The following is a 70,849-nucleotide window of genomic DNA, read 5'->3' on the forward strand; positions in this document are numbered from 1 at the left end:
GCGGCGCAGTGCGCCGGGCTTAGCCGCCGCCGGGCCGCCGGGCCGCCAACTGCCGCCAACTGCCGCCAACTGCCGCCGGCCCCGCCCCGCCGCGCCGCTCCGCGCGCGCCCGCGGCGGCCGTTGGGCTCGGCGGGGGGGCGCCCAGGCGGCTGCGCCGGGCACGCGCGCGTGGGCGGCGGGGGCGCGGCTCCGCCCCTCGCCTCGGGGAGGAAGCGCGCGGCGCTGCCCCCACCATCATGGCGGCCAGCGCAGGAAGGGGCGGGGCTGCGGCCCGGGGGCGGGGCTGCGGGGGGCACGGCCGGGAAGCGCGCAGCGGCGCGGCGCCGGGTGGCGGCGGCGGCGGGCGGTCGGTCGCGTCGTCGGTCGCGCTCCGCGGGCGCTCCCACGCTGTCCGCAGCGCCCAGCTGTGGCCGGGCAGCGCGGGGAGCCGCCGGCGAGGCAGGCGGGGGCCGCGGGCCGCCTCGGTCCCCTTCCCCCTCCCCCCCCCCAGCCGCCACAGGCGGATCTGGGGCGCCGCCGGAGCGGGCCGAGAGCGGCTCCGCCCCCCCCGTCCCCTTAAAGGGCCCGCAGCACCGCCTCCTGCGGCTCGCCAGTGCTCGCCTCGCGCCGATGGCGCCGCTCTCGGCTGCGTCCCTGCTTCCCCTCTCGTTGTCTCTCGCTTCCTCCCTCCGTTCCCTTTCGCTTCCGGGGTCAGAGCTGCCGCGGCCGCTGCTCGGTAACAAGCCCCCGCCCGGGGTCGGGCCGGGAGAGGCGGCAGCCGCGCTCGCCGCAGCCCGCGCCGCCCCGCTCCCGCCATGGCCAGCAACTCCCAGCCGCAGCCCCCGCCGCCGCCGCCCCCGCCGCCGCCCCCACAGCAGCAGCCGCCGCTGCCGGGGGCCGGGGCCGCCGGAGGGGGCGGCACGGCGGAGCCCGAGCTGGTCTCCATGATCGTCAACCACCTCAAGAGCCAGGGGCTCTTCGACCAGTTCCGCCGCGACTGCCTGGCCGACGTGGACACCAAGGTGGGGGCTCGGCCCGGGCCGGGCCGGGGGGCGGCGGGGGCTCGGCCCGTGCGGGAGGGCTCGGCCGCGGCCGGGCGGGGAGGGAGGACACGGGCAGCGGCACGGCCCCGCCGGGGACTCCGGCGCGCCCCTCCGCCCCCCTGGAGTTAAAGCCTCTTCCCGGGAGCAAAGGTGGAGTCCGTGTTTCCAGAGGGGAGTGCGGGCAGGTCGGCGATACGAACGCGACTGTTCTTGTTGAGTGTTTTTAGTAACAGGAGCATCTTTGGCACGTTTTATTCACCGGAAGAAAGAGGGAGCAGCTAGTGTGTTCAGTAGGTCAAGTCCAGAAAGGATCCTAGCTCTTCCAGGGCAGTCTCTCAGAAGATAACTGTTTATCAAAGCTCTTGTCCAACTTCTCTATTTCTTCTAGCCTGCGTATCAGAATTTGAGACAACGTGTCGACAACTTTGTTTCTAATCATTTGGCAACTCATACCTGGAGTCCTCATCTGAACAAGAACCAGCTGAGAAATAACATTAGGCAGCAGGTTCTCAAGTAAGTGATGCATTTGGAGTTTCTCTCTTTGAACTTGCTCATGTACGGTGATAGATGGCTGAGGCTCTAGGTCAGTTGTAAACAGTTTGCTTTCTTTAAACACAATTCTAAAGAAACATTTCTTTTTTAGTGTTTAAAAGGTGTTATTATTTCAGGTTGCGGCTCACCACCAGCATTAGTCAAAGTTAGACCGCAAATATTATTTCATCTTTCCAAGTTGTTCCACAGATGCAAACCTTATTTCTGATGTGGGATGCAACATCCTAGCAAGAAAATTTGGCTTTACTGTTTCTTCTAAGTGAGAAATTAATACAGTTGCTATTACCATCTAAATTTGGGTTAAGTAAAATTAATAGCGTTTGACAAACTAAGATCTGTAGAGTACAAACTTAAGTTCCCAGGACAAGAAACTGGACATAAATCTGTCCAGCCAGAGAAGAGGTTTTGCAGAACTGCTCTTTAGTTATGTCAAAATGACATCAAGCACTTATCTACTGTTACATTACTTCATGAGTGTTCCTCATGAACTTTTGTTCTCAGTACACAAAGTCATAAGAAATAATAGGAAGTTTCTTCAGAATAACAAATGTTTGGTCACTGAAGTGGATCAAAAAAGGGATTTGGGAACAATTTTTTTTCAGTGATGCTAAGTGATGCCATTGATAATTGGTAAAGAGGATTTGGGGCTTTCTTTTAATAAGCAGTGGGGACGAGAGATAATGTAATTTTTTCTGGAATGTACAGGGGGACTGGAGATGAACCACAGATAGAAAAGTCTCTATTACGATTTTCTTGATTTTACTGGAGGATTGAGGGTTTGTATGGAACAGCTGACCTCTGAATTGTCAGGCGGTATTGGGAAAAGGTAACTTACGGTCGTGGTGACTGGTCTAGTATGCATCTGTCCCTTGTGCCTTCTAAAACTAATTCCCATGGAATAAAACAAATTGATAAGATCGGGTTTCTTCTTGAGTTTTTCCACAAATGTCACTTTTACAGTTAGTTAACTTTTCTAGGCATAGCTAGTAATGACATAACAACAGGCTGTTTGTTGTTTTAATTCCATGCGACTCGATCACTTTGTTTCTTTACCATAAGTTTTTTGAGGGGAAAGAAATATTTTCCTGTTATGTTGGTAAGACATTAGAAGAGCTATTGAAATAGAGGTAGTTAGCTAAATACACACTTGAAGTGATACTCAGAAAACGTTAATGCTTCAGTGGAAGTTCTCAAGAGTTTACGTCGCACCTAAATGAGCATATTTTATTAAGATGCTCTTGAAAAGACATTTCCTTATTAAGTATTAATGTAACTTTGTTCCAGGTCTGGAATGTTGGAATCTGGAATTGACAGAATTATTTCTCAGGTTGTGGACCCAAAGATCAACCACACATTCAGACCTCAGGTGGAAAAAGCTGTCCATGAATTTTTAGCCACATTGAATCACAAAGAGGAGGCAGGCCCCAGTACAGCTCCAAGTGAGGAGAAAACAGATGCTTCTATTACAGTACAAGGTATTCTAACCATTACTCTAAGCAGTCTATTACCAGAATTTTGTTTTATGCAAGAGAGGAAGCATTGACTAGATTTGCTGCTATCGCAAAATGGTTAGCATCAGTATTAGCAAGCTAAACTCCAGGCAGCGTACCATAATATTTCTCTCTTGCTGTATGTGTAAATGTAGAAGGCACTAGAGATGTCACCGTGTTCCAAACTTTCTCCCTTCTACCTGAGGTTATAAGGAATCATTTTACTGTAGAGAAGTTGACCTCGAGATTTGGCCCTGTAAGTGTTACAGAGTCATATAAGACATAGCTGTAAGAAAAGAATGATTTCACTTTTTTTTCCTGGATGGGTAGATCCAAAGAGATTATCTACAAGATATTAACTGTTCTAATGCAGTTACTGTGCGCAGTAAAATTTGAATGGCTAAGTTTCTCTCTGGAGCTTAAGTCCTCCTCTAAATCAGCCAGTCTCTAGCTTATTTATGAACACAGCGCTTGCTTTTTGGTTTTCGTTTATGTTGCCTGGTATATGCTTCTAAACACTCCTGCAGGTAGTTATCTGCTCTTTCCTTCCTAAGAGACTCCAGAGCAGTCTATCTAGTTGTAACCAGACCCTTTAGTTAAATCCTAGCCCTTTTCCTGTGAGGCCCACTTCCTTTAAAGTAAGTGGGTTAACAAGCCAGCTGCAATTCTGAGTGCTAGTCCAGTTAACTCTTTCTCATCCATCTTCAGAGTCCCTTCTAAGGGAGTGGGAAAATGTTACAGGTTTTTTGATAGTTCCATTGTCTTCATGAATTTTGAAAATATGATATGCTGAGTCTACTTTCCAGATCATTTATAAAGATATTGGAGTAATGAAACCTAGATTTTATTGTTGTTGTTGTTTTTACTGCAGTATTCTATTTTGTTCTTCTCTGAAGTCATCCTCCTGCTTGGGATGATGGTGAAGTTGAGCAAGGGTTGTGTTCAGAACTTCCTTCATGGACAACCCCTGCTTTCTTTAGCTGATCTCAGGAACAGCCATTTGATACAAATAAAATGAATCTCAGTTAACCAGAGCCTAATCACTTCAGAAGTGCAACTTCTTGTTTTTTTAATCCAAAATCTCTGCGTGTTTAGACTCAAAATAAGTCAAACTTTTTGGTTAAATTTGTTTATTTTAAATAGAGTAAGCAATCTTTTCCATTTCACTGGATGCATATTCTATCTGAAAGGTCACTTCCTTTCAAATATAAGCCCTATGGAAATAAATATTTCCTTCCTGGAAAGTCACAGAAACTTAGATGAACTAAAACCATTTTTTTTTCTTATCCTTCAAGGTGTCTCTACTACTGCTCCTAGTGGCAATGTAGCTAGTGATGCAATGTCCATTTTGGAAACAATAACATCTCTTAACCAAGAAGCAAGTGCTGCCAGGGCTTCAACAGAGAACTCAAATTCCAAGAACAATGACAAAGTTGCAAAAAGACTCTTATCTCAGCAGAGTGTTGATGGTAGCACTGAGAGAGAGCGAAGTGCAGAGGACTTGTCAGACAGAGAGAAAGCAATTTGTGATCTTTCTGGAGAAGGAGCTGAAACATTTGAAAAGTGTGAAGATTTAAATGAGCTTCCCTGTCAAAGTGAAGAAATAAAAAATTCAGCAAAGGATAGTAATAGTTTAACTTCTACAAGTAAGGAAATTCATCAAGAAAGCGAAGACCAAAAGAGTAAATTAGTAGATAAATGTGACAAGAAACCAGACAGCATTGAGAAAGGGGAAAGAAGAAAAGAAAAGAAAGAAAAACTTGAGAAGAAGTCTGACCATTCAAAGAAAACGGATGATACTACAAAGCCAAAAGAAGAAAAGCAAGTGAGAGAGTCAGAACCACTGAAACAGTTGGTTGCAGAAAAAACCAGCAATAAGCATAAAACAACTGAAAGCACAAAAGAAGGTATGGTGTGGGGGAATCTTTTCCTTGTAATATGGCTGGTTTTTCAAAAGTGTATTGAGGAGGTGAATCGGAAGTATATTTGGAATACAGGTGCTGACCTTGCCGAATTTCTCTAGCTGGCTACAAAACGCATTGCAGTTCGTCACACTTAACTGAGGAACTTGTATGAGGGGTCTGATCATTCTTGATTCCTCAAGTGTATGTTGATTGAGAGAGCTCACCAGAATGAGGCAGATGACCAAGGATTCTGGTTTGTGTATAAAGGTTCTAATTGTACCTCAATGGGATTTTTGTTTTGAGTAGACTTGAGTCAATCTAGCAATATTTCTTTTCAATGTTATAAATCTACTTTTCTCTGCTTCTTCTCCTTAAGGCAACACTATCTTTTCAGTGGCAAAATAACTGTTTTGGTAAGAAAAGTTTCTCAAATACATTGTACTGCATTACAACTTCTTTCTACTTTTTCCTTTGCAAGAACATGCTTTGATAGATTCAGATATGGATGTACTCAGTGACATCACTGTCAGCTCTGTCCATACCAGTGACCTTTCCTCTTTTGAAGAGGAGAGCGAAGAGGAAGCTGTAATTTCTGACAGTACCGAAGAGGGGGAGATCACATCAGACGGTAAATAATCAAATTGTTAAATCTGATGATAAGATGAGAAGAAAGAATGTAACACTTTTGCCATTCAAGTAAATCATATTGCAAGTTTCACATTTTGCAGTATTGTGCTTATTTATGCAAACAAATTTGTTTGTGGAATTGATAGGGCTTTTGCAATTAGCAAAGCTGACTAATGGTACGTATTTTGAATCTTTTTTTAGTAACATGATATATTCTAAAATTGCAAATCTTACTTGTACTGCAGTATCTCTTAGACAACAGGAACGCTTAATGATGATGGGTTTTGGCTTTGTTTGGGAGTTTTTACCTTCCCCTCCTCCATGAATTTGGCTTAACACTGGACTGCTTTGTCCGTGGCCTTACAGTAGTGTGTGTAGCTCACTCTGCAGATCAGGCCGTTATTAGAGCTTTAGGATTGCAGAGATTTCCAAATTGTACCTGACCACAGCGGAAGGAACATGAGTGGATCCGTTTGCTGGACGGATTGCCTCCTTGTGTTCTCTTTGTCCAGAGTGGACCTGGGACTCCATAGCTTCTGGAAATATTTTGCTTTTGGACTTAGGAAGAGCTTCCACTTCATAAGATAATGCTTTAGAGCCTGTATGGGTTGTCTCTAGTATGCTGTGAGCTTATGTTTTCTGCTCTAAGAATATTATTTAGAAGCACTGAATTACTTGCGTATTGTCTGACTTTGATGTTACCTGTTAACGTGGCAGCTTGCATTCAGTTTTGACTATTTGTGAAGTGCAAATAAGCCTTAAGTGTGTTTCAGGGATGCAAATTGATTGTACAGTACGCAAGTATTTTTGATGTCAAAAATTTTTTCTATAATATTTGTATAAAAAAATTTATTTGTGCACAGAGCACAAGTATTTTTGCTCTATTTATAATAATCCTGATAAAACTGAAATAATTTCTTTAGTTTACTTGAATAGTAGTTATGAGTTTAAAAAAATGCTTTGTTTATATCTTTCAGTAAACCTATTTAATTTTTAAGTTCTCAAATACTGATCTTTCGGTGTGGGAATGAAACATAATTTAATGCACAGCAGAAATTATATTCTGACTTCTTACACAGTGTGAACTTAACAAGTGGCTAAAGACCTGTAAATCATGTTGCCCTTATATATATAAGAGACTAAGCACCTTTGTTTTATTCTAGTTTATTCTGCTTTTTGTAACTTGCAACTGTTTAACTGAATAATATGCACAAAGGGATGAATATCCCTTTCAGGCTTTCATAATCTGGTGATATTTTGATGTACATTGATGTATATTTTGTACATTTTGATGTATATTGTTTGTATTTTTAAAGGAAATATTTCTATCATTAAATTATAGAACAGCTTACCTCACCATAAGTTAGCATTTGGCATAAAATTATATGTTGAAAATTCTGCCCTAACTTACCAATATATCTATCCTTTACTAACTATTTTTCAGATGAAGAGGAGAAAAACAGTCATAGTAAGACAAAGTCTCAGACTAATGAGCTAAGTGATGGGAAAGCCAAGCCTGTTCGTCATGCTTATGTTCGCAAGCCTTTTTTGTACTCCAAGTACTTCAGTGATTCTGATGATGAACGAACTGTAGAGCAACGCCGTCAGTCCATTGTAAGTCTCGGTATTGTTACTGTTCAAATTCTAACATCTTAAATTTTTGAGTACAGAAATTCCATTTCTCATTTGGTGGTTGTTTAAGAGGGAATATTTGCTGTTTCTTTGGGGGTTTTCTTGTTGTATTCCCCGTGTTGCAGCTGCCCTTTCTTCCAACTTTGACCAGTATTGTGTGATCTGGAGCGCTGCACTCCAAATAAGTGTTCTGCTGGGTGCAGTTTGAAGGCTTCTAGCTCTCAAAGCCGAGATGCACTTTTTTTTAAATAATCTTTTTCTCATCTTTAAAATGAACGCTCCTTTGGTGTTCACAGAGAATTTGCTAAGCGCGTGAGATGCCTTTGCAGAATCACAGCAAATAGATGAATTCTTTCTCAATTGTGTCATTTGGTGTGGAGAGTGAGAATTACTGTGCATATGAAAAATCTGCTCTTCAGTAGATTTAATACATATAGTGACAATTTTGGGTGGAAAAGTTAGCCCTTATCTACCTACCTGCCTGGTTTTTGTGTGGCTTTTGTAGAGCAGGCTTGGATTGACTGCAGGCTACTTCCTTACACCATTGCTTTGCAAATGCAGTTGTTGCTGTCCGTGAACCTGGCAATTTGTATCATATCTGCTGGCTGTGAGAACGGGTAGAGGGATTTAAGTATGCTCACTCTGCTGCATGGAAGGACCAGCACACAGAGGAGGGACCAGGGAACTCTTTTCGGATATCTTTCCGCTGTGGATAAATACATGGTATTAGAATAGCATACTTTTGCCCCCATTTGTTCACCACAATAACAATACAACAGAGTCTGTATTTTGCTTACACAATTTAGTATTATATAATTCAAAGAGGAAAGAAAGCAATTGTAAAAATAATTGGAAAGGTAGATATGTCTAGATGAAAAACGTTGTGAGCAAATGAGTCCTGTAAACAACTGTGCAGTCTGATTACGGGCACCTTATCTTGGATATATACTTTGAGAAAGTCTCATTGCTTCCATTTCTCTGCAGTGTCAAGCAGCAATGAAACTTCATGGGGCTTAGCATAATTTCACCTCACAGAAATGTTAGAGAATTCAATCAACTTTCGTACAGCGCTTTCTAAGGACTATTTATTTTTTCCTACTCTTTGCCTCAAGATGAAACATTCTGATTTCTGCAGGATTTAAAAGTGTATTTGTGTAGTCAAAGAATGCTCCTTGTTTGGCCTAACAGTAAAAATAAATTATTTTCCTTGTTCTTACATCTTCAGGCCAAAGAAAAAGAAGAGAGACTCCTAAGACGACAAATAAACAGGGAGAGGCTTGAAGAAAAACGTAAACAGAAAGCTGCAGAAAAAACAAAATCCCTGAAAACTGGAAATCAAAATGCTAAAGGTATAGGAGGTATAGTATTTTAGCTTTTGGGGTTTTGTGGATTTTTGTTTTTTTTTTAAGAGAGAAAAATAACATTCAGGGTAAAATATTGGTAGCCTAAGGTTTCCCTGGGGAAGTAACAGAAAAAAGGATTAAGCAAATTGTTTATTTTCTGAAAACATCTTCACTCTTTCATATATCCCATGATTATATTGCTGAAATACAACAACCACCTCTGCCAATTAGTACTCTGCACTGCTTGCAATCACATTTAGACCTGAAACAGTAATATAAAGACATGCTTCTGTGGTTCACCATTTGTGTATTATATGTTATTTCAGGAAAAAGTGGCTTGAACTTGGAAGAACATTCAGCAAGAAGTCTCGAGTCGAAAGTTACTGGTACCAGCATCAAGGATGTGCTTAAAGAACAGAAATTTTTAGAAAAAAAAGTTGCCCTGAGCAGAAAAAGAAAAAGAGATTCAAGGTGATTCCTATGTTTGATCGTAAGACGTAAAATTTTTGCATGTTCTTTTTTTCAGTTTGAAAAGGTTCTGCTCAACTTTGTAAGTAGCCTTATTTGTTTAACAATTTCCTCTTAAAATAGTCAAGCAATTTTGCTGCTAATAAGCATGAGGTCAAGACTTAAATAGTGGCTGCCTGATGTGCTGCAGCTCAGCCAGGCTGCAGTAGCAGCCTTTGTGTGGCTTTTCACACTGTGTGGTGATAAAGGCAGGAGAATAGACAGCTGTTAGATGTTTGTGCATCTAGTATGAATAACTACTGTGATGTACTTCCATTAACTATTATTTTACTGATCTGGCTGAGTTTCTAGTAGATGTCTAAGAGGTTGTATCTTGAATCCTTTCTATTTTTATTTGTATTTCCTTTTGTGACGGCATGCTTTTTGCAAACTTTTGCAAAGGTAATGCTGGATTTTTGTTCTCCATCTTATCAAATTGATACTATTCAAACTAATTCACTGCTCAGATATATATTAATGTATTACACAGCAGCACAAGCTAGAATCTACTGTGCGATCTTTTTTTTTTAATAAGGAGCTTTAATTCATTCAGTCTTCAAGTTGGCATGGTCTTTAAATTGATGTTTTATATACATATATATGTATACGTGTATGTTCACACATACACACAAATGCCAATGGCTATAAAATGAGCCAAGTTTCTGAAAGATGAAAAGAGTATTTTCAGAGTTCTGTACAAGAAGGGTAGAAGGGAGAGTATACTTCTCTGTAGCAAGGAGGACTCTTATCTCTTTTACAGTAACACTTGTAGTGCTAATATTGTCATACTAATAATCTGTCCTTTAAAGCACTGATATTCAGAGCATATCAGTTTAGGCTTTCTTCCTCTTTTTCCCAAGAGAAAAAGAAGCTTGGAAAAAGTGAATAGTTTAGAGTTGTGTGATCATGCTTCTTCTATATCTTAGAGCGTACTTCTCTCTCTTTTTTTCTGTTTCTCTTTGTCTCTCCCTCTCTCTGAGTTTAAAAGCTGAAAGTTTACAAGGTTTCTAATTTTTTTGTTTGTTTTTCAATTGCTTACCCTGACCGTCTGTTTCAGGCGTGTTGAAGATAGTTGGAAAAAGAAATATGAGCCATCTGAAGATGACTCTAAAGAAATGCAAAAGACAAATGAGGTATGTATCTCTTAAGTCTTTTGAAATTAATTTCAAAAGACTTGTTAAAGCAAATGGACTTTATGGTCTATTTCTTTTTAATTGTAAATATACTTGTTCATATGCACACACCAAATTGCATGATACTGCATTCGTTTTTATGAATTTTTTTTTTCTGCTAGTTCTTTCATTTGGGTTAGTAAATCTTTTCTGAATTCTTGGAAGTGCTAGTGTAGGTTTACATAACCTATCATATTGTCTGTGTATTTGGTGCTGATACATATATGATACTTAATTTAAAGCCCTGTTTTCCCAAGCCTATTGGGTCCAAAAAAGAGCAAAGCATATGAGGAGTTTGATCTATTTAGCATCACAGATAAGTTTAAAGTGAAAATTGAATGTAGCCTGAAAGTACAGGAAGGAGAATTTTTAGATTGAGACTTTTTACCAACAATGTTATTGCCAAAAAGCAGTGATAGTTGGAAAATCAATTAGAACTCAAGAATTATCTTTTGGAAGTCCAGTTTTGTTCTTTTTTTGTTGTTTTTCTGTCCATTTAAAAATCCATTTAAATCATTTTAAAAAGAATTAAAAATCACTGTAAAGGAAGTTATATTCTAGTTCAGAGTGCTTGAGGTTGATTTCTGTTTTTACAGATTTGTGATTTTCCCACAATGGCAGATGTTTGAAATAAAAATCCCAAATTTCATTTTCTTACCAGGCATATTATATAGTTAGCTTCTATTGCAAGTAGATTCCCTGGTATACTCTGCTTACGGAGAACAGTTGTGTTCAGTTGCAGAGTGAAGGAACTATGTAACATTTGTTTATGTGCGTGATTTTCTTTTGTAGACTTGTGAAAAAAATTCGTTAAAAGAACTGAAGCATAATCATGGGAAAAGTGAGATATCTAAACCTCTTAGAAGGCTTTCGGAATCAGTGCATTCAACTGACGAAAACAAAAGTGATTCTAAAGTGGAGAAAGAACATAAAAGAAAGATGTCCACCACTCTTCAGGCTGAAGGAAGCCAGCAGGACAGTGAAATAAAGGATTCAAAAAAACAACTGGATAGAGCAGAAGTTAATACTGAAGAACTACAGAAGCAGAAATCTCTCTTTAAAAATGAAAAACATCCCAAAAAAGATAGTGATACAGAAATTCAACATATCAGAAATACTACCAAAAAAGAGGCCAAGTCTTACAGAGATAAAAATGAAAAGGAGAGAACTGCTTTGGAAGATAAACCTTCTTTAAAGCACAAATATAAAGGAGACAGCATTCATAAAACAAGTGAGGATATTGAACTCCATTCTTTTGAGAGAGGCTTGAAAGGAGAGGATGGTGCTCAGAAACATAATCAGCAAATAAAAGTTTCCTCAGATGACAAATCTGAAAGAAAAAATAAACACAGAAGTGAACGGAAATTATCAGTAACTGGAAAAGATGGAAAAAATATTTCTGAATGTAGTTTAAAAGCTGAAGAGTTACTACGTAAAGATACTAAAAAAGACAGACATCTTTCAACAGAAAAATCAAGAGCAGAATACAAATCTAAAAGGTCCCTGAGTGATTCTAGGCCACAAAAGGATTCCATAAGTGCCTCAAAGCAACCTGCTTCTGCATTGCACAAAAGGAGCGAAAGTTACTCAGAAGATAAACATGAAATAGATTCACCTAACTCTGATTGCAACTTGAAACAAGAAGATAACGTTCACAAAGATAGACGACGATCTAAGAGCGTTGTAGAAGACAAGTTTTTGTTAAAGTCTAAGTCAAAGTCTCATAATAAACAATCCAAAGCAACTGAAACAGAATTACAGGAAAGCTTAGCAAAGCAAGAGGCTGGTCAGAAACTGGATAAAGATAAAAGCATGGAAGAGAATGACTCAGAAAAGCAACACAAATCCAAGAACGAAGATAAAATTTGTGAGGAAAGTGGTGTTGTGTTTGAGTTTGAAAGTGGTGTACAGTCAACTCAGGGATCGCAAAAAGACTTTAGTCACAGAGTTAAGTTACATTCAGGAGAAAGAGGATCTGTAAAAGAAAAATACAGGAGTGATAAAGATGCAGGCAACTCCAGACTAGAAAGAAAGTTCTCTGAAGGTCACAAAAGCAGAAGCTTAAAGCATAGTAACAAGGAAATGAAGAAGAAGGAAGAGAACAGTAAATTAGAGGATAAAGACGTTAAAGAAACAGATAGCAGTCATGAAAAAGTTTTGGGCATCATAGTGGCAATAGATAAGAAATCAAGTAAGAAGATATTGTGTGAAAATAGAAAAGGCAATACATCAAACCAAGATATGCAAGCAGGAGAAGAAAAGCAATCAGCAACTATAACCAGTCATACTCCAGCCCCCCAAAAGTCGAGTACGAATAGTGATGACCTGTATTCTGCCCATGAGAGAGAGCTGATGGAACTTGATTTAGAAGAAGCAAAAGTACAGGCAGTATCTAAAATCGAAGGAAAAAGTGTTCATAATTCATTCCCAGCCATAGACGCCAAAAATGCAACAAAAGAAAAAATATCTCTCCCAGTTTCAAATATGGAATTAAAATGCAGCTTGGCAGATCTTGAGGCTTGTGAATCTCAGTTTCTGGATGCAATTGAAAAAACTGTTAAACAAGAAAACATCCCTGATAAAGACACTGGTGCCTTAGATACTTTGTCCAGACAAACTTCCATGGATCAAGGACCCAATAAACAAGGGGCTTATCAAATGAGCATTGTATATGAAACAACTGGTAGAATCTTGCTGAATGCTCCCAGTAAGGATCAAGCTTCAGAAGACAGCAAAAAACCAAAGAATTTTAAAACTGTGATAAATCCTAGTGTAGATAATGATCCTTTGGCAATTAATTGTTCCAGACAAGATGCTGCTGGTGTGAAGTCCATGGATATGGATACCTCAGATTTTACAGATTCCTTGAGTAGTGTGTCTAAAGAAGAATGCCCAAATTCAGATGAGACTTCTTTGTTTAAAGATGCTTTCATTTTGAAGAACAATGCAGCACAGGCTGTGTACATGGAACAAGGTGGTGCTGCACTAAGTTCTTTTGTGAAAGATGATGGCAATTATGCCCTGATGGACAGCACAGAAAAAGATGGTGAAGTGCCCCTACCTGATGAACAGGCAATGGAAGGCAGTAGAGCTGATTTACGTAGTCAAGAAGATTATGACAAAGCAACTAAGTTAGAGAGCCCTCAAAGAAGTGAGTTTAAAATGAAAAATGAAAGCTTGATAAATGACGTAACTGAAGGTTGTGGAGATGCAACAGCAAAAGAATTTGTCCTAACAAACCTAAAAAGAAAGGAAAGAGAATGCTTGAATACAGACCCTTCTTCAAAGGGAGAAAGAAGCATGATGATGGATATCATGAAAAACAATGCGGTGCATGATGCTGGTGGTATGATTCAATCTTCCTCTGTGTTAGCGCCCATAAGAGTTCCAGAAGAAACAGTCAAAGAGTCTGTTATAGCTAGTAGAGAAGAAGGGACTGGCATGACTGGCATGGAAGATAAAAATGAAAGCAATGCAGTAGGTACCAGTGCAGGAAGTAATAAACTTAGTTTGTTGCACAGCAGCCTTCAAACAACTACGGCCACTGTAATAGGAACTAGCGCAGAAACAATGGAAAGCACTGTAACAGCCTCTAGTACAGGAGAAGGAAGAGCTGAGGGAGCATCACATTCTGAAAAGGAAAGTGATGCTACAACCACTTGCTCAGAAGAAGAAAGTGAGGTGACATTAATTTGCACAAGCATAGAAGCTGATGAAGGCTTCACAACAGGCATCTGGGTAAAAAGTAGTGAGGGAGGCAGTTTCATCACAGGAACAGATGTTGGTGAGTGTACTGTCACAGCAGCTGAAGAAGGCGGTAGTGGTGTTGTCACTGAAGGGTTAGCAGAAAGTGAAAGTTTCCTAACTAGTACAAAAGAAGAAAATGAAGAGTGCAGTATGGTTGATGCAGAAGAAAGTGGTAAAGGTTCAGTCAATGCAAGTGGAGTAGAAATTGAAGACAGTGTGAATAGTGCTGGAGTGGAAGAGAAGGATGATGCTGTAACTAGTGCAGGCTCTGAAGAAAAGCGGAAAACTTCAGCTTGTGGAGATGCTGGCAAATTTGAAAGTTCCGTATCCTGTTTAGGTGAAGTAGAGAGCGATGGTGCTGTAACCAGTGCAGGGACAGAAACAGGTGAAGGATCCACAAGTGATGACAATTCAGGTGAATTTAGTAGTGGCATGACAAGAGCTGGCCAAGTGAAAGAACATGAAGGTACTGTGACTTGCACAGGTGCAGAAGAAAGAAGTCGTAACTTTATAATCTGCTCAGTGACTGGTACAGATGCCCAAGGAGAAAGCGCTGTAACGGGTGCATGTACTGAAATAGACACAAACAACAGTGCTACAAGTGGAACTAGTAGTGACAAATGTGAGGATACTATAAATGGTGAAAGTGCAGTGACCAGCACAGGCATAACTCCAGAAGATGATGCTGAAATTTCAGCAGTCTGCACAGGGCTAGAAGACAGCAATGAAGGGTTTGCAGTTTGTTTGGATGCTGAAAAATGTGAAAGTCTAATGGACAGTACAAGAGCAAAGGAAGAAGCCAACGTCACTATGATCAGTGCAGGCCCTTGTGATGATGAGGGTTTTGTGACTAGTACAGGCTCAAAAGAGGAGGATGAAGAAGATGAGGGTATTGTGACCAGTACTGGAAGAGGAAATGAAGAAATTGAGCATGCTTCTACTTGTACAGGAATGGAAAGTGAGAACGCACTAATTTGCATAGGTGCAGAAGAAGGCGAAAGTTCCATTATCTGCATAGTCGCTGAACAAATGGAAGCAGAGTCAGGAGTGGCTGGCACGAATATTAATAAGCTCACTGTTGACAGCATGACAAGTGTGGAGAAAGAAGGTAGTCATGGCACAGCCGGCAAAAATACTAAAGGGATTGTTGAAAGCAGCGTAACCAGTGCAAGTACTGCAGAGGACGGTGCCCTGACAGCACATACGGGAGAACAGGAACATGCCCTGACTCCATTAGATGCTGAGGAATGTGAGGGTCCTATGACTAGTGCTATGACAGTGCAAGATAAGAGTCAATCTGGCACAGTAGAAGAGCATGAGAATGCCATGATGTCCTTTGGCAGCAGAGGACTTGATGGCTCTATAAGTAGTGCAGTTCCAGAGGAAGATGAGAATTCTCTTATTCCTGCTGACAAAGAAGAAAAAATTAAAGGTGATGTTATCTCTACTAGTACAGTGGAAGAAAGTGATGCTCCTTTACATTCAGCCATGGATGCTGAGGAAGGTCCACTCGCTGTTGTAAGAGCAAATGAAAGTGGGGAAAGCTCTATGGTCTTAATAGATGCTGAAGAGACAGAGGTGCCCATGCCCAGTACAGCTACAGAATTTAAAGAGAGTGTACATGCTTTTAGCAGTAAGCAAGAAAAAGATGAGTGTACTATGATATCCACAAGTATTGTGGAGGAATTTGAGACTCCGATGTCGAGCGCTGCTGTTGAATATGATGGCCAGCTCCCCTCTGTGAGAACAGAAGAAATGAATGAGAATACTGTGGTTTCTATAGATATGGAAATATATGAGGTTCCTATGCCCAGTGCATCCAGTGCAGGAGATGATGACGAAAGTCACCCAACTGCTAGTGGTAAAGAAGAAAAAGATGAGTGTGCTATGATTTCCACAAGCGTTGTGGAAGAACAAGTAATTCTCATGTCTGATGAAGTCACGGAAGAGGCAGTTCAACATATCTCACACACAGAGTCAAAAAATGAAACTGTAATGATCTCTACAAGTACAGCAGAATGTTTTGAAGCCCCAATGTCTAGTGTAGGTGTGCAAGATGAAAACAAACTCACTGCCTCAGAAACAGAAGGACGATATGAAGCTGCTATGATCACTACAAGTGTGACAGAAGAATGTGAGATAGTCCTGATTAGTGCAGCACCACAAGCTGAAGGTCAGCTCATTGTAGCAGAAGGAGATGAAGACGCCATTATCTCTCCGAATGCATCAGAGGATTGTAAGATTGTGGAGACCAGTGCAACTGTAGAGGAACAGTTTGAACTAGCGGCTTTCAATGCAGATGCAAAAAGCAAGGGTTCTGTGATTTTTGTGGGAGACTGTGGAACTCCTGTGCTTAGAGTTGCCACCAACAGTGAAGATCAACACACTGCTTCGAGTATAGGAGATAAAGAAGAAGGGGCAGTGATCACTCTGAGCACGATGGAAGAATGCGATAGTCTCTTCACCTTTGCAGTCATAGAAGAAAGTCAGCTTGCTGCTGAGAGTACAGAAGTAAAAGATAAAAGTGAGCAAATTTTTAATACTGCTAACCAGATTGAATGCATCCTATCAACTACAAGCCCAGAAAAAAGTAATAATTCTTTGCTTGTCATTGGTAGAGAGAATGAGACCTCTGATAACATTGTGAAGGGAGAATCCTTAGCATCTCAAACCACAGCAGAGAATGAAATCACAGAAACAGATGAAAATTCAGTGAACCTTCTTAGTGTAGCTGAAGCCCTTTGTGTGGAGATTAGTACGGAGACTGCTGTGAGTGCAAGCCCTTCCACAGAGGCAAATGAAGATGATGAGGAAGCTGAAGATGATGTTTCACATGAGGATGTTGCATCAGGACTCTCTTGTGTGATTTCAGAAGCAGCAATGGAGAATGAAACCCTGAGGAATATAAACTATAAATTTAATTCAAACTTGCTATTGGAAAGTGATTTTTCTGAAATAAGGACTCCACTGCCTAGGGCACAGGCTCTTTCCTTAGTTTCTCCAAATGCAGTGACTGTAAATACCAACCATGGTGAAGTGACTATAGAAGCAGAATTAGGGGGAAAAAGTGACTTCTCTGTGTTGCACGTGGAAGAGCTATATGAAAGTGATGACAAGACGAACTTGGTCAAAATAGATGATATTGGAATTGAAGTTACTTTCCAAAAAAATAGCACAACCTTTAATTCAGGTGAGGTTTTCTTTTTTCTCTTCAACTTTATAAGCTGCTACGAATAAATACATTTTACCATGAGTAGAATTGGAAGTAACTGTAGACTGTTTAAATATATTTATTTCTGTGTAGGTTGCCAAGTAAGTGTTAGTGCTTTAAACATTTATCATCAATTTTTAAGTAATTAAGCATGTGATTCTTTAAGTGTAGGAGTGATTATGGATGCATTTCACTTGGACATCTCTTCAGCATTTTAAAATGGTAACTTCTAAGTGGTTTTGAAAGTTGATTGGCCACCCTTAATCATAACTACAGATTTTCTCCTAATAGTTATTTAATGGTCTTACTCATTCTTTTAGGTTGAATTTTATCTTGTGGATACACTTGAAATAGAGTCTTGCTTCATGTTACTAAAAGAATCTTGCTTCATGTTACTAAAAGAATCTTGCTTCATGTTACTAAAAGAATCAGGTAGTGATACTAAGTAAATGAATGCTTGGAGTGAGCAGTGATTTAGGTGCCTGTTTTAAACCTAAAACTGAAGTTATAATAGTATGCAACATTAAGATTGTCACATTTTATTTCCGTATCAATATTTCTAGAAGCTAATGTGAAATGAACTTCCACGGTTGCTAAAATACTGTGTAATGAGCGTCCTACTATTTTCAGCCTTTCTCCATTTTGATCCTTCAGAGTAATTAAAGCCCCAAGTTTATGAAATAATATGTTCTGTAGATGCCATAATGAATTCAAAATTAAAACTTCATTATAAAATTTGGAGAAAATAAACTGTAAAGGAGGTAATAGAGAAATCCATTTATCTTCGTTTAAACGAAAGGAAATTGAATTATGTTGGTCAAGTACTGCTGTTTTTAAAACTTTTTGTTCCTCTCATGTCTTTGTCACTGCCATTATTTCAAAAAAAAAAAAAAAAACCACTAAAATATTGTAATGTGAGTTTAGGTCCAGATTTACAAAGGTATCTAGTTGCTTTTGTTGATACCTGTGATGAGAAAGCTCACTGCAGGTTTTGGGATTTTAGAAATCGGTCAGGAAAAGATGCTGAACTAGCAAATTTGAAAAACGTTATTCAGTATTTATACAACGCAGGCAAGCATGAGCAATGAAAATGTAAACTGCCGCATTTAGATATTTCTGCCTTGGTGCTTTGCTCAATCCGTGTTGTCTTTTGATGCAGCTTCTGTGACCGCCAATGGTAATAGTAGATTAGGTAATTTTAGATTAGGTAATTTTGTCGACTGTAACCACAGCTTAATCATTTCAGCTTCTGAAATAGGTGCCTAAAAAGGCTGTGGAAGTTACATGAGGATGCCATTTGCTTTTCAGTCATTATAAGCATACTGCTGTTCCCTTATGAGATGAAATGGGTGAGGTTCAAGATTTTATAAAACTGCTATCTTTGGCAGTAACAGGAGCTATTGAGCTCTCAGGCTTTATGGAAATCAGGTAATTTGAGTGGTAATGCCTTGTAGATAAGGCTTTACATGTAACTGTCACTTAAAAATATTATTCTTTGTATTAACTTTTAACTATGCATTTATTTATATAAGACAGAATTTCAAACAGTAAGTTACGTCAGGAAACCTGTTGGTATTCTTAAAGAAAAACAAGCAAAAATACATTCAATTTATTATAGTCAAAGTTAGACACAAATAAGCTGTGGTAAATTCTGATAGCCCGTATTTTCCAATGCTTTTATACTCAAGGAAAACACAGATTTGCTTGTGCTCCTGCGGAAGCCAAGTTATTTTTTGAACTGGTATATTCAGAGTTATGCTCTTGTATCTGTTGCTCACAAGAAGGGATTAATTTAATGTATCATGGATGGAATAGCATCCTACAGCAGCATGAGATAAATATAATGTGACATAATAATCTTAACATATTTTTATTTAATTAGGCAATAACGCAGCTTTACCAAACTTGGCGGAAGAACTAGAATTTGAAACTAACTTGAGAACTGAAGAGGTATTTATGTTATTTTATAAGTTTTGACTATACTCTTTCTTATATAATTATACATCTTTTTAGGGTGTCTTACTGTACCTTTTGATTTGTGTGAAACAAGAACGTCATTTGAACTTGGAAACGTTCAAAGGATCGTTTTTCAGAATACTTAGCTGTGTTTTTTTTCTAAGCAGCTGGTGTTTGAGTGGACTGTCCATGTTATTCAGTGGTAGAACCAGTCACCTCTTTTAGCCATGTCTCTTCAATGGCCATAATATCCAAGTGTGTGTTTTGTTTTTTGGGTGTTTTTTTTTTTCCAGAATTACTCATACTGTGAATATGCTGCTTGTGATAGCACTTGTAAAACAGTCATACATTCTTAACACGGTTGACGGTCATGAGTTCGATGTCTTGAAATAATGAACATGCACTGCTGTTCATTCGATTGTATCACTTTTATGCTAGCCTTTAGATTCGACCATTCTGTGTGCATTTGAAGAAGGCTTGCTGCAGTTTTGCATTCCAATAACTGCAATTCGTTATCTGTAGTTGCCGAAGACTAGGGCATCCTGGATGATACAGGGCACTGGAGGCCAATACCAAGCTGAAGTTGAGACTGTCCATTTGTGCCTGTGCTGTGATCCATAACGGCTAGGAGTCCACAAGGGTTAATTCATTCAGATGCAGGAGGGGGTCCACGCGTGCTTATCATGCCAAACCCACATAATAATCGCTTGGAGGGGGAATATGGTTCAAAGACTCTCAAATACCTTTGAAGGTGTCACCTTTGGATCCGGACAGGGTTATCGGCCAGACCAGGGCAGACCAGTTGAGTATTTCTGAGCCGTGGTTTTGGTGTTTGGGATCGTGCTTCAGGAAAATCTAAGTCAGCTTCAGTCTAGTGGGTTTTATTAATCTGAGTTCAGTTGCTCGTGCAAATGGCTGTGGTGTTCGCCAGCTTAAGTTGGTCCTGAAGTCAGTATGGCCAAGTTCACCTGGTATTGCAAGAGTTTGCAAAGTCCGGATCTGACTTCGTGCTACATGAAGCTGAGCATGCTATCCATGAATCTGTACTATCTGCAACCTGAATTTAAAAAAAAAAGCCACTAAGAGTTGACTATACTTTGTTATGCATTGTATATATGTATTTTTCTATATGTGTGAACACTTCTAAAATAATTCTCATAATCGTAACTTCTCTTAGAGTGGGAATAGCTCCTTGTAGTCCTGAGTTTCTCTTCAGATCTCCTTGTTAAACTAATCCATTGTTACTGCATCAGTTTTAACTCTGAGGTCAAGCTTAGGGCAGTGCATTATTTGTCAGTAATGCGACTAAGCTCTGCTGGAGTCCTTCATTAATATTTGTACTGCTGTCTCATTAGAAGACTTTGAAGGCTTTTACTGTAAAAATCTTGTGATAACGTTTTCCTTTACAATGAGGGAGGGGAGTGAAACGTACTTCCATTTTGGATATCTGCAATATTTTTGTCTCCTTTCACTTTTGTTTAGCCACAACAGCATGAAAGCCCGAGAAGTGAAGGTGTATATGTGGAACTTCGTACTAAAGAGTTTCCAAAAGGTAGATTTTTATACTGATAGCAGTTTACATTTTCATTCTGCTTTGACTGTCACTCATGAGTTTCTTTGTAGATTAAACATATGCAGTGTCTAGAGGGAGTGATGCAAAGCCAGCAGAAACCTTCTTGAAACCTTTTTATTGGGCTTATGTGGATTTGGATGGGAGGGAGGTCCTCCTCTTCTTCCAATATGATATATTCAAAGAGGGGTCAAAAGTGTATAGTATTTAAAAAAAAAAAAAAAAAAAGACTGTTAACGTTCTACCTAAAATCAATAAATAAAAAGAAATAAGTTTTGTGTTCAGACAAGATACAGAAGCTTCCGCAGAGAATGGCTTTTTTTTTTTTTCTAAACTTAGAACATCCTTGTTTCTGGTGTTGTGACAGGCCCTTTGAGGATGTGACAACAGTAAGTACTGTATGACTAAGAGTCTTCAGAGAGAGATTTTGCAGGGGGGAGTCTTGCTCTCTGGAAGATGAAAGTATTTCCGGCCATCCACTGAGATTTGAAGAGCGCTTATAAATAGGTAATCACCTAACCAGGAATCTAAATTAGTCAAATTGGCTCTGTGCTGAATAATTCCTTTGAGAGGCACTAGATTAGTCTTAAATGGGGGAAAAAACAATCCTTGTCTCCCCCAAAATGCGTTAATTTAAAATGTGTTGCAATTGTTTGGCTTCCTGTTAAAGCAGGAACAAACCCCTACTTTGTTCCCATCTTAATGGATTTTGTGCTCCAGATGCTTTACAAGTATGTCTATAGCAGTAGCAGATGAGAGTTAATCTTCAGTTAACAGAATAACAAGCAAAACTGAAGTGAATTCCATGAGGTACCAGCAGTACTGCTGTATATAGAGTCCAAAGAGGTTAAAGATGCATTTCCTCCTATGGAAAGTTGCAGCTGAACTCCTGAATGCTAGAAAGGGACACACTGAGATATAAAGCTTACTTTTAAATCCTGGAGACAAGTATACTGAAATAAGCATTCACCAAACAAAAGACAGGACTTGGCAGTAAGGTGAGTTGCGAGCCCTGGTATAATTTTAGAATATTTTTATTCTTGAGATAGATCAAATTCACATACCTGGTTTAAAGTTGTAATGTTCTCGTGTAAGTGGTGAAAGACATGCTTTGCTCACAAAAAAGAAAATGTAAACCCTTGAGAATGGGAATATGATCTTCAGGACAGCGAATCCCAGACTGTAACAAGTTTCTCTTTACTGTGAGGTTTCTTGGAGGTGCCTGGAAAACTGTGCCACTTCAGATCATTCAGTCACCCAGACAGACAATAATTAACTTTTAAAATGTCCGGATTGAATTAACTGTGATAATCTTGTTTTGTGTAAAGTGTTTAACAGAAATTAATTTGTTGTGTAAATAATGTTGGAGGTGACAAACGTTGAAGAACGACACTTTGTTACTCTTGGTAGAGTGTTTTTCTCCACCACCACACAGTAATCTCACTTTTTTAAAATATATATGTGTATTTATGTATATGTGTATATATAAATATATTATATATAGCTCAACGTACGTAAAAGGAAGTTGTTTAAAAGACAAATGTGTGTCCTGTCATGAGTATGAACAGCAGACACAGTAGTTGAGTAGTCCAAGATTCCTTGGAATGTAAACATCTCATTGCTGTTTGAGTGGGTAGGATCTAGCTCTTCATTTGACACCACTTTAAAAATTGAATGTTGAATTGAATGACCTACAAATTATGTAAAATATATAGATTGTTTTACTGGATCATAGGCTTATGTTCTCACTGCATGCCTGGAATGTTTTAGTACTCTAGTGTTTTAGTAATTTTTTTTTTTTTTAAATGAAAATACTAATTCAGTACCTTTACGGAGCAAACTTGGAACAGCTTTCTAAAGGATTCTCGCTCTCACTCATGTGCTCTTTTGCTCACGCGCACGCTCTCTTTCTCGCTCTTTTGTGCACTTTCGCTCCTGCCCTCTCTCGTTCTTTCGCGCGTGCTCTCGCTCTCTTTTGCTCTCATATGTAAATATACAAAAATAACATTCTAAGATGCACAATTTCCGAAAAGCAGAGAGAACCCATCAGCTCCTATTACTTATAAAGAACTATTTTCTTTGTTTTTGTGACAGGGAAGGCTAAAACTATGCTTTCTCAGAGTTAAGCTTTCGATGCAGAGTTAAGCTTTCGATTTGCCAGCAATCAGACAACTTCTGTATGTGCATTGTATCAGTTGCAGGTCTTGTTATCAGAATTATGCAAGTTTTCAATTCTCTGCCAAACCTTGTGGTACAGCATCGTTTTCAGTGTACTTTATTTCATCCCGTGATCTACCATCTCACTTGGTGACATCAAATATGTGGATAGAATTGTGACCTGTTCAAATGCTAGAGCTATCCTGTATTTGAAATTCCAAAATCAGCAGATATTTCAAAGATTGTAACACCATGGTTGCCTATATTTTAGCCATTAAGTGATTGCCAGCTGTCCTACGCTTTGGAAATCCATATTCTTTATTTTAGTTTGTTCGATTAAATATCGTTATGGAAAAGATAAAGTGCTTAGCTGCTTTTAATTTACAACATTGAAGGTAAGTTGCATAGTTTCAGAGAGATGACATAGATGATACTTTACTCTTGCTGAGCTTTTTTTTTTTTTTTTTTAGTAGACTTGCAGCAGAGGAATATTGATGTGGAAGAAGAAACTATTCGCGTAAGCTCTTGTTTTTAAAATTACTTTCTAAGCTGTGCTGCTTTTCTTGTACTTGCATTTTTATTTACATTAAATATTCTCTAAAGGAAAATGTTTCTTATATATGCAGAGCCTATGCGTGTTGAGATTGTACAGCTGTGTTGGTTGATGTCTAATTATTCTTTTGAATTTTCCAGTAAATACATCTTATATCATTGTGTAATACGACTATTTCAAAAATTGTTGGATTATCCTCTTCAAGAATAGAGGACAAAAAGGAGTGTATTCGAGGCTTTGATCAGGACTAGAAAGCTGTTTTTTTTTTTTTAATGCAATCCGCTATCTTTTCATAAGAACGTGGAGAAAGAATAGAAGTGTGTGGGTTTGGGGTTTTGTTTTAAGACAAATTACTTTTCTCTGTGTTATGTGATAATGTTTGTTGGTCACGTTTCTGGTTCTAGTAAGATACTGATTTTCTTTCTGCCTGTAGGAAAGTGTTGTTCTTTTAAATCTAAAACTAATTTAAATAAATTACCATGCTCTGCTACTTTTAAAACATGTAGTAGGGTGCCTAATTAAAACTGAGCACTTCTTTTTTTCATTAAAAGTAGCAGTTAGAAATTCTGAATGTACTAAAAGTCTGAAGTTCTTCCATGACACTGTCCTGTAGTAGGAACAAATTCTTTTTTGTGTTAACTACTAACTTTCATTTTAATGCATCTTGTATTTGAAAGTAGCAAGTAGGAAAAACTTTTTCCATTCTGTTTCTGTAACCTTTATGGGAAAAAAGAAGGTAGGGAGTTATTGTTCTTTGTATTTTATGCCTAGGTGGAAAACATGGATCACCAGATAACTGAAGAACATGGAAGGAGAGGAATGAAATCTAACATAGCGGATATAGAAAAATGTAAGTGGTACATATTTACATAAATCTATTTAAAGCTTTTCTGCTGGAAAACAAAGTTTTACTGAAATCAGTCCATTTAGCCAAAAAATACTCTTTGGAGGAAAGGCTGGAGGGAGAAATTCCATACTCTAAAAAATTGTTCTTTCCAAAATAATCTTTAATATTTCACTTCATATATTTGATGAAAATATATAACAAATTTAATTACTGCCTGGAAGAGAATTCTATAGTTGCCGATTGTGAGCATAAATGAACAAACTTTCCGTTTTATCTTTAAAATAATTAGTAATGTTGTCCTTCTATGTATATAATTATATGAAATATAAAATTTAAATTATTAAATAATTATATAATACATAAACTTAAGTGTATTCAACTAAATATATTCATATATCTAAATATTTTTATATTATGTACATATAAAAACACTAAGAAGGACTACAAAGCTGAGGAAAACTGAGCATCAGGGAAGACTCTAGCCCTTCATTACACTTTGAGGCTAGATATTTCCTAATGTTAGACTGCAAAGACTTAAGTTTTACTGCAACGTTTTATCTGTCTGGAAGCAAGAGGTGAGAAAGAAGCCAATCTGTTGAATGTCATGATTATTTCTAAAACAATATACTCATTTAATTATTCTGTTGACATAATCATTATGAGATTGACTATATAATATCTATGCAAGCCCTGCCCTCAATTGCAGCTAAAACTTTTAGTAAAAGTTTTTGCTTTGTTCTCCAGAACAAATAAAGATGAAGTTTACATTAGACTAACTGATAATGTCATTTCTTTGATTCTTTTGCTTCTAAGAATGTTGATTGGTTGAAGTGATTTAGTAAGTCATGCAGTGTTCATTATAGTGTTGTACACAGCATTAACTGTTTTTGTGGTTGAGTTGCGGCTATGATTGATGTTTGATTTCTCTGTGTGGTATCTCTCAAATTTCAATTTTAAGGTCACGTTTCTGATTTAAAAAAGAAAAGCACTGCACGTGACAAACAAGAATCATAGAAGTCTTTTTATAACTATTGTGTTTCTTTTTGAAAAGAGTTTGACATAACTTTCTGTTAATATAAATGTTGCCATTTTGTAAATAAGGTGCTACTTTAAAAAATCTTTTGGGTCGTGCTAGTGAGGCACTGATATAAAAGCAGGATCAAGTTGCAAGAAATGCAGAAGGCACTCCTTAAAATTCAAACTGTTATTTTTTTCAGGCAACCAGCTGGTTGCTCGGGATGTGAGAAAAGATGATGAACAAAGTCAGTGTTCCAAGACAAAACCTAATAGCATCAAGGTATTTTGATTTTTTTTTTTCCTAATGCTGTATAATTGTAATGTAGATAATACTCAAGTCTCAAGGTTTTTATTTCTATAGCCATTTATTTTGGGAGGCATTTTCATTATTAACTGTAAATTACTTTTGTGTTGTTTTGAACATAAAACAGCTATGACTAGAGAATGATGTTTACTTTGATGTTTACTTTTTCAAGGGGGAGTCAGTTAACAAAATAGGCCTCTGTGGTATGCACAACCTCTGTACAGTACCCACATCCCTATGAGATACATAAGGCAAATTTGCACCATAGTTATGAGTTCAGCAACCTCGGGGTTATGCTGATCAGAGATCTGCAACAGGGTATCAGACCTTACCCGAGTCCTGGGTTTGCAGTGATCCCCTTCCATGTAAAACAGAATTCAAGTTAAAATAGATGTTTCTTGTAGGATTGAATGCAGAATACTTTGAATTATCTCACCTGTTGATCTTGATGAAGGTACTTGGCATCAGAGTTTTTAAGAGACATTACAAGGTCTTGATGAGTGAAATTTAAAAAAAAAAAAAAAAAAAAAAACACTTATATAGTTAATATAAGTACCTGACAATGATTTTGGATTTGTAATAAGGTCCTCTTTTCTTTTTTTCTTGTTTGAAAATAATGCAGGAAGTTATTTCAGGTGATACAACAGAAGTATCTGAAGAAATTGATGTAAAACGTACACCTCCCAAAAGTGATGTGGAAGAAAAAGGTAATGAAAATGCATTTTCAAGGCAATTTCCTGAATCCGTACTGAATGGTAATTTCTTTTACTTTGATTGAGTCTGAGATAACAAAATGAGAATCTCAATCCTAGTCAAATATTTGTGCATATTCTATAGTTGCTTTCTGCTCTATTACTGCTATCAAATAATGCGTTATTTTGCGGTCCTTTAACAGGGAGAGTAATGTTGATGTTCTCACTAGTGGTAGCCTGACCAAGAGGAGTAGTACACTGATACCACTAGCCCACTCTGCTATTGTTGCTTCAGTATGTGGCCTGGGTAGGGCAGTCCATCAGAAATAAATAGTTGGCTGGGGAATAGGACAGTCAGGGCGCAGGACAAGAAGGACTCTTCCTAACTCTGACCACAAATAAGAGATGCCCTTCCCTTGGAAGAACTGTGACATACTCGCCTTTAAAGCAGTGCTCTACTTTCTGTAGAGAAGCCAGTCAGGAAAGAGTAAGTTGCACTGTTGTAGATGATTCATTAATTGCACTAAAATAAATAAGTAGAGATGAAGTGTCCCGAACATATGTCTGCTCTGATGTGAGGTTAGTCCACCTTCATGTGAATAGGGTGAGTCTCTTTTCCAATATCAGTTGCCCTGTTAATAGTTTTGTCTCTTCAGTGAGCCTATTGAGAAATCTGAAGCTGATTTGCAGTACGTTTTGACTGTATCCTCAGCTTCCCGTTTCGTGGAATGTGCCAGAAAATGAAATAGTGGCTTGTCTTTATCTTGCCTTCAAGCTGTTGTTTTTATCTTAAATTTGAAGTCTGTGACTATGCCAGTGAAGTATCCTCGTAATCCAGTATATTGGTGCAAGGCAAATCAAGTTTTTATTTTAATAGGTGTTTCAGGAGAGCTGAGTTTTGGACCATTGAGTGAAATAGTGCTTTTAAAGGAGTGCCAAAACTGATGTACCTTTTCCGTTGTCTGAAACAAAGGGGTGCAATTTCTTTTGATTCGATTTTTATGTGTGTGTACAGATGAATTTATCACCAAGCAGGAAACGACTGAAAAAGTGAAGCAGAATCTAGAATCGAATGCAAGTTTGGTAGAGGTGAGTGGTCTTCAGTTAACTAACTGAGATAATGCAGGTTTGCAGTGAAAAAAGTACTTTGTCTTCCTATTTTGCTGACAACAGTAATAAAACTTTAACTTCACTGAAACAAAAATAGCTGTGAAAATTTGTCTGTTGGCACTGTGAAGTACCAATCATTCATGTAATTCTCTGTCACAAAGTATAAACTCACAATATAAACCATCAGTGGTTGATTATTGAACTAGAAGTAACTCCCTTGCTGCATTTATAAGTACTACTACACTGTCTAGAAAGTAATCTGAAGAGGCATTGATGTAAAGAACTTCTTTTAAAATGTACTTCAGCCACTTTTCTTCATGTTCCAAAGCTGTCAGTACTAAGATTGCTCCTGAAACCCATAAACATGGGTAATTTAAAATACCTCTGTTTTTAAAACATAGTTGATCACTTCTTTTTCTTTATTTTGTCAGAAAGTAGCACTTATGACCCAAAACTGTATCAGTCTAGAACACGCATCGTATCAGTTTTGGAGCAGCAGTAGGTCCGAGTTCTGATACTTTGACTACTCAAGGCTTTGCAAAAAATATTACCACTCACAAACGTTTAAACTCTTTGTATTATCTTTTAGTCACATGTTTGTGGCATATTCTGCAGTGGTGTATGAAAAAGACTGTCTGAACCCAAAGAGATGAAAATTGTTGCTTGGCTCCAGAAATGGACAACTCGGTGCTCAAAAAGACATTGCATTTCATCATTTACTTTTTTGCCTCTAAATTGGAAATGGGAGAAGACCTCTTAAAATGTAAAGAGTAAATTGCTACATTCATTCACTCAAGGTTTGAGTCAAGTCAGTAAGATCCATGGGGGAGAAAAAAAAATCACATTAGACTTCAGTAAATTTTGCATGAGGAACTTAACCCTCTTTCCTTATAAATAGGAGGAAGGAGTCTATTGTCAAGGATTTTTGTGATCTGAGCATCTGACCAATTTCATTACTTATAGGTTGCTTTCAAAGCTTAAACTTAAAAGTAAGGGATATTTTCTGCTAAAGACCCTGTTCCTATAGAGAACTTCAGCAATCTGAGCAATAGGATAATTAAAATACTGAAATAAGCTCTTCCTCAATTGCTAAAAGATGCAGCCTACACTATATGGCATTGGAAAAGGGACTTCTAAGATTTTGGAAGCTCTGAGTGTGGAAAAAGTATGGTAGGATTTGTAGGGCAAGACAGTATAATTTGTTAGACGAAGTGATGTAGTTGATGGGGAGGGAAAGAGCATTATGTTCTCAGCTATGCAGTGTGCCTGAGGCCAGCCACAGTTTATATATTCAGTAGCTTGTATTTTTTCTTTTTTTACCAACTCTTATCAATGGATTTCATAAAAATCAATATCTCTCCCTATAAAACCTGCCTCATTTATATTTTTAAACTTACAAGTGCTACTTCTGCTACTGTTAGGTTATGTCATTATCATTCTTTGTATTCTGTTGTTCAAATGGAAATCCCTGCTAAATGTCAGTTGTAGTAACTCAAGTATTTTTGTCCTTGCTTTTCATAGGAAAATCAACCTATAGTAGTGAAACGGAAAAGAGGAAGGCCTCGTAAATATCCCCTTGAACCTGTACAGCCTGGTGGTAAGTATTTCATAATATCTATATAGGAAAATAATGAAAATAGTCAACTTGCAAGTTCTGAATTCATATTTCTTCCCTCAGGTGGGGAATCAAAAGCTGATATGAGCACTGGGAATGTAAGTGCCTTTATTTTGTTTTGTTTGGGTGCATTTAAACACAGTAATTCAAGAGCTGTTTTTCTGTTTAACAGTTAATCAGTATTTCAGAAACATCTTATGGAACACTTGAAAATTAAGTTCAGTATAAGCATGCAAAGAAAATAGCCTATTTTGCTTGCAGAGTTCAGTTGTATTAGAAGATACTTTTTATAAAGTCTGATCATGGCAAATAGCCTGACTCAAGTGAATGTGGTGCAACATATTTGAGACACTATCTAGTAATATACTATACGCAGAATGGAGTTCTGGTTGCGTGTACCTGCCTCTTACTTTGTATCGAGAGTCATTTTGGCCTGAAGATCACGAGTGACTTAATTTAGAAAAACTGAGAATTTTGTTTCTCAGCTGGACCTAGCCTAACAGTAGCTCATAACGTCTGTAAAAGAGAATATTGTGTGATATAGTTGCATTGTCTATATTACAGTGTGTAGCATTCATTTAGAAGACAGAGGCATGCTAATAGCAAATTAAGAGCTCCTGAAATATACCTCTATGTTTTAAAGCTCAGCAATATCTTAATTTTCTAATCCACATGAAGGGCGTTCACTGCCAAGGAAGTATTCTGTTGAAAGTATTTTTGCAATCCAGTTGGATTACAGTGCAGTGTAATACTGAATCGGACATTTGTGGAATACGAGTAGTTGGATTTATTCTGGTAGAATGCTCTTCTCTCAGGAATTTGTATATGTGAGGATCAAAATTATTGCATAGAAAAGAGATGGTTTGAAAACAAAAAATTTTACTGGAACTCAGATTTCCTGTGTGCTTGATTGGTGAGGGGCCACCTTTGTCAGGAGCCTTGGGAGTTTACCTAGGATATAAATAGCAGCTGTTCTGGTCCCTATTTGCTGGATCCCAACTTTCTAATTGTTCTGCCCATGCAGCATTTCAGGCAGCCCTTTCAGAGTGCTGTCTCTTCAACGTGTATGGTAGAATTTTGTTTCAGAATTCTAAGTAAATCTTTTTCCTAATCCATTTTTAGTACTAATTCAATGAAATATAGTTTGAAATGTTGGAGTTTTTTTCAAGTAAGAATGAAAACTAATGTTAAAATCCCTTCTGAAATAGCTATACCTTGACATAGCTATACCTTGACACTTGGCTCAGGAACTTAATCTGCTTGTTCTAGTTTGACCATTTCCAAGGTCTTGTACCTCTTAGTGATAACTTTGACAGATTTGTCAGTCAGTTACACACTGACACTAGAAGGAGCTATCTCAGCCCTCCATCTGAAATGCTAAGGAAGTTTAGACATCCTAGTACAGTCCTTAAGTGATGAAACAACTGTTTGGCGTGTGGGTGGTTCTTTGGGTTTTGTGGGGTTTTTTGTCGAAGGAGATCATGTAATTATACACAGCTTTTTCTGTATTCTGAGTAAATACAAAATTCTGATCAAAATTCTGCAAATCTGCATGTATGATTACATAAAGTGAATGTACTAAATTATTTGTATAATTGGGAATTATTTTCAGAAATGCATTTGATCAAAACTGCTTTTCACTTAGTGTTATAGTAATGTTTCAAATTTTTATCACAAATGAGAAGGAATGCATGCTGCTGTGAATTCAAGATCAGAGATATAAAATTTCTGCATGCTGATTAGAATATTCATGTTTCTTGGATTTACAGATAGGCTCTAATATGAATGGAAGCAATTTTCTCCATTTATTGATACAATGCTGGATTTTTAGTGTGTGCTTTTTTTGTTTCGTTTTTAATAATCTTTTGTTTTAATTTCAGCAGCAGTCTCCGACCTTTGTGGGTAAAGGAAAAGCTCCTCAAACAGGTAAGCAAATTGACTGTCTGCTTTAACAATGCAAAGAAATGGTGGCAGATATGTAAGAGTGTTTTCAAGAAAAAACAGATGAGTCCTTCCTAAATGTCATCTCTGGTAGTCAATGTTATAACCTTGTGCATTTGAGTAAATAGTGAAGGCTTGTCCGTAATTTCTGCTAAGGTTTTCATTCGAGAAAAGAGCAGCGTAGTAAGAATGTAATTCGGCAGTACTGCTGTATCTTTAAGTGCTGATTAATACATTGAAGAATGTACCTATGCATTTGAGTGTGTGGATAGGCACATGGCAGAACTTCACAGAAGCGGGTGGGTACCCCATCAAACTGGTTCTTGGCTGCTAGTGACTGTTCTCCGTTTTTGCTTATTTCCTTTCATATAGCAAACATCAAAATCACAGTTACTATGTTAAAAGTTCTAAAATAGACATAGAGTTCTTTTTTTTTTGTTGTTCATTTTTATTATCCGTGGATGTGAGACTAAAGAGGTTAGTAGCAGCTTGAGGGGGTATTTCTTTCCCCTTTCGCAACTCTCTAAGATCCTTAGAAGATGATCACTTAACCTTACTTAGGAATGTACTTTTGGTGCGTTAAACTAAAATTAAATAGACAGACCAGATATTTTTGTATTTCTTTTTTTCTGTTTTTCTATTTCTTTTTTCTGTTTTCTTTTTTCTGTATTTCTTATTTCTGTTTTTCTGCGACTTGTAAGAGTCAGATTTTGTTGGTGAATTTTGCCTAGTAAATTTCCTGCAAATACAGTGTCTGAATCTGAGCTGCTTGTTTAGGGGTGTGTCTTTTTCTTTATAGCCATTCATAATATACCTTTTAAAATCCTTTCAGAAAGCAGATAAACTTGAAAGGAAGGTTAAAAAGTGATTTAAGAACAAATACAAACATTCAACATGCAACAAAATCTGAAAAAACAAACCTTCAGGAGTTTCCAAAAGCTTACGCTTGTACGGAGACATTATTCTGGCGGCACTGCACATATGGACTATTTCCTATTTTCGTTGCATTTGTTAAATGTCAGCTTTAATCTGTATACTTCAGAATTATGGTCTCTGGAGGGCTAGCTGATTGCATAGTGCTTGGTTTCTATCAACTGCAAAGAGAACAGACAAGAATGTGAGAAAGGTGTAAAAGTACATTCTGGGTTGCTTTTTATTAAAGAGGACAGACGCTCGACTGTTTACTTAAAGGTTAATTTAGTATGTTACACAACATGTAGTTTGCCAGGTAAAAGGCTGTTATGTCACAGTGGTATTGTGAAGAGTGTGAGTGAGTGGATGAAATATCTTACGAAACGCTTTATGTTAGAATTCATGTTTGAAAACCCCCAGCAGAGAAAGGAAAGCAAAGTGGAATCTGCCTGCGCAGTTCCCTTATTCTGGTAACTTTGGGATGTGCTGCACAAGGGTTTGTGATAGGGACAGACTGGCACACAGAACGGTAAGCAGAGAGCAGTACATTCAGTACAACTCATGCAGCTAAAGACAGCTGACTTCTCACAGCATCCTCCCATAACGCTTCCTCTGGTGTAAATACCCGGCACTGGAAAAGGGCTTTTCTACTAAATTTTTTTCTGAGTAAATAGAAGCAACTGATGCTAAACCTGAAGCTAAAATTATATTGCACTAGTTAGTGTTTACTGCTGTGAAATTAGTAAGACTTTAAAGACTATATTTATAGATAATTATTTTTATATTCCGTATGTTGAGGCAAAAGTACTACATTTTCACTTCCTGAAGAGCGTTCCTGCCTTTTAAGAAGGCTTGTGCTATACTTGCGTTCATTATTCTTAAGCCACAAAACATTTTGCTGTAAATTTGCCAAAACAAACCAGGATTTTAAAGTACCTGTATTTTGAACACAACAGAATTAATGAATGTTTTATATGTTACTTAGATTTAATGTAAAATGCTTTATACAGTGGACAGCCTTACATCTTTTACATTTATGTAAAAGTTTTCTCCCCTTAACTTTAATGACCAAAAAGATTGTTCTATGTGAATTTTAGAATATGTTTCTGCTTCTTGAGATCTATTTTTGGTCCACTGCATTGATAATATATCCTTCTATGTTCAAGCAGAAATGCAGTGATGGGTTAGAGTTTGTCTGTTCTTGTAGCTTTCAAACAGCAAAAATAGGAAGCAGTTTTATGGCAGGAGAAAAAAGTACAAATGTCTGCTTTTGTTTAGGTTGCTTCTGTCCTTCTGTTGCTAGGAATTGTTGTCTTGAGTGTACTGCGGATAATGCCAGCTGTCAGACACAAAAAGTTTTGAAAAATAATGTCTTTTTCTCATCATGGTTAGTCAGGGTAGAAGTGATGAGCATCCACCATAGAGAGAGACCAAGTTGAGACAACATGGGTGAAAGGATTCATAAAATGTATTTTAAAATACACAGGCCAGTCTGCCAGAAGTATTGAATTGAGAATCTAGGCCGCTTGAACAGAAGAAGTCACGTGGCATAACTTGCATGACAAATATTAGACAGGCTCTTAAATTTGCATTTTTGAGCTACTACCCTCTTGCTGCTTCACCATGGAAGTAGGTAAGCACTAGAACAGGTTGTCCAGAGGGACTTTTGGAGACCCTCTGAATTTGATTAAATGAGATCATGAGCAATATGATCCAATATTGAATTTAGCCGTGCTTTGAAAGAGGTTGGACTAGATGACCTCCAGAGGCCCCTTCCAAGTCAAATATTTCTGTGATTCTACAATTGGTTGACAGTTATCAAAACAGGTAAGTAACTGACTTTTGCTTAAGTAACAAACTTTTGCTTCTCCATTAAAATAAAACAACATATGCAACAAAATGATAAATAAAATAGTGTCAGTCACCTTATCACTTTAAAAAAAAAAAAAAAAGTTATCTTGTCCAGTCTGTGTATATAACAAAATACATCAAAGCCAAATTCTAATTTAGATAAAGACTTTAAATGTTTTCTGACCTTCTGTGATGTTTCTGAAAAGTTGACATTTTGGAAGAACTCCTTTTTACAATGATTAGAAAGAAAGATTTGAAATTCAGGATTAAGTTTTGTTCCTCTTTTTCCTTTAGGTAAAGAGCCATCTAATACAAAAGAAACAAATGTAAGTGAGAGCGTTCTAAGTTTGTAAGCAGTACGTAATGAAAAAAAAGTCTACCTTCTATTTAAATTTAATTGATCTTATATTACTTGCTTCCATTTTATTTCCTCAGGAAGATGAAGCTGGGAAAGCAGAGATGGTTGTGCGTAAAAGGGGAAGAAAGCCTAGGCGTTCTCTGGTTCAGTTAGAGGAAACTGGTAAAAACATGAAATTGCATTACTCCTAACAGAATGAGAAGATTTTACTGTGCCTTTCTGTATGCTAATAGCAACAAGATAAGCTTTATTCAATTTTCCTTTCTTGAGGAAAAATCATTGAGTTACAGCTAGTGTAAATATTATGTAAATATGTGTAAATTGCTGTAATCTCATGTCAGAATTGCTACATCCCAGATGCTTCTATAAACCCTCATGAATTTTCTATGAATTTTGGCTATGAGCTGCATAAGTAAACTATTGTGAAAGTGCTAGCTAGATTAAGTCAAACAAGTGTGAATTAAAAACGTTGAAGCATAAAGGAAATGGAAAATTACTTACTTAAAATGGGATTTGTGAATAGAATAACTTTTCTAAACGAAGTGTCCATATCCTTTTGGAGGGCTTTTGGAAAATTATAGCACATATGTAAAATTTTACATGGACAGAAACGCTGGAGCCAGAAAGAAAACGTCGGAAATTAGCACTTGCTGAAGAGGAATTAAAAGAGCAGGAGGAAGGTGAAGAAGATGATGGTGAAGATGATGATGAAACATGTTCTGGAGCCACAACTAGATCAGCCACAAGATTAGAGACTCAGAGGTAACAGTATTTAGAGATGCTGCCAGCAGTTTTTTCCACGTTGTTCTCAATTGTTGTGGGGTTTTTTGGTGTGGGGGGGTTAAAGGAAAAGATCATTTGATAATATTTTAACAATCATTCACAGTAGTCAGGTAATTAACAAAAATCACACCCTTTTGCTACAAGTACGAGGTTGTGGTTTAGTCTACAACTGAACTCTCACATGCAATGTACATTTTCCGTATCAAGGAAATGTGTAAGATGTGTTAGCTTTTGCAAAAGTATGGGGCAGAGAAGTGCTGAACAGCAAAGACTACTTACTAGCACCTGAACTGACTATTCTGGTGTTGGATTGCCAGAAGGGGTAACTAACTGGTTTAAGTTTCTAGTTTACCTGCTTCTTAGCCTTGTCTCTTAGAGGTCAAGAAAAGCTCATCGTCTCTAAGTATCAACTTTATGTCATAGCTTGACTAATGATATATGGAACAGTCACTATCGCTTTAGTGATTATGGAGTCAACCTTTTGAGCAGTTGTGCTGTCTTTCTGTGCTGCACTTGCACCGCTCTGCAGTAAATGCTTCGAGAAAAGGACAGTGACAGAGAAATATTTCAAAATTTGCAGATGTAATCTGTGTAAAAATTAAGAACACTGTCTTCCAGATGAGAGTTATACGTTGACAAATATTTCTCATAGACAATGTAAGCATATCCTATTTCTTCAGTAAATCTTTGCATTTTTCCCTCTAGGTAATTGGCAATAATAATGGGTTTATGGTAGTTTGGACCGTGTATTCCTGAAACATTAAGATTGTAGGAGTATGGCTATATTGAGCACAAACACAGATTCCTGTTGTACAGATGACTGGTTAATTAGAGATAGTGCTTTAAAGGATCTTAGCAGTGTTAGGTAGCATAGTTAAGAAGGTTAAACGTTCCAGGTTACATCTTGCCTTGCATGATTGCTAGTAAATATGAATTAAGTAAAAATCTTACTTGATCCCTCAAAAATCCAGGACCTTTTGGGGATGACAGGAAGGCTTTGCTTGAATCAACAGATTACAGTAGTGCTGTGCTGAGGGGAAGGAACAGCTATTCGGGTTGCTCCTGTTGTTACACTCTTGCAGTCTGTGCTTCCCAGGCCATTCAGTCAGCTGTTGCATCCAAGATGATGGTTAATTTGAGTATGCTGAGGCTTGGTGGTAGCTCACAGTTGAGTGTTGTGGTGGGAGGTTGGGTTTCTGGTGGTGGTGGTGGTGGTATTTTATTATTGATGAGAGCTTTCCAAATAACTTTAATTCTGGTAATGCCCTTCTAGGGATGAAGAAGCGCAAGGGGAGGCTTCATAGTAAGGGGAAAAATGCTCTTGTTTCTCTTGATTATAGAAATAGAGTAGAAAGTCCTGTTAGGAACTGGAGGTCAGGTCTTCAGTGTTATAGAAGATGGGCTCATTCTGATAGTGAATACTGTCATATAACAAGCCAAGAGGGACAGTGTTTTACCTTGAGTCAAGATGGCTGGGAGATGTGAAACTGTTAGGGTCTGAAAAGACACACTCGACTATGTCAGAAGGTAAGAGTTGATCCTGTTGGCAGTCTTCATCCTAGTGGTGTCTCAAAATTTGCACCTAGGAGATTTCAGTTCTGATAGGTAAAAGGGCAACCTCTGATTTGCTTCTGTCTCAGTCTCCATTTTGTATTTAGACTTGGAACAGGGTAGAAATAATTTCCAACATCTATTTCTTTTCCAAATATCCAACTTTAATACATGAATCTGCAGTACCGCAGGAGTTTATCTATATTTTATTGGCCTACAAGCTCAGGAAAAAAAGTCTTATTGCAAAAGATTAGTATGGTACCAAGAAAAGCCTTGCTTTTGGGAGGCCGTTCTCCATCTCGCTTAGCATAGGTCTGCCATTTTGTTGGCAAACCGAAGTATATCAGAGGTCATCCTGTTGCCTTTGAGCTGTAGAAAGAAACAGGCAAAGATATCGGCTTTGTGAAGTCAAATCTTAATCTGTGTTGCTGCTTTCCACGATAGAATGAGAGTCCAGACTTTGTTTTATGTTCACTGACTAAGTTTCTGTAGATCATAGTCTTTATCTAAATGAAGACTTTGGATGCCCACTAGGTTCGCTTCTTTCTTGAGGCCATCCTATTGCATTTTAGCCTTTGAGGACTTAAAGCACAGCTGACAAAAGTAGTGCATCGTTGACTTCATAATTTTAGAGTTCAATCATAAAGTAGTTATACAGTCTTATATAAACATAAGCCTTTATAGATTTATATTTAGTCGTATTAAATATATTTAAAACCTATAATTATGTATATCTGTTTCATGTTGGCTTTATAGGTTTGTTTATTTGTGGCTTTCTGTAGAGAGGTTATCTGTACTGGCAGTATCTACCCACAAAAGAAGCTGCATGCTTAGAAATAATTTTGTATATGCCCCAAGACTTCCCTACAACGGTATGTTTGTGCAGAGAGGCCTTAAGATGGATCTGCTGTCACAATCTGAAGAGAAATTGCTGAAATGGGAATTCAGTTAGGCTCCTCACTTGAAATAGTCACAACTCTTTCCTTTTTCTGTCAGAGCCTAGACTGGATTCCAAGGAGGTTGCAGGCTGTGCAACATGTCTCGCATGAAATTCCTATAGGTATTGGCTTTGGCAGTCAAAATTCTGCAGCAGATTCCAGTTCTGGTAAAGCATGTAATTGTGATTTTTTTTTTTTTTTTTTTCCAGTAGACTAACACTACGCTGAGGAACTCAAGTATACTTTTTCTATTCCCTCAGACAGTAGAGAGGCACTCACCTTAAATGTATTTGACAAGCTTGCTTTTCTCTTGGGAAATAAGTTTTACTCCGCTGATTTTGGAGGTGAAGTCAAGCTGAGCTGATACTAACCTATAGAACATATATGCTTCTTATCAATATTTAGCTAGACTGTTTTCCTAATTCCTGTCCTATATTTGATTTTTCTTGCCAACCGAGTTGAATTCCTCTCTCAAACAATGTTTATTGAGTTGACTTTCTTTCTCAGATTATAGCAGTGGACCTAGCCTTCTCTGGCCCCACTGAAGTAGAATGCGTCTCACCTAGATTATTTAGTATCTGGAAATTCTCCAAACGTAGCCCGTGGAATTACTGTCTGCAAAGTAGTAGAAGTAAAGCAACTTCCTTTCATCTTGCATAACCGTTAACTCTAAAACTGTAATAAAAATGTAGATACTAGTGTTCTCACTCTGCTTGTAGAAACATCTGCTTTTTTTAATTATAGTTTTCTTTCTTAGTTTTGTATCTCAGACTTCCAATGTTATTTTGCTAATTCTGACTGCAACAAAGCATCTCTGTCTTAAAATGCACAGTGTTTGCAGCATTTTAAGTAGTAGTCTGGAATAATTCCTTGTGGAAGGGGCTGCCCCTTCATCTTCAGCATTGCTGAATTATCAGTTTTTCTGACCTAAGTAGGCTGGTTTGTGAGCTGTGAAGTTGATTGCCAGAAACCAGTTTTTCGTGTTTCCGAACTGATGGATACTGAAGCTACTAGGAGTTCCTCCTGTACAATAAAACAAGCAAATCCTCTGTTCTTCAGCAATCTGTTCCCCATTGCTTCTTTTGTCATTCCAATGGTACTCCAAGCTATATATATTTTTAGTATGACCATTTGTGTACCAGAATTATTGCAGATTTGGAACTAGGGAGTTTTATTTAGTTAAATATTGAAATATTGTTATTAAAGTAGCCTTTTGGTTCTATGTTTGGTATGAAGGTACATGACTCTGCTTTGGGTTTTGTGTCTTGAACACAAAAATCCTCAACGTGCAGGTGCTGGGGTTTTTTTCACCATTTCTTTTGGCAACTTTGATTTACTTGTCGCATATACTTTGCGGTCCTAATTTCTGTGTTTGAAATGTGAGAAGAAAGTGACTTGGTAAAAGTATTTTGCTCTATACATTCATTCTTTTGTATTACAGAAAGCAGCCCAGCAAGCCAACCACCCGTGCAGCCTCTAAAGGCAGCAGTCCAAGTTCACTTTCTCCTAGAACACAACAGAAGTTAGCAGGAAAGAAAAGATCTCCAAGTGATACAAAAATTAATAAATCTCCTCCATTGACACAGTAAGTATGAAAGTTAAAGCCACTTTTATTATTTGTTCTGGATGCCACTACATTGATCCTTTCTCATTTATGTATAATATAGTGCTTCAAAATCTGAACAGCAGTCTAGCTTTGTTCTTTTCTGTTCTTTTGTGTTATATAAAAGCTCTTGAAGGATTTTTTTTTTTTTTTTTTTCCCCCCTCCTTTCTTTAATATCTGGAAGATTAGAGGTGTCCCCCCCACACACACTCATCCTTGGAAACATTTTTGGAGATTCTGAAAATGCTGTCATGCAATACTTTAACCTGAGCTGTGATCCTTTCCTGAATGGCAGGGAGAGTAGGTGTAGTTCAGGTTAAAGTAACATGATGTCATGATTCTGATATTTCAAAGATATTTCCAAGATCAGCTGATAAGAGAATCACAGAATCGTTGAGGTTGGAAGGGACCTCTGGAGATCATCTAGTCCAACCTCCCTGTTCAAGCAGGGTTACCTAGAGCATATTGCTCAGGATCACATCCAGATGGGTTTTGAATATCTCCAGCGAAGGAGACTCCACTACCTCTCGGGACAACCTGTTCCAATGCTCTGTCACCCTCACAGTGAAGAAGCTTTGAGAGTCCTCCTATCAGGTTTTGAAAATATTTCCCTTTCTTTCCTTCCCTGATATGTTTTTAATTTTTGAGGCTGAGATCACTGTAAAAGCCCAAGGGAGCAATAAATGTGATGCATAGTTGCTATCCATCATGTAGTTTACTTGTAAGAGTGATTGTATGCCAAAAATTTACACTTAGCTGTACTTTACTGTGAAACATGGCAATGTTCTCGGACTTAACAACAGGAAGTGACAGACGTAGCATGCACTGATCAGCTGTTACTGTTTGCCTGATGTTAGTTATTTACCATGCTTATGAAAATGGCCAAGAGTTTAAGCCGCACTTGTACTTGGTTGCATCTGAAATGTGATGGGCTTATATGTGGATGCCTAAATGGAGACAAGGGTACATGGTCTCTGCCCTTTATTCCCTCTTGCATATGTGAGACTTAAGCCACTATTTCTATTCTTGTGTCCTCACAAGAGAGGGTACAGGGCGACGTAATTAATTATATTCTCTCCTAATCCAGAAGTTATCCCAAAAGAACAAGGAGGAGGAAGGGCTCTAGTCCCGACTCCTACATGTGGAGCTCTCTCCAACATACTGAATTAGTATGCACTGCTGTGCTAAGATGGGATGGGAGTGTGCATGGTCTACCTGGGGTCTGTGCAGCTGTATGTTGTCTTAGTGGCAAGTTTTGAAATAATATGTCCAAGTGATTCATTGGAGATGGACAGCTAAGTTCCATCCTCTAAACAGAATTGTCTACCACCCTTTTTATATTTTCCAGGTCCTACCATTATTAAAATAATTTATAACGATACTTTTTAGGTTAAAGGTGCAGTCTACCAAGCGTAAAAGGGAAGGCAGCCCAACGTTGGTACGCAGAAAAGGCCAGCAGAAAGCAGATGAGACGCCAATAAAGAAAGCAAAACGATAATCTTTTACCAGCAAGTACTATCCATGGAAGAGTTTAAAGAAAGAAACATCTGTGCTTCTACTTTTTTTTTTTTTTTTTAAGCAAAGGGATTTGCACGTGCTTGTTTCAGAGCTCTAAGTTAATAGATGCAGTACCTTTAAGTTACCTTTTAAACAGCTTTATAAACTATTGTTTATACAGAATATTATGTACATTTATTTCAGATGAAAAATAAGTTTACTTTGTATCTGAATGAAAAACAAAGTAGTTATATATTTTATCACTGACTTGGAAGTTGGGGTTTCCCAATGTGACACGCTAATGCAGATGCTTCCAACCCATGAGGTACCCCGGGCCTACTAATACACTTTGTATATAAACTTGTAAAAATAGGTTGTATTTTACTCTGTGTATGAATCTAATCAATGACGGACACTTTATTTATTTTATGGAAAGCATTGGTCTGTAAACTTTAGTATATACCTTAGGTTTTTTTTAATTATATATTTTACATTCTATGCAGACGTCGGTAGGAAACTTCTCCTCCACTCCCCCAGGGCTGTCTAAAGCCTGGAATTCTCCCAAATATGCTCAGACAGTTGGTAAAGTATTTTCTCGCATGCGTTAAAGTAGTTTAGCATAGTGAAAGGGATTTGGCACCTTTCTGTTCACATTTGTGACAGAAGTATAAAATATAAAATGTAATCTTACTAGATTATATTTTCATTTGTGAATTTACTACCAGCCTCAAGAAATAAACAGTATTAGGTTAGAATTACTCACAGTCAGCCAACACTACCCTGAAATGAAACGAACTGTTTTATTTTGCAACACCTGTTCTTTAAATATTTGTCTTTTTCAACGAAGAGGGACCCACTGAAGTCAAATGTCACTTCTCCTAACTATAGAGCTTCAGCATTTTATGTTACATTTTATACACAGGTATTGAAAAAATGGAGCCTGGTATTAATGCCAGAATCTTTTTTTAATGTATATTAACTCTGGTAAGAACAAACGTTCAAGTGAAGTTGTACATAAAGTTAAACTTTTCTTATGATCAAATGTGTCTCTAGTAATGATGTGATGAGCTGCCAAACAATCTGAGATTATTTTAAGTGTTTTGTTCATATTCTGGTTTATAATTAAAAAGGATTCTGGGGGTTTGGAGTTTCCCTTTTTTTTCTTTTTTTTTTTTTTTTCTTGTTTTCTTTTGAACTTCTTGTAAGGCAGATGTTTCCGTCAGATACTCTGCTTCGTTTCTTACTGAGATTTTTATATAAAAATTATAAAATGTTTGCCAAAAATCTGAGTTGCCATATTTTATTATCTTTTAACTGTACTGTTGTGAAACTTGTTTTTATGAGTGTATTTAGCTAGGCCACATCATTAGGTAACGGTTTACCCAATTGGTATTTCTTTAAAGTCTTTACATAATCTACAGATGCTTATACTTCAGGTATAAACAGAGGGGAAAGAGTCCAAACATTTACCTGGTCCAGTACACTGTAAGTACAGTTGCACAAACTGTAACTTGTTTTCCTAAGCAAACTTTAGACTAGAAGTTTAAAAAAAGAAAGCCTCTTTGCCCTGGTAATTAACTCCTTTCAATTTCCAGCTTAACTCTGCTAACATATTAGTAATATGTACCTATATATTATTAATACTAAACATAGACCCATTTTTTCATATGCAGTTACAGGGTAAGATGATTCTTTTTCTTTTTTTCTCTATACCCCTTGTAGTAAGAGTAATTGAATAATTTTGAATCGTAGGCTTCTTCTCAGCCTTTATTCTGTAAGGCTAAACAAGCCGAACTCTGTTGGTTTGGCAGTGGGAATTGGTTTTGTTCCATCAGTGCTCTTGATGATATTTGGAGCCCTTCTCTGTATCTGTTCCAGCTTTTTCTTTACACCTGAATTCAGTAGTAGCTTTGCTGAGGAGTTTCCAAAGGAAGCCCCCCATTACGTGTTACCATATCATCATTTATACTTCCATCTCAGCTGATGGTACATACCTCTCTCCTACAATACAGATTATATTTGCCCTTTTCACAGCGACTTTGTTGCAGTAGCTTATGGTGACAGTCATGACTAAGCTCCTTCTCCTTAAGTCATCTCCAGCAGTTACTAATGAGACTAGTAATCTAAGTACCAGATCCGCTTGACTATTGGCTGTCTGAAGACCTGCGTAGTACCTCCCTGAAGATCAACAGTAGTCTCTCAATTAACCTGGTAGACAGTATTTTCCTGTCTTTCCTCATAGTGCTGAATGACATTTAGGAAAATCCTGTTGTCTGTAGAATGTGTCTTCGGTTATTCATTAAATTATTCCATAGCCTGAAGGTGTTAAAGGAATCAGCAAGAAAACCACCTTTACTTAAGTAATCTCTTAATAAGTTAAAATGCTTTTTGGATTTTTTTTTTTTTTAGGTGCTTCACTGGCTGAATGATGGTAGAACAGCAGCTTCTTGTTTCATTTCAGCGCAATAGACATTCCTGCCATAGCACATCACTAGAAATCCATGTTTAGATTGCTTTTTCTTAGTAATTTTAAGTACATGAGATCTTTAGAGATACGGTAGGGATCTATTGTATTAAGCAGAACTTGGAGATCAAATTTTCAGTTTCTAAGACTTAAGTGCACTGCATCGGTCTCCTAGAGCTCCTAGGCAGGTTGGGGCGGGGGGGCACACAAAGAACATGTTTTCCCTTAGGCATAGTAGAAGACACATTGATCTTCCAATCCTTTCTATTTAAAAAGTTATTATTTACATCTCTCTTACATCCTTCGAACTTAGGGTTTTATCTAAAAAATGAAAGGATCATCAGTAGAAGTTTATTTACAGTTTTCATTTAGTGATGTCTGGCAAACTTGTAACTCCTGCAACTGGGTGAAATTTCCCTCTGGAACCTGATCCAAAGTCAGTAGATGTACTCAGCAGCTAAAGCAAAGTTTTTGCTGATGCTGGCAGCTCTATGAATACCTTGTGTTACTAGAAAAGCTGATGGAATAGCAAATCATCTCCCTGTTTTTAGTAGATTTTTTTTTTAGTCTGACATCCATCCCAAACACATCCACTGTTTCTTCTCTGTCAGCATACATTCTGAGTGTACTGTCTGTTCAGATTTGTACCTCTGGCCCTGATCACTCGGAGTCTGAATGCTGTCTTGACCCATCTCAGTCCTTCCAGAAACTTGGTCCAAACTTATCCCATAAAACTTTGCAGTCAAGAGCTGCAAGCACTCCTCGTCATCAGATGCAGAAGTGCTTGCATCAGATGCCTGCAATCAACAGATGTCTACTATGATGCGAGTCCACTGCAGGCTCAGGTGCCAGTACTAAAAATGTTCATATTCTGATACATTTAGCGAGTTCTGCACTGGGAAAAGAATATTTGGCACCTGAGATTTTTCCCACTACCTTCTGAAGAAGTAGTGGGACCTCTACTTTATTTCATACTGAGAACATTGCTGCCCTGAAGCCAGGAGGTGCTGAGTGAACTCCTGCTTTCCTTCCACAGCAATGTCTAATTTCCTTGGAGCTGTGCCTGTTTATACTGTAAAGACTGAATTTAACTGGTAGATTTTAGTTCCCTTCCCATCAGACAAAGTGATTCCACGTGAAATGTTTTCAGTTTTGAGATTTAATGTCACCATCTTAACAAAGTGAGGGGATTGCACATTCATATGCCAAAAACTCTTGATGTCTCCAAGCTCTTGATACCTTGGGGATTCTTAACAGTGCCTACTCAGTCATTTCAAATACCAGCTCAAAAACCCTTATCTTCAGGACTTCAGCAGCCTTCCATCTATTTCACTTGCTTGTGGCTTCAATTCAGAGCAAATGGCCCATGTCAGGCTTCTGCAGGTTTTGGCAGTTTCTTAAAGATACTGTGACTGCTTCTTCCAATAGATTCCTTGTCCCAGCTCTGTATGTCACGCTCCATTACCTCCGTCAGCCCTCTTAAAAATTCTGGGATTGTTTCAAGCATGGTGTTTTTTTCCTACTAAAATGCAAAAGTTCAAACTCCAAGGAAGCTATCTACATTCTAGTCTTTGTTTCCAGATTCTGGTGTTTCACCAAAATTCTTCTGAAGGCTATTTCTGATTTAAAACCCTTTCTCTTTCATATCTCAGCTTTTTAGCTCTTACCCTTACTGACTTTGTGAATAAAGTCCAAAAGAAAAACATAATAAAAATAGATGTCTCTCTGGGAGTCCCTAGATAGCTGTATTTAAGAGCTAGAAACATAACACTTGTGCCAAACAACTGGGGAAGAAAAATATGGTTTGAAACATCCCTAACTTAGTAGTGCAGGAATAGATTTTTAGAACTGAGTGTACAATTAGCTTAGGGTGTGGTTTCACCATCAGAGTAGTTCAGGCTGCCTCTACAAGGGAACTTCCACCTTATCTCTTCTTCTGCCCCTTGGCCAGTGCTTTATTCCATGACAGTGTTAACAGTTGTAAAGTCACAAAGGCTTCTGGATCAGGAAGCCCAAAATTACAAAACAAAAAAAGATCCTTTTTATCTACCATGCACCAAGAAGCGATCATACGGATGTTGAAAGCTGAGGCCAGGCACATTTAGACTAGCTATAATGTGCTGGATTGCTTTTCAGCAGAGTAGGTTCAGCTGAATGACTTGTGGGGGATACGATAGGTTCTCCCCTAGTGTGATGCTTCAAATTATGATTTGAGACAAGATTTTTCAGGCTTAATTAGGAATTTATGTCCCATTTCTAAAACTGATGTAAAGTTTAGGGCCATGCTCAAAGATGAAACTGGATCTAGTGTTGAAACATCTGGATTTAAGCTGGCTTTCTCCCTAAAGAAGTTAGGAATCCAAATGTAGCATCTAAGCTTCCTGCATGGTGCATTGAGAGACTCAGGTGCCTAAGATGCAATCCACAAAGCTTAGCAAGCTATGTTGGAAGCTGGCAGCACTGGCCTGTAGGAAACACCTAGGATTAGCTCTTCAGGGACAAGCATGTAGTGCTGGAAGATGATACCTACCCTTTGCTTAGGGTTCACCACAGACAGACCTTCATTGGCCTTCAAGAGGCCAAACATTTTTTTTGAAGAAAAAAAGAAGGAAAGCCATTCTTTTTTTATGCTGTGGTTAGAGCATGGTGAGGGGGCTTGAGCCCACGTGTCTCAGGAAGGTGATACTGTAGCATTTTCTAAGGTGGGTACTACTATCTCTCCTGTTAAGATGTTTCACATCCCACAACATCAGTACTTGTGAAGCAGGAACTAGGGACCAGGTCTTGCTGTCAGTGCTCCAGAGGACTCTTCCACTTTTTAGGATATTGAGTAAATGATTGGTACGGGCATGTGTTCACCACCGTCTCCCTCAGTGTTTGTCAGAAAGGAATTTAGTTCCAAGGTAGGCTTCATGTCTGTGACCTTGAATAGGATGAGGCAGCTCCTTCAGCCATGAATTAGATGTTAAGCAGTCTTTGAGGAGCTGTTTGGCCATCATCTCCCTGGGCATCTGGTTGGCCTGTGTGAATCCCATTCTTCCTGGCTTCTTCCCCATGCACTGTGCAGGATACCTGTCTAGGGGCTGTGAATCCTTGCAGGTATCTACCTCAGAAGAAGTTATCACAATATTAAACATATTAGCTCGTAAAACATATAGCCTCATATAAGCACAGAGTCCTTGTTTCTCTGTGATCTCTTCACTGTGGAAATGCTTCCTTTGCTGTTTTCTGGAGGTGCGGTCTAGTTCAGGGCAGCTCGATTTTCCTATGTTAGAAGCAGCTTATGTGAAGTTTGTTTTAAAAAAAAAGTGTAAAGAAGATGGAAAGCATCACTAACAATAAGGTTTTATTGCTTATTTTGGGCAGTTGGTTTTGGTTGGCAGCAAGAAATACTGACATTTGAAAGGGAAAGTTATGTTAGGAACAGCAGAAGCAGCACGTTACTGACTTTTTGGTGTACTGCATTTTTCAGCATCTCACAAACCACTTGTGAAACCTGCAGCCTCAAGATATGGCCTTGCAGTAGACATGACAAGAGAGGTCATCAGTGGCCTGGACTAGGCAGAAAGACATTCTAGGTTATTTTACTGATTGCTACTGGCATTAAGATCTAGAGCTCTACTGGCAAAGCGTGAAGGAACTTAATGCTATACAGGATATGATGAGTAAGTCAGTCAGACACAGAGTAGAAACTAGAGATGAGAAGCAAATATAGCAAAATTATTAGAATGAGTTTGCTGGGACTGATAGCTATAATTTGTTACCCTCATGCTTGCTGTTAGCTTAGCTTTTCTTTTATTTATTTAGTGTTCACAGGCACTTACATGACTCCCCAGAGACATAATGGTGAATGTAAGCCCCATAGGCACTGTCAATGTGCGTCTGTGTCCTCACCATCAACATCTCTTATTGGCAAGCTAAAATACTCTGTAACGTAGAAAAGCTGTCTGAAAGACGCGATCTCTAAAAAACCAAAATATATTGAAAATAAGTATGATTTTCACTGGGGAAATGTAAGCCTTTTTATCAACCATGAGTTCAGTTTGGAGATGACACTTTTGCTGCAGTCGTGTTGAGCTCCATTTGGGGCTTTTAATCATGAAAGAACAATGTTTATTTACGGCTCCAGCTAAGGCATGCACAAAGTGCAGTTCTTATCTCGTTTAATCAGCCAGTGGGAATAGGACCAAACTGAATTAGAGCTATAATATAGAGAACTCCAACACGTATTTCAGCATAATTTGGGCCCTGCCTCACTAGAGAACCACATGAAAGGAAAGAGCAGAAATTGAGCCATTTTTTAAACACAGTTCCTTTGCCTGATCACATAACCAGTGAGCACAGGAACTGACAGTTCGTTTGTGTCACGTACTGAGGATGTAATTGAGAATAACAGAAAAATATCAAAGCCATGAGTCTTATTGTCAGCTAGACAACCCTTCAATTATGTTCCTTCCTTTTCTAGGTTTTACAGTGATGTACACATGCTATATGATTTATATGTCAATGTTTATTAAGATGAATGAATAAAAAGGGAATACATAGAAGATCAAACCGGTAAGTGATCAAATTCCTGATTCACCAGCGCCAATTCCAGTATATAAACTTTAAAAATGTTAAAATTAAATAGTCATTCCTGTATCAGTGCCCAAAGCAAGCAGAGATCTGGAATGTGACTTTCTTTTGAGACAATGATAATTTCACTCTGCTCTTTTTATATAAACAAGAGCTAAGAATTGCTCAGTAATATATTGCTTATTTAACTCTATTCAGACAGGATTTTGCAGGCTAAGTAAACAGGCAATATGAGGCCATTAAAAAAAAAATTAAACCACTGCTAACACTTCTTTCAACTAATTTTGAACTTAGAACTTTATTCTGCCCTCAAGTTTCAGTCTTGTATACAGAGGAAATATTCTTTCTGGAAAGCTTGAATCAAAGTAAAACCGGAACCTCACACTCCTGGACCCTCTCTGTGGAGAGAAGCCAGTTTGTCCCCTGAACTGGAGCACCTTTGCATGGCAGGGATGGGGACTTAGCGCGAGACCAGAAGAGAGAGGCCTCCAAGGACAGGTGTGACCGGCTGCTCGGGCCCAGGGAAGGTGTTCGGAGGTTGCACTCTTCCGTTTCCTGTTCTCTCCTAGGTAGCTGCTGGGCCTTCTTGGTTGAACAACAGCAGGAGTGATGGAATTGCCTAAGGTCCAGTCTCTAATACGAGGTCTGCCATGACATGCGGTAAGATCACGTGCAGAGGGCAGCCAGGGTCGGCCACTAGCACAGACCAGCTGCCAAACTCCTAGGCAGGGAGGTCTCCTCCGCTCCTCCAGCAGGTCTGAAGGTAAGACTTAAGCGGGGCACTGGACAGGCAGCCAGCCACAAGCTGCACCTCTCCGGTTGGGGGGCAATTGGTGTGGGAGGGGATCTTGTTTATCAAAGTCATTCCCTGACTTCTGGAAGTCAGCTGCATGGTAGCTGGACTCTTGGCAGGCGATTAAGGGGAAGTTATTCCAGAATATGATGTCTAACTAGTTCCTGAAGATCTCTCCTGGTGGTGATCCTTCATGCCATCTAACCCTTGCCTTCAATTTGATTCTAAACCTTTTTTCCTAATCTTAAACATCTCTGTTGCAATTTATGCCTTTTACTTTCTATATGACCACATCTCTTTTCACGAGCCTGCTACCTCCTGAAGACTTTCATTTTGCTTAATCTGGTTTTATTGCTTTTCTATCTCTGAAAACCACAAATGGTTTTGTTCTCAACTTTTCGTTTCCCACACATTTTCTTTCCCTCTCTCCCCACTGAAAAATAAATAAAAAAGAGGAACAAGGTGGAAGACCCAATTTAAAAAGAAACTGCAAAGTTTTCCTATGTTTCAAAAGAAGTATATAAAACAATGAACATTGCTTTGCATTCAAAAATAACAATAGAGGTTATTTTATTCCATTGTTAAAAGTTCCATGTTCTTAATTTTTTGCTTAAATTTGTTTTCATATAAAGTCTTGAGATGTTTGCCCTGCAGTCAAGCTTTTGCAGGTACACGTTAGTTCACATTAGCCTGGAGCTAACAGACCACGGAGCCTCTTCAAGAGTAGCCAAGGAAGGAGAAGGGTGGCTGTGCCACGTAACACATTCACAAAGCTTTACTGTTATGGACATATTACTAGCTCCATTTTTCTTCAATGAACAAAACACTGTTCAGTTACTGTTATCAATTTGTAATAAACTTGCTCATATTGTTGTATTTTCAGAATTAGGGAAGTTTTGCTTTTGACAATAGCAAAAGGATCAGAAAATAAGTACTAAGTACTTTTAAAGTACATTTAGATATTTTGGCTACTATAATTATATACTACAGTGACAATAATCCAAAATGGAATAATTACAGAATCACAGAATCACAGAATGGTGGAGGTTGGAAGGGACCTCTGGAGATCAGCTAGTCCAACCCCCCTGCTCAAGCAGGGTCCTCTAGAGCATATTTCCCAGGATCACATCCAGGTGGTTTTGAATGTCTCCAGCGAAGGAGACTCCACAGCCTCTCTGGGCAACCTGGTTCAGTGCTCAGTCACCCTCACAGGAAATAAATTTTTCCTCAGGTTCAGATGGAACTGCCTGTGGTTCAGCTTATGCCTGCTGCCTCTTGTCCTGTCACTGGGCACCATGGAGAAGAGACTGGCCCCATCCTCTCGACACCCCCCCTTCAGATACTTGTAGACATTGATGAGGTCGCCTCTCAGTCTTCTCTTCTCCAGGCAGAACAGGCCCAGCTCCCTCAGCCTTTCCTCATAGGAGAGGTGCTCCAGTCCCCTCATCATCTTGGTAGCCCTCCGCTGGACTCTCTCCAGTAGTGCCATGTCTCTCTCGTACTGGGGAGCCCAGAACTGGACACAGTGCTCCAAATGTGGCCTCACCAGGGCTGAGTAGAGGGTATTCATTGTAAGTGAACACAAAAGCAAGCAAGCAAGCAAACACTACTGCACTACTAGATCTGTAGTGCTGAGACACCCTATGAGAGAGAGAAGTAAAATTCTTCTGTCACTTCAAAGGGGTCTTTGTTTTAAGAAAATAGTGCGATACTTTTTTTTTTAATTTCACTTCAGGATTTTCCATCTAAATTCACTTAACTCTTCTCTTGGCATTTGCAGTTTGATTCTTGAGATAATTGAATCATTCAAAGATAACTAATGCTAGTAAACACAGCATTTTTCACAGATCTCACTCCTTTGTTCTCTCACTCTTTTCACACCTTTTTCAATTTTTTTATCACCTTTTATCTCCTCTTTTCTTCTGTAAGAAAGGAAAGAATGGAAAAGCGACTGGCAGCTTTTTAAAAAAGGATGGCATTTCAGTTACTTGCCTTTTCCCTCAAGGGAATCGAACTCAAACCAGTTCTTCAGAAACCAGCTCCTCAATTTTAGTTCACCAGGTGAGAGAGAGGGTGTGGAGCCAAAGCGCGACGTACCTCTGAGACCAAGATCTGCTCTATGTTCATCCAACAACTGAAATATTGTGTCTTTGTTTTGGCTGGGATCTGGCAAGGGTGTATATACCATAACATAATGAGAAATGAGTCAAATATTCCAGTAATCTGTCAGGGGCCAGAATCATTACGAGCTTGAGGTGAAAATCCTGGTCCTGTTGAACTGCTTGGAAGCGCTGCCATTTTGCCAGTAACAGATTTTTGCAGGTGTGAGGTCTCATTCAGGTTATTTTGAGATTTGTTTACTTCTAAGGGAGTCTTGCTGGATCTTGTATTGCAGCAGCAGCAAACACAGTAGGATGAAGTCCATACACAGATTCCCAGAGCAGCCCCCGGGACTGAGGTTTGCCACTTCGAGAAGGACGTGTGCAAGGCCTCTCTGGGCTTAACTCAGTGCTGAGAAGAGGTGTTGTGCTACACAAACCTCAGGAGTTTCACACTCAGCCTTCTCCTAGTGCTATATCCTAGCCTAAAACCTAGGGGAGTGACTTGTCTGATTGCAAGTTGGCAAGGCTATGATCGACAGGTGAAATTTTGTTCAGACCATGTATATGCTACAGAAAGAGAAGTGTATTCACTGTTACATGCATTGCATCCTTTGTTTCTGTGCAAGATGCTCAGTGAGTTATGGGGCTTTTGGAGACAAAATCTGTAGAAAAGCAGTTGCTGGTTTGCAAGCTGGTTGGAAAATGTGTTTCTTCCATGCACAAATGTCCTAAAGTAGCCACTAGATGGCAATTTGTGCTTGCCAGGTAACGCAGCGTGCAAGCACACACACATACACACACACGCACACACACAGGTGAAAGCACCCTGCTCCAAAGGGTGCCCATGGCAAGTTCAGGCCAGAGGCAAGGACGCCACTAAGGAGCAAGGAGGGGTGGGCTGCAACGGGCCCGAGGCCACCACGGCCTCGACACTCTGCTCTGCAACCAGCTCCTCAGCTGCTGCAGCTGACAGGTCACAACTTACAGGCAAAATGTCACCAGCTTCAGCAGGAATGTCTGTTTACATCTCTATATACATAAATATACAATATAACGTACCATGCCTAGGCCTAGATGCATCTAGTGTTATGTTTATAGATGCATATATAGGCATAGTAGATTCTATAAAATATGGGTCTATGTTTATAGCCAGAACAAATTTCTTGAGGACCAATGTATTTTAGATTTTTAAGTGTAACAAGTTAGATTTGGAAGTTTAATAGAAACTGCCCATCCTAGTCACAATTTTCTTGCCCAAACTTTCCCAGTTCTCTCATTTTCCAGCTCCTGGTTCCTAGTACTTTGCCCACCTGAATCCCTCTGTCCTCACTTCCCATCTGACCTGTCTCTCTCTGTTCAACGTTTATTTACTCCCATCCTGTCCCCACTGGCTCTCTCACAGGGTCCCTCTCAGAGCCTCTCAGCTCTCTGTTTTCCCTTCCTTTCCTCTCCCCCTTTCCATTCGGTTTCATTCATCCATTTATTGCATTCTCTTAGATCAGGCAGGCCCTGATCTCTCTTTCTGCCCTAGTCCTTCTTCTCTTTCTTCAAAACACCTTCCTTCTGCTCCATTTTTCCTTCCACATCAAGAAGTCAGTCTTCTTCACATGACTGACAATTTTTGTGGATAGCCTCTATTTGACAATTTTTGTGGATAGCCTCTATTTTTTTTTTTCTTTTAGTTTTTATGGGAAGAGACATTTAACTGCTCCCTTGTTTAGCCTGAGTGGAAGGCCTTTGTTAAGCCCACAGCTTTTAAAGAGACTTAACTCTATCCATATTTTACAAAATAATCAGAAGTGCTCACTCATGCTGTAGCTTCTGCTGTTTACAGGAGCTAGGAATAGACAACAACTAGTAATAGACAACACTCACTTCCTGGCCTTGACTGCATTGACAAAGGTCATGTTGATCCTCTGTTAAGGCGACAGAGATTCATGCCCACTCTCACCTGGACAATTTTGTCATCGTATTACTCAGAGCACTAGAACGCATTATTGAAATCTTTAGAAGCCCTTCAACCTTGCCCAAACAGGTGAAAGGAAACACCACAACTCTCCCAAAAATCGAGCTTCTCTGTTTTCACTTAAGCCCATTTTTATTCCAAAAGAGAAACCAAAGAAGACTATATTATTTATCAAACACTAGTACCTGTCTTCTAAGATTAAAATCGGGATCAGGCAGCTGGCCTCACTGGGCTCTTCTCTGGATACCTGGAACAATTCTTGCCAATTTTCCAGCCAGCAATTTTAACAGCTACATGAGCTATGAGAGTAGCTGGGCTTCAGTAGGGATCCCAAACTCCACATAAGCAAAACGTATTTAGACTCACACATGCTTCAGGGCTGGGGATGTGTCTGGAGGAGGAGGTATGTGATCATCAGAAAGTCTATCGACCACAAAGCAGTATTCAGAAACACAGTGTGCTTAGGAAACATGTAAAGCAGGCAATAGATGTTCTGAACTGCTTGAGGAAAGTCTGCGCAGAAGCTCTTCCTCAATGCCTCAGCTCTTTAAAAGGGGAGGAGGGGGATAAAAAAAAGAGCCTTAGAGTTGTCTGGCTCAGCCAGATACTGAGACCTCGGGGAATGCTGACCAGGTTAGCCAGCTTTGCGAAGCAGCTAACATGCCTTGAATCCCTGGTACATGGACTTACTTACATCCAAAACATTAGAGACAGGTTAAGAGGCCTCCTTTATTCTTACTAGCCATTGAGAGCAAAGATGATAAGAAATGTTGTGAAAATATCAAGCAGAGCAATTATAATCACCTTTTCATTAGCCACTCTTACTCCTCGGTTTTTGCATTTGATTCTGATCAACTGGAATCACCTTTCAGGCTCCCAGGATGCTGCATGCAGGCTCTGGGATGGAGTCAACACCCAGCACTAGCTCAGCCAGAAGGTGGAAAGCCAAGAGAGAAAAGTACAGCCAGTTCCTGAAGGAAATCATCCAACACTCTCCTTGCATCTTGGAGAAAACTGACAAGTGATTTCTACACGTCACTTAGGGCCTAGCTGCTAGGAAGCATAATAAGGGATGCACAAGCAATGTACATCAAAGCTAGCTACGTATGCAAAGCTAGCTACAGCAAATAACAACCTAACATTTTCATAAGCTGGTCTTGTCATGGGGCTCAAAATCAGCACTTTGTTAAATGCAAGCGTATGTCACTGTGATCTTCATGAGAATTATCACCATCGTAAACTATGTCTAAAGGACTACTGCTGTTGAAATGAAGTGATACACAGATTCCTGCCATGACACTGATTTGTGAATGACAAGCTACTTTTCAGCTCCACCACTGTTAGACTTGTCTTCTCCTCAGTGAAAGAATCCTGGTAGCTCATTATGTTCTTGTCCAGGTATTCTGACCTTTAATAAGCCCTCCATAAAGCGGCTGTTACTTTATACTGAAGTAGTTATGTGACCTGCCCAGGCCTGCTTCTCTGTAGTCACCATGTATTAGAAAGTAGCTCTATGAGTAGCACGTCTGGCCAAATGCAGAGAGAGGAAAAAGGCATTTGGAGTTTGAACATGAAAGAAAGGTGCTTCTATGCCAGTCCTTCTGCAGCAGCCTCTCACAGTCTGTGTTGCCTTCAGCTCTCCTCCCCACATCTGTCAGCGCTGGTATCCACATACAGTGCTCTGCCATTCCTCCAGAATTTGTCAACAGTTTTCAGTGCTTCAAAGTCAACATATCTTATGGCTGGAGAAGGTTATTACAGTTATCTGTTGAAGAGCCACCGAAATAACTGAATTAACTCTGTGAATTCAATATTATATGTGAAGGTCTCTTCCTTTGGAGGACTTTTTTTCCCTTCATAATAAGCAGGGGAAAGTCAGACGTATAACCATCAACACGACAGGGCTGATCAACATGTATATATTCCATTCCTGTTTGGGATGTTCAGTCAACCAAATCAGACACTCATTGTTACAGTACAAGGAGGTTAGAATACAGAGAACTTTGTTGCATATTTGCAGAAGACTACACTGAAGTCTATATTTTGGAGCTATAAAGCATAATACTTTGCTTTGTCAAGAGCTGTATTTCCTGATAAAGGAGCACATGCAATGCAAAATAGTATAGGGACTGTGTGAACATATTCCACTGCAAAACCCTTCTCCAAAGATTTCCGTTCACACAGATGTGTTACACAAAGTAGGCACGATGTGAAAGCAATATAAATGCATCAGAAATCCACCAGAGATACGAAAGGATAGCTGATAGCAGCATTGTTGGCAGAAGACCATGTCTTAATGTTTCCTGCAGGCAGCAATCTAAAATAGTCCTATATAAGACTGGAACATTGAGCATATACATAGAAAAGTGGGGAGTTTTTTAATCACTGTTAAAAAAAGAAAACCAGGCGATACTATGAAGCATCAGAATGCCACAACACACGCTACCCTCTTTCCCAAGCAGTAAGAGCAGAAAGCTTTCATTCTGTTCTACCTCCTGCCAACAATAATCTAATCCAAGCTGAAGGAAATCACAACTTTCCATCTTGAAAGTGTTACTAAAATGTCCTTCAAGTGAGCACCCCTCTGCCTTCCCCATTTCACTGTCAGAAAGATTTCTGTGGCCTTTTCGTGTGAAAAACCTCCCAGAGAAATAGAAGAACCTTCTTGTTTTCCCATGGGATTCACAACTGACATTTTGTCTACCTGCACGTCTGGGCCCTCTCACATCTCAAGAATTTTCCACTTAGTCATGGGACTTTTTTAATATTGAGGACTCTTCCTCAACCATCTCACTTACTCTCATTCATCTAATGTGTGGGATGCAAACTGCTTCTGTTGTCTCACATGCCTTAGTTTTTGAGGGTTTTTTTGTCTGATAGGTAAGCCCAAAAACGTCTGGCTAATAAATTACAGAAATAGTTGTTTCCACAAATACCCCGAGAACCCACTCAGGCTGTGGTTCCCTCAACACCATAAAAATGCTCAGTAGAAGTCAACCTATAGTGCAGAAAATTCAAATTTAGGCAACAACAACACTATAATAAATGAAGGGAACTTTGAGGGGAGAGAATCAGTGTCAAAAGGACAAGATAGTGTGCCTATTTGCAGTCGTCCGTAATTGATATGTTTTAAGTCTCTCTTTATCCTTTAGGATACAGACAGAAATTATGAACAAAATCTGTACTGCCTGCAGACAATTCATGTCATGTTTGTTAATCTTCAGGCAGTCAATTAACTGTGCATATGGACTGGACAAAGCAGAGTCACTAATTTGTAAAGTTTATGTAAGTATTTGTCTTGTCACTGCATCAGCCAAAAGAATTAGTGATTTAATGTAAAAGCTGTGTTTAAATGAAATGTACAGTCACTGTTCATACAAAATCATTGCCAGTGGAAACAACTCACACAGCGAACTTGCTAATTGCCCCAATTTCATAATCCAGACACCAGATCCAAGGTCTCTGTGTTCAAACAGCTTGGCTTCATTGCTCCACCCCAGGTTACTGGGGTATGACTGGGGATTGCAGCAAGGCCAGTGCTGTGACATGACCGCAGCAGAGAGCATGGCCCCAGTTATTCCTCACCAGTATGGCCCAGACTGATGATGCCCAATGGCTCTTGTTCTCTGTCCTGCAGAAGTATTCTTGCTCCTCTGCTTGCCACTTCTTCTATGACCACGTAAGGCAACTGGAGAAGGCAAGTTGATACCGACCCCACTGTCCATAACACCAAGCATGTACAAAGTTGGGTGTCTGGTTTTCCACCAGTTGCATCAAAAAGCTCTTGGACAGGCCCAGATCCCTTCTGGGAACTGAGCCACCAAAGAGCACAATGCTCGGTCTACCCTGTCTGTGGTAAGTAGACGGATGGATGCACTTTCCAGACACAATTCATCCACTCATTTGTAGGTGCTTCTCCTAGGACTGGGTGCTGCAGATGCATGGTGACAGTTTGGGACTCCGGAGGGACCCTAGGTCCAGCACAGCCTATCTTTTCGGTTCAAAGTGAGGGGAACTCTTAACTCAGCCATTGCCACAAGCAGTCAGAGTACGAACGAAGGGCAACTGGTGTTCATGAAGGGCAATACCAGGACACAAGCGGCATAAAGCATCAGGGCTCCCTGTGGTTCTTTCCTTTTCCTGAATTTAGCAGATAGCAATAGTAGCAAAAGATGCTGTTAACTTACTAAGAAATTGTACCTCTCTCTCCAGAAGAGAGAGTCATACAATTTTTGCTGCCAGGCAGTAATTCAATGCACTTAGGGCCAGAGGTAGTCCAATGGGCAGCTCTGGCTTGGGCCTGACTAACAGGCTGTTTGTTAACCAGACAAGCCACCCTGTGCAATTATCTCATGAAATGACTTCTCTTCAGACATAGGAAGTTAATCATATAGGCCTGGACCCGAAACAGGACTTACGTACCACAGTTTTCATTTCAGCAACACATAATGTTTGAGGCACCTGCTTCACAGTATTAGAGTCCAGATTCCTGAGCCTGATCTGCTTCTCAGAGCGGGCTCCACAAAAGTCAGCACTGTATGCAAGAAACTGCCTAAGAAATGTGCAAAAAGTGCTGTGCCCTGGTTCCTGCCCCTCTCCATAGTTGTTCCTATGCAGTGCTAAAAGGATACGAAACGAATGAGCCATTGACCCCAAATTCTGAAGTTTTTGAATAAAATTTGTACATGAATATATAATGGCTAAATCCCAAACACTCTCAGATATTACCTTTGATGGATGTCTATTCCTAATATGAATAATAGAGAGAAAAAAACCACATAAAATGACGACTGACTTACTATCAATAAAGATGTGGCTTTCACACAAAGATCTGAAAGCATCTTTTCAATGCAAACAGTTCCAGTGCCCTGGGAGGAAGGCAGTTTTACTTGGTTTACCTACAAATCAGAAGCAATAAAAACATGTAAGTGATTGCACCCATATAGCCATTGATTTAATTACTCAATTAGTCTGTCATAGGTGAAAAGTGAACTCAACTATTTGCAAAACAAAAAGGAAAGGTTATTAAGTATACATTGAAGCACAATGGTAAAGGAAACATGGACACTGTACCCAATAAACACCAAAGGATTAATCTGCATTATAAACACTCTCAGGAGCCTAGGCACTTGCACATGACAAATGCATCTACTATAGTGCAGTTACTGTTCATTAAAATGTTCTAGCAAATGACTGGAGGGAGTTCAGAGCTGGTGGATAGACCATATACTGACAGCCAGTCTGTATGGGTGACATTCACACACACATGACTCTGAGGCACTAAGCTGAAGAAATGAGCATTCATGTCCCCTCTTTACTGGGAGCTTGGTGATTTTAAATAGGTAATTTGTATTTCTTCTCTTTTTCAGGATCTTGCAAGGAGGAATAATATAGGAGAAATATTGGTCATGCAGTGCTGAAAAGGAAACGTTGGCAGTTTTGTTTTCTTTCTTGGTATGCTGCATTCCAGGCCTTCCCTTTTTATTCCAAAAATGAAGCAGCAAGAAGGAAATTTGGGTTTTTTTTTCCAGAAACAGCAGCTCTAAGCACTAAAACTGGGCCAAATCGGGTCACCCTACACACACACAACCAGCAAGATTCAGATGTTTCTTTCAGTTTGGTTGTAAACTTCTATAGAAATGTTTGTGTTTGAGTCTCCCAGCCTTAAAAGAACATGGGTTTTTCCCCATATAAGGTATATGAGCAGAGAAGGAGATTGCATGCCAGCTATTAAAACCCCCGAGCTGATTTAGTAGGATTTTCTTCAGTCAGTAAGATTAAAATTCTCATTGTCAGCATTATGTTTGCACATTGCCCAGGCTTAACATTAAGTTGGATTCTAAAAATCATTAAAACATTTCTCATAATTGTAGGAGGATATCCTTCTCTTACTGAAGCCCATAAACATCTTACCGTTGATATCTTAACAATGACACAGGATTCTGGCGTCAATCATAAAAAACAATTTAAAGGCTGAGCGTTGCAGCAATTACTTAAGTGAGGTCCCCCCCCACCTCCCGGGATGAAGCGCAAGGAGGAATCTTTCTTGGAACCTGTTTTAGAGGTGTACAAATGTGACCTGCTCTGTTGCTAAGATGATATGCACTTGGAAACCAGTTATTATTTAAGAAATCAAGTTAAATCCTGCTGAAAAGAAGATGACCTGAGATTTTCTTGTGAAACCAGTGAGTTGTCCAAAACACTTTTACGTTACTTTGCTGCACAATCTGAGGGGTGCACAGCTGAGGTAAAAACCATGAACCAGACCTTCCACATCACCAGCAGAGTCACAGAGGATGAAAAAATCTTTGTAACAGGAAGCACTGTTTGTACTATTGCCATCTTCTGGCCTTGTAGCCATCCTGGCTACAAGGATTTGCATTTGTATCTATATCAGGAAACAAACTAGGGACAAGTCTGAGGAGATAGCTTCTGCATAGGAAAAAAAAAATCCCAGTTTTAATTAGGCATAGCATAGGTACTGCTCCCATGCACAGTTTGGGAACTGCTGCCCAGAGGGCCTCAGTGGGGGACAGCTCTTGGCCGTGAAACAGTTTGGCCTCCCTCAGACCTGGGAAAGGGCTTTGGGGGCCAGATAGCTGGGACAGAAGCGGGACTTCTTCCTGGGGCTGGCCTGGGGCTGGGAGTGCCCAGCAGCTGGAGCACAGCGGGCCACATCCCTAATTAATTTGCCAGGTGGGCAAATCCTACTTTGAAGAAAAGGCTGCAACATTTTATTTTCCCAGCCTGGGCTGCTCCCATCCAGGGGACCGTCTACCTTTCTTTATACAATATCATATTGCATATGCTCTTTATAAAATCTCTTTTAAACAGTTCTGCAACCTTCTTCTTCATCTATGTAAGTGGTACTTTCACTGGGCAATGCAACAGAAACGCCCCATCCCCGACGGGGGCCCGACGCCGGGCAGCGCGGCAGAAACGCCCGTCGCCGACGGGAGCCCGACGCCGGGCAGCGCGGCAGAAACGCCCGTCGCCGACGGGAGCCCGACGCCGAGCAGTGCGGCAGAAACGCCCGTCGCCGACGGGAGCCCGACGCCGGGCAGTGCGGCAGAAACGCCCGTCGCCGACGGGAGCCCGACGCCGGGCAGTGCGGCAGAAACGCCTCTAGGTGGGGCAGCCCGTCTGCCGTCAGGGCCGGCCCGGGCTCCGCGGCGCCGCTTCTCATTCCCCTGCGAAACCAAACGCTTCCCCCCCCACCCCCCGCGCTCCTCGGAGTGGTCTGAAAAGAGAGAGAGTGAGGGGGCAGGCGAGCCGGACTCCTTGGTGCTGGGGGTCCTCCAGGGGAGTCCGCAGTGGAGTCTACACGGGAGATGCCGTTACGGGGCATGGCAGGGTTTATTTTTCCCCTACTGCAGTCTAATACAGCTCTTGGTAACGAGCGCATCTGTAAGACGGCGACTCCGGCCGCACGTACGTCTCCCGTTGCTGGCAGAGGCTGGGGCGGAGGGGAGGGGAGCGGCGAGCCCGTATCACGGGTGGGGGCGAGGTGGAAACCGTCGCCCCGCGGACGTGCCCGTTTCTCACGCTGCCCGGCCAGCGCGGCAGCCGCTGCCTCCTCCTGCAGCGCTCCAGCCTTTTCCTGCGGAGAGGATTTATCTCCAGTTTCCTCTCTCGCACTCAGAGGGCAGCTCCGCGCCCGCCCACGGGGGCAGCGGTGCAGGCAGGGCGGCGGGGCCGGGCCGGGCCGGGCCGGGCCGGCGGGGAGGCGCTGCGGGCGGCGGGGCCGGGCCGGGCCGCCGCGCTGGACTCTCGCGAAGGCTTTGCCGGGAGAGCGGGCGGCGGGACGAGGCGCCCTCGCCCTGCGGTTTTGCCTCGGAGCTTCCAGGCTGAGGGCACCTCGGAGCCGGCTGGGAGCCCTGCAGCCCGGGCGGTCCATCCGGAGCAGTGCCGGCGCCGCCGCTCGCCCCCCCAACCCCCCCCCCCCCCCGTCGCGCTGCCCGTCCCCTCGGCCGGGGCTGCCGCCGGGGCCGCGGGACCACCCAGCCGGGCCGCGGCCGCCGCAGCCCCGGGCCCGCCGGCGCCTCCCAGCTCCCTCCGCCGCTGCCTGCGCCTTACCCCGCCGCTGCTCGCTCTCGTCCCGGCCTCCTCCCCAGGCATTTCCTCCTGCAAACGCTTGTTTTCTGCTCGGGAAGAGAGCGAAGAGATCGCCCCAGGAGACGGGGCGGGGGTGTGTGTGTGGAGGGGAGATTAACACCAAAAAAAAAAAAAAAAAAGGAAAACACAAAGAGGGGTGGCTGCGAGGCAGGCTTGGTAAATTAGCAAAGAAGAATTACAGCCATTGTAAACTAACCACAGGTATTTCCAAGAGCTTGAACGCGAAGCCTTGTAAATCAAGGACTTCGTGGGCTGGAAACTGCCTGTGCCTCAGCTTGGAGGGAAGCTGCACCAGAAGGAGCTGCTCTTCCTCCTCCTCTCCTCTCTCCGCAACGCAAAGGAGCCGCCTGGTCTGGCTCCAGCTCGGCGTTTCGGCTGCACCTGAGGATAGCCCGAAAACCTGCGCGCCCGCCGGGAAGCGGCCGCGGCCGGTCGTGCGCAGAGCTGCGCGGCTCCGCCGTGCCCCACGCCCCTGCCCCGGCAGCAGCGCGGCCGCCCCGTCCCCACGTCCGAGCCTGCTCAGCCTTTCGCCTTAGAAGCGCCTCTCTTCCCTCCTCTCCATCCATGCATCTCCAGTGACACCCCACATTTCAGATCGCGTTGTTCAGCACGCCTTAAAATGCCCGCACAGGGCACCCTTCCTACACGTCCCACGCGCCTCTTGGTAGGTGATTTCTCGCAGGTTGCCCAGATGCCTTTTACTCTACCCCCTCCTTAAAAAAAATCCCCTGTGGATATTTCCTGAGTGTATCGTTGCACCGACGTCTCTCACGGCAGAACCGATGGCTACCCAGGGAAACACCTGAGTGGAAAAAAAAGGATAATAAATGAGCCCAAGGAAGGTTATTAAAACGAACTGAGCTTGCTTAAAAGGATAAATCCTGTTCTCGATGAATCAAGCAAAGATGCATTTCGGCTTCATGCCGCGTATCACAGCAGACTTATTTATTTTATTTATTTATTTTTCTGGTAAGAATGATGTTTGAAAACCTTTCTTTCGTGCCAGAGTCGTTGACAGTCAATTATCGTGGTTTCGTGGTCGACTGCAAAAAACGCTGCCCTCTGCTCGATCAAGCAAGGAAATGTTCAAGGTGGATCCACGCCTCCAAGGCAGCAGGTTAATACCATGTATATTTGTGTCACGAAGCAAAGCCGAGCCCTGGGGGGTAAGGGAGGTATCATTTTGTTATGCTCTATCTCGTTACGGTGCCTCGTCTCCCCAGTGCTAGAAAATCAAGGTCGTCAGTCAAGTGCTGGCATTTCATTTTTTTGTGTATCTGCTTAATACCCTCCCTCGCTGATATTCTTCTGTCAATAATGTTTGAAGTAAAGAAGAGCACGATGCTTGGGGCACAATGTTGTTTCCGCAATATGTTGCATTTATACAATTCACGTGCACGTAACAGTTTCCAAAAGGTTCTTGTTTAGAGCCATTTTCTTTCAGGGAAAGAATCATTTCGCAGAAGAACAGTCTTTTATCTGTGCGAAGCTGCCATCATAAAACGGACTTTAAAAGTCCTATTGGCCGAAGACCGTAACTAACATAGAAAGACCATACTTTTTAAACAAATGAAATAGTAGAAAGCCCATTTTAGAAAATAGTTGACGATATTTTGAATTACACCTATAAAGCGAGCAGCCAAAAGTTTGAAAGCTTTTCCCCACCACGTAAAACCGAAGAGCATAGGCAGCCCTAATTCCGGCGCGGTTTTACGGTCCCTTGAAGACTATGAAACAAATAATTTCCCGAGGCTCTTCCTCGGGAAGCGCGCATCAAATGTTTTCTAACTGGCAGCACTGTTTACGCTCCCCTGCGAGGTTTCTCGTCTTAATCGGACCCTTTCTAAAGGCTGGGCTGTAGCGCTCACTCCTCAACGCAGCCAAGGCGCAGGAAGCGGGGAAACACCCTGAAACCATTATCCCTAATTCTCCAGGTGAAAAGCGTCGCTTTACGCCAAGAAACGGCCCGTGCGCCCCCCGCGCGCCCCTCAAGGACAACGTCCTCCGCGAGCGGCCCCGAGGCGCCGCGGCGGGACGCGCCGGGAGGGCGGCGGCGGCGGCGGCGGCGGCGGGGCCGGGGCCGGGGCCGGGGCCGGGGCCGGGGCGGCAGCGCGGGGGGCCGCAAGGGGTTAAAGGCGCCCCGCTCCCCGCCGCGCGCCCCGCCGAGCCGCGTCGCCCCGCGGCGGGGAGCCAATCAGCGGGCGCCCAGCGCGCGCCCTGCCCAATGGGAAGGCGCGGGGCCGGGGCTGTCACTCCGAGGTGAGGAATGACACCGCGGCCGGGAGAAAAAGGAGAGGGAGGGCGGCGGGGCGGGACAGAGCGGGGCGGAGGCAGCGCCCGGCGCCGCCAGCGACCCGCGGCTGCGCCCGGCCGAGCGGGCAGCGCGGCGGCGGCGGCGGCGGCGGCGGCCCCCGGCCCTATGGGCGGGCGGGCCGGGAGCGGCGCAGAGAGGCTGCCCCCGCTGGCGCCCGCCCCCCCGGCGGCAGAGAAGGGCCCCGCACCGGCGCGGCTGCGGCTGCAGCGGCAGGAGGCGGCGATGCGATCGCCCAGCTGAAGGCGCGGCGCGCTCGCTGCTGGTGGAGAGGGGCCGCTCGCCGCCGCTCGCCGCCCGGCCGCCGCCGCCGGGCCCATGGCCGTCCGCGGCGGGAACGCCCTGACGCCTTTCTCCATCCAGGCGATCCTCAACAAGAAGGAGGAGCGCGCCCGCCACTCGGCGGGGCGGCCGCCGCCCCCAGGGGGAGCCAGCGGCTGGCGGCTGTGCGGCGCGGCGGCGGCCGCCGACGGCCCGCGGCTCGCCTCGCCCGCGGGGGCCCGCGCCGCCGCCGCCGCCGCCGCTGCCGCCCGGGCGCCGGCGGGCTGGGACTCGGACTCGGCGCTCAGCGAGGACCCCGAGGGCGAGCGGCGCTGCGAGGAGGAGGGCGCCGGCGGCAGCGCCCGCCCCGCCGAGGCCCCGGCCGGGGGGCGGCCGGCCCCGCCGGAGGCGCAGCCCAGGGAGCCGGCGGAGCGGGACGCCGCCGGCCTCAGCGACAGCGAGATGTCGGCCGCCGTCTCAGGTAGGGACGGCGCCTCCGCCCCGCGCGGGCGCGCCCGCGGAGCCTCCGCGGCGCCGACCCGCTCGCGGAGGGGAGGAGGTCGGCGGAGGGCTCGCGGCGGCGTAAGTCCGCGGCTGTGCCCGCCGGCTCCTGCGGAGCCTTCGTGTGCCCGGGCGGGACGCGGCAACGGAGGCGTTTTGCAGCTAGCCTGGACTTTGCTAAAGGGAGTGAAAAACGCCCCAGAATCACTACGGGGAGAGTTAGGGCGGCGAGAGCCCTTGGTCAGGCTTGGCCCCTCGTCCAGGAGGGCGCCTTGCGCTCCGGGGGAAACGAGGAGCCCGCGGTGCCGCCCGCGGATCTCCCGCTCCGCGCGGGCCCGGCTGCGGCCTGGGCAGCGGCTCCGCGCGGTCCCCGCCCGCCCCGGCGCTGCCGGCCCCGGCGGCAAGAGGCGGAGCGGCCGGCGGGCGCGGGCCCTCCGCGGAGCGGCCGCCGGGCGGGCTGCGGGGCCGCGGGCGGGGGGTGTCCCGGTGCCTGCCCGCCGTGACCGCCGTGCTCTCGCCCTGCCCGCAGATCGCAGCCCGCCGGAGGAGGAGGACGGAGCGGGCAAGTGCGGGAAGCTGCTGTCGGGGGAGGAGGAGGCGGCGGCCCCGAAGCCGCGGAAGAAGCGCTCCCGCGCGGCCTTTTCCCACGCGCAGGTCTTCGAGCTGGAGCGGCGCTTCAACCACCAGCGCTACCTGTCGGGGCCCGAGCGGGCCGACCTGGCCGCCTCGCTGAAGCTCACCGAGACGCAGGTGAAGATCTGGTTCCAGAACCGGCGCTACAAGACCAAGCGGCGGCAGATGGCCGCCGACCTGCTGGCCGCCGCGCCCACCGCCAAGAAGGTGGCCGTCAAAGTGCTGGTGCGCGACGACCAGAGACAGTATCACCCCGGCGAGGTGCTGCGGCCACCCTCGCTGCTCTCCCTCCAGCCCTCCTACTACTACCCCTACTACTGCCTGCCCGGGTGGGCTCTGTCCACCTGTGCCGCAGCCGCCGGCACCCAGTGAGGGGCACCCCCCCCACACACACTCCCCCCAACACACACACACTGGCAGCCAGGAGACCAATCTCCCCTCTGTCCCCCCTCCAGCTCCTCAGATCCAGAGCCCCAGCTGCAGCTCTCGGTGCCTTGGACAGTATTTATTATTATTTTATTATTTTTATTATTAATATTATTTGGATGATTCCTCACCCTCTCCTCTTCCAACGTAGGACTTTTTGGCCAATCCCCCCCTCCGCGACTCCCACCCCATCCCCACCCTGCCAGCCGATGACTCTCGCATTTCGGCACAACTAGTTCATGGTATCCATGTTGTCGGTGTATTTGGTGTAGACTTTTTATTTGTCTGTTTTGTTTCGCTTCGGATTGGTAGAGACTCGATCTTGTGTGGGAGAGAGAGAGAGAGAGAAAAAAAAAGGAGAGGAAAAAAAAACAAACCAAAAGCAGCTCAAAAGAGATCAAGGACTCCCTCGATGGATTGTAAGGAAGATTATTTTTGACGTCTGAGTCCTTGCTCTTCCAGCTCCTTGCAAACTGAGTGTGCCTTGTATGGTGCTGAATGTAAGGAAGCCTCTTTCAGATCCCCCCTGCTCTTGTTGCCCATGTTATTCCTGTACTCCATGATCCCTGGCAAAGGATAAATATGTCACAAAAGGGTGAGACTTATATCAAAACTCAAGACTTCTTTTTCTTTTTCCTGAGATCTTTCCGTGTTGGGGGAGGGAGGAGTTACAGATTTTTCGCACTTTCCAGTTGTATTAAAGTTGTTATTATTTTTATATTCAATGTGAATATTTCTAGTCAGGCTTTTTAAAAAATCGATGTAATAGGGAATTTTAATGCCATCGGTGCCTTCTACAGTTTTTCTGCAGACTTCTCCGTCGGGGCGGGATTTCTGATCTTCTCAGCAATGTAATTACGGTATCTTTTTCAAGTTAACTCGTCGCTTTTTTTTTCTCCCTTTCTCTTTTAATGGCACTGTGCACTCAGATTATTTACTTCAAATGAATTGTGAATGTTTGTAAGCTACCCGCTGTACTTTATTTTTTTTTTTAATTTATAAACTTTAGTTTAACACCTAGCTCTGTCGCTTGTGTCGTTTCTAAGAGCTGACACGGATTTCCCCAGCGACATCTCCTGCAATTGAATTCAGGCTGTAGCTCAGAAAATGTCCCTCCTCTTCCCCCACGCAAGGCCGCCGGCGGCGGGTCCGCGGGGATGGGAGCTCCCGCAGTCGGGCCCGCTGTGCCTGGCGGGGATCTCGCCCTCTGTTCCCCACGCCGTTCACGCCGTGTAGCACCACTGCTGTTGGCCTCCGTGGGAAAGAGAGGGGGCGAAGAGACTCGGGTTGAATGTTCAGATCGGTCGTGTTAGGAGTTAGCTGATAACGTGTATGCAGGATGTAGAAGGTTCCTCCTTCTGCCGGGGAGAAGGAGTTGTAGGTTTATTTTACAGCTGTTTCACGTTCAGCAGTTACGGTGAGGATGTGGTGCGGTCAGAAGAGTCTCTATGCAGCAGGGGAGTAGAAAAGGGGGTTTCACGGGTGGATTTGCTGTAGGCGAGCCGGGACACGCGGTCCAGCAGTCGCCCCCTGGTCTAAGTTCGCTTTCACGGACCATGTCGGTTTAAAACCTTGTCAGCTTCCCGGGAATGTGCGTGGCTCGGCAGTTTATTTCCTCTCTGCTGGAGTTTGGCAGCGGAGGCCGGTCCCGGGCTCTCGGGCCGCGAGCGGCGGGGTCCCGCGGCGGAGGCCCCGGGCGCTGCCGCGGGGCTGCGGGTCGCACCCGCTGGGGCTTCCCGCTCCTCAGCGAAACGGCCGAAGCCGTTGGCATCCAAACGGAGCTGCAATAGCCGCTTGGGGCAGCCTCCCTCCTCGAACTGAATCCCCTTCAAGTTGCTGCAGCAAACGTGGGCCGCCTGCACGGTGGCGGCCGCACGGCCCCGCCGCTGGTTTCTGCCCGTCCTCTCGGAGCCCTTGCCGGGGCGCGGGGCTGGGAGGCGGGGGAGGCCGGTGTGCGAGCGCAGCAGTCCGCCGGGGCGGCGGGGTGCGCACCCCCAACGCAGGGGCCGGAGCCGGGGCCGGGGCGAGTGCGATGGCGATGGAGCTCAGAGGAATCGGTCGGAGGATCGCTGTGATCACAGCGGCCAGACCCCGACGCGCGGCCGCGGCTCTCCCCTGCGTTTCCCCACGCCGATTAAGCCCTCCGCGGTCCCCACTCGCAGGCAGCCGCGTTGCTCGGGCGCTGCCCGTTCTCCTTCGCTGCTCCCTGGCCCGCGTTGCTCCTCTCGCTCCCCGCTGGGTCGAGCGGACTTTCCGCCGAAAGAAACCGAGCAAAGGAAGGCGGTGCTGCTAGCGGCACATTTAAAGCCTCATCCACCGCCGGCCGCGGGCAGGATTCGGGCTTGTGCAGCGGCCCTTGCACCTCTCCCCAGGAGGCCGCCGAGCTGCTTCCTCGTCCGCCCCCTCGCCCCCGGCCCTCCCTGATTGCCATCCCGCTCTCCCGAGGCTCGGGAAAGCCGTGCCCGGGTTGCGGCCGTTTGCCCTGCAGGGGAGATCTACCCACACTCACATCCCCGGCTGCAGGCGAGGTCCCCTCGCCCGCTTCGCGCACGCCCCGCGGGCTCCGCGCCGGGGGGAGGCGGCTCCCCCGGGGGGGCTTTCCCGGCCCCACCGCGAGGCTCGTTTTCTTCCAAAGCCGTCAGTCTTCGTGGCATCTCGGGGCTTGTCTTATTTTTGTTTCTGTTTTTCTGTTACTCCGGGCGTGCTGGCAATAACACTCGCGAAAAGGAGCGCGCTCAAGATCTAGCTTTCCTGGAGGGACTGAAGCTGGAGGAAGGGTGTTTTATAGCGAACATCTTGGCGGATGCAGGGAGGAATGACATTTCTTAGGCCCGATCCTGAAACCTTTTTTTTCTGTTTTTTAACTAAATATTTTCTTCCATCTTTCCCATCGCTTCCCTGCTGGGAAAATGAAAGTTTTAGATCCAAGGACTAAGCCCCCTATGCACTCGTGAACGTGCTGCCCCGCAGAAAGATCTGTTTGCTCCTCTTCTTGCCCTCGGGGTTGCTTCTCTGCCTCTGTCCTCGTGTCCATCCCAAGGCAGTTTAGACTTGTAACCCGAGGGACACAGAGCCGCTGACTTCAGTGACTTCGATGAACTGGGATGATTTACACCAGCGGAAGGTTTGGCCCCGGCAGGGAGGGGGAGGCCAGATGAAGCTGGCTGTTGTTACTATTGGGCTCCGTGATCTAGGGAGAGGACTATTTCGAAAGTCTTCTTTTTCCTGTAGGTCACCGCGTTTTATTATTTTTGTTCGTGCTTGCTGGTGGATGTAGCACTGTAGGAAATGGCCTGATACGAAAAGAAAGAGACGATCCGTAGACCTTCCCCGAGGCTTTATTCCTCGGGTTATAATACATACGCAGGATAAAGTGTCAAACTATTTTTCTTAGAATCCCGTGACACTACGATGCATTTCACTCGAGACGGTAATTGTTGAAAAAGGTGACCCGAGTGAAGTTACTGCGAAGTTAGAACTATTTTACTATCGAATATTTAAACATCATACGTGTTTTCGTTTGACATTGACAAAATCTGATATTTGGGAAATGTCGCTATTTTATATCGGAAAAATTAAATTGATAATTTTATTGTAAATTTACAGGAGTTTGGGACATTTCTTTTCTTGCTTTTATTGATAACTTTACATTTTGAAATGTAAAGCAAACGTTCTGATGTTTTTGTCTTTTCTTAACCGACAAAATACTCAGTAAATCCTGTGTAATTGTATCAAGGTCAAAGGAATTATTCTGGATTTTCACCATTTAAGTTGACAGAAAAATTTGGACTCCAGCGTCCTTTCTCCATTCCCTCCGAACACACATTCAGCTCATCAGCACGTTCACAGCTGCAAAATGAAAATAATCTTCCTAACGATATGTCTCAACGTTGGTCTCTTTTCCAAACCTCGAGTACATACAGAAGCCGTGGGAATAAATTTCCATCCGGCCATTGACAAGTTACATTTTTTAAGAAGAGAAAACAGTCACAATTACAAAAAAAGGCAAAGACAAAGAGAGAGAGAACTACCGCAGCTACAAGAAATTCGATTGTTGAAATATAAAGTAAATTGTGTATATCTTTGCATATGTCTCCATAGGCGCTTGTGTTTGTGTATTAAACACTCGCACAGGCGCAGAGGCTAACTCTGCAGCCAGCACTCTGCCTATATTTAGATACCTCCTGCTCGCTCACAGGGTATTAAAACAGGAAACCACGCAGATTTTCCCCACCACCATCTCACACACACACACACACACGCACACACACGACTTCTCAGGTAGGAATCAGCGATGCTTCCCCAAGGGAAAGAGAGGAGCTCGGGGGCCACAAGCTGCCCTGAGCGGAGCAGAGGGTGCTGGGCCGCCCCGGCGCGGAGCGCGGTGCCGCGCCGCCGCCGCCCGCACCCAGCGCCGGGGCCGCCCCGGCGGCGCGGCACCTGCGCGGCCTCCCAGCGGCTCCGCGGAGCAGGGAGCAAAGGTGGCGCGGAGGTCAATGGCCCCTCGCCGGCAGGCGAAGGGCTCGGGCCGACACTTTTCCGCTCGGCTTCTCCTGTCAGTGGCGAGGCGACGCGCCCCGAGGATGGCGCCGCGTTGCCCCCCGAGCCGACGCGACCTCCCCACGCGGGGTTTGGAGCTGCCGAGAGACATGGGGAATCACCGTGTGTTTCCCGTCCGTCCACGGCCCTCTCTAGCACCAAGGCCGTTTGGAGCAAACAGCTCCGGGCAGAGGGCCCGTGAGCCAAATGCAGGGGCTGCGCCCCCCACGGCGGGACGGGAAGCGCTGGGAGCGCTGCCTGAGCGAGGACTGCGAGGCGCGGGCATCCAGGCTCCTGCCCTCGGGTCGGCTGCGGGCAACGGCGAGCTGCCACCCTTTCCGGGGAGAAAGGCTGAAAAACCGGGACCCGCAGGCCAGGAGAGTCTTAGGCAATGGCAGTGGTGGTTCCAGCAAGGCAGCGCAAAACTTGATTTTTTTCCACGCTGATGGAAAAAATTGGGGGCACCTCCTTCTGCCCCTGCCACCTCCTCAGGGTTGCCGAGTCCTGCCAGTCCGCTGCCAGTCCTGGTGAGCCCTTGCCTGTCCGAAAGCCCCCCCCCCCCCAAGTGGGCTGTGCTTTCACGTTGTTTGCTGCTGTGGTGAGCAACACCACTAACCCGTGAGAAGGTCATTAACTCTTTCCCTGCTGAGTCGCACGGCGGGGCAGCGCCGCAGTCCGCAGCGGCCCGCGGCCAGCGGCAGGGCTTTCAAGCCGCGGCAGAGATCCCTCCTCCGCGGGCGCGGACGCTGTGCCCGGGTCTGCGCCCTGCAAAGCAGCCCGCGCCCCCAGGGCCCCGACGAGGCTGGCACCGCCTTCCGCAGAGCCCTGTGCACCGAAGGGCCCCGTCTGCCTCCGGGGGGGCCGTGTCTTCCCTCTGCCCCCGGGCAGCTCCGTGCCACGGCAGCCCGGGCTGAGCTGCAGCCCGCTGCCTTGCCGAGGGAACACGGGAGCGGGGCGGGGGGGGGGATCTCACCTGCAGGTGGGATTTGTCCTTCTGTAACATTCTTTGTATTATTATTCGGGTTTTTTTTTAGAGGGAGGCAGAGAATGCTGTTAATCCGCTCGCACACTCAGGGAGGAGGCCCGCAGAGCGAGCGGGAGGGCGAGTTCAGGTGCGGGCCCTGCCGGCGGGCAGCCGCGGCGGGGCCCGGCGTGGGCTGGCCCCAGCCCGCTGCAGGCCAGGACCGAGGGCTGCGCCCCCCCGCCCGTGTGCTGCGGCGAGCACCGCTCTGCCCAGATCTCAGCCGGGTCCCAGCGGACCGAAGGAAAAGCGCTGCTGAGAGAAAAAGAGTTTTTCTCCTGCGGAGCTGGGAGCGGTCAGCTGCCAAGAGCCCTTGGGGACGGCTGCAGAGCCACCTCTGCTTCCTTCCCCGGCGGGTGAGCCGGGCCCCAGCTCTGTACTGGAGAGGGAAGAAGCGTTAGTCACAAGCGATTGTAACGATTATTGCAATTGGCGGGGCACTCCTGCCATGCTTGAAAATAGTACCGGGGAGCGGTGACTGCAGAGCTGCGAGTTACACTGCTGTTGGGCTCTCAGGTGCGCCCAGGGCTTTTTGATTAAAATATGACTCGGTAGCAAAGAGACTGGTGCTTGGGTCCCTAAAGACGCTGCTGGCAACCAACAACGGATCCTCTGCTAAACAGAAATATATCTGAGTAAAGCCCGGGGAAATGTCTCCTTTCCTGCAGCAATAGCTCG

At 42.7% G+C, this 70,849-nt stretch overlaps 2 protein-coding genes across 10 annotated transcripts; both read left to right on the forward strand.

Moving 5' to 3' along the window:
- The first annotated feature begins 695 nt into the window (after window positions 1-695).
- BOD1L1 (biorientation of chromosomes in cell division 1 like 1) lies at window positions 696-41,611 on the forward strand. Of its 9 annotated transcripts, XR_011141098.1 has the most exons (26): window positions 696-1,002; window positions 1,412-1,536; window positions 2,860-3,050; window positions 4,361-4,972; window positions 5,448-5,597; window positions 7,041-7,210; window positions 8,454-8,586; window positions 8,898-9,042; window positions 10,136-10,211; window positions 11,043-17,187; window positions 19,091-19,158; window positions 20,647-20,716; window positions 23,362-23,408; window positions 24,216-24,294; window positions 25,509-25,588; window positions 26,235-26,319; window positions 27,320-27,393; window positions 28,936-29,011; window positions 29,093-29,127; window positions 30,913-30,955; window positions 34,028-34,059; window positions 34,169-34,253; window positions 34,700-34,853; window positions 37,422-37,530; window positions 38,805-38,948; window positions 40,357-41,611. XR_011141098.1 is itself a non-coding variant. In XM_068943350.1 (25 exons), exons 1-25 carry the CDS (start codon window positions 796-798, stop codon window positions 40,463-40,465), a joined length of 9,138 nt encoding a protein of 3,045 aa, XP_068799451.1. In that variant the 5' UTR covers window positions 699-795; the 3' UTR covers window positions 40,466-41,611. The 9 variants fall into 9 exon arrangements, 7 of the variants coding, with proteins under 7 accessions (XP_068799457.1, XP_068799458.1, XP_068799451.1 ...); XR_011141097.1 differs by lacking the exon at window positions 40,357-41,611 and having other exon boundaries at window positions 30,910-30,955; window positions 38,805-38,935; XM_068943350.1 differs by lacking the exon at window positions 37,422-37,530 and having other exon boundaries at window positions 699-1,002; window positions 30,910-30,955.
- Window positions 41,612-63,059: 21,448 nt separating this feature from the next.
- NKX3-2 (NK3 homeobox 2) lies at window positions 63,060-65,631 on the forward strand. Its single transcript, XM_068941028.1, has 2 exons — window positions 63,060-63,532; window positions 64,082-65,631. The coding sequence occupies exons 1-2, from the start codon at window positions 63,109-63,111 to the stop codon at window positions 64,555-64,557; spliced, it is 900 nt and encodes a 299-aa protein (XP_068797129.1). The 5' UTR covers window positions 63,060-63,108; the 3' UTR covers window positions 64,558-65,631.
- The last annotated feature ends 5,218 nt before the right edge of the window (window positions 65,632-70,849 follow it).

The sequence above is a fragment of the Struthio camelus genome, chromosome 4, assembly GCF_040807025.1.
Source record: "Struthio camelus isolate bStrCam1 chromosome 4, bStrCam1.hap1, whole genome shotgun sequence".
NCBI classification, from domain to species: domain Eukaryota; kingdom Metazoa; phylum Chordata; class Aves; order Struthioniformes; family Struthionidae; genus Struthio; species Struthio camelus.

Coding starts and splice junctions, on each gene's coding strand:
- NKX3-2 (XM_068941028.1), top strand. CDS start 63,109: ATGGCCGTCCGCGGCGGGAACGCCCTGACGCCTTTCTCCATCCAGGCG. Junction 63,533..64,081: donor GATGTCGGCCGCCGTCTCAG/GTAGGGACGGCG, acceptor CCCTGCCCGCAG/ATCGCAGCCCGCCGGAGGAG.
- BOD1L1 (XM_068943350.1), top strand. CDS start 796: ATGGCCAGCAACTCCCAGCCGCAGCCCCCGCCGCCGCCGCCCCCGCCG. Junction 25,589..26,234: donor CAAAACCTAATAGCATCAAG/GTATTTTGATTT, acceptor AAAATAATGCAG/GAAGTTATTTCAGGTGATAC. Junction 34,060..34,168: donor CTAATACAAAAGAAACAAAT/GTAAGTGAGAGC, acceptor TTATTTCCTCAG/GAAGATGAAGCTGGGAAAGC.